Here is a 63,860-nt window from a genome sequence, read left to right as displayed (position 1 = left end):
TTTTAGATTATTGTGGCTGCGCGCAATGCAGTCGATAGAATCAGTGTTTATTTCGCAATAGTATTTTTTATTTTTTTTAGAGCATTATAGATCTAAATAAAATTAATTACAGTAAACACGTGAGATTAAAATCAGTGCTTATTTTGTGCGGTCATACAATATAATAGTTTTCTATATTTATTTTTATTTTTTTTTTTTTTACATAAATATTCGTTTCAATAGAGTAGAGTCAGTGCTTCTTTCAAGAAAATAAGACAATTATAAGAGCAGGTAATTATCTTTTTTTTTTTATTTAAATTTTCTTTTATTTAAGTTTTTATTTTTCTATTGAAAGATAGAACAATTAGAAAATTTCAATTTTTAAATTTTAAATTTATATTTAAAGATTTTAATTTTTATTGTTTTTTGAAATCTAATTAGAATCTTTATCATATTTATAATGTGATATAATTTAAAATGTTCCATTTTTTGTTGACAGATATTTATCAATCTTGCGATGATTTCCTATGAGTTATAATAATGCAGATTCTTCACATCTAATGGTGAGTCGCATGCATTTTGATTCCTCCGGTCACTCAATCATGTCGTAGAATGAAAGATTCGAATCGACACGGGTGATTGGTTGTATACGTAGAATTTCACACGAGCACAGTGACTACGAGTATTTTATCATACCCGTGAATAGTAATATTTCTTTTTTCTGTGTTTTATTTATTAATTCAGGCTAGATCTTCTTGTACGTCGCGTGTTTAAATATAACTAATTTCTCAAATTAATTATCCAACGTTATGTTAATTCAATTTAAAGCAACTAAAATATATTTAATAATATATTTGCAAGCGTTAAATATAAAAATATGAATTAAACATATATGAATTAAATACAAATATTGAAATAAATAATGAATCATTTTCATTTTCATTTTCTTTCAATGTCAATTTTCTTGATTTTCGAGACAATAAAGAGAATAGTTTTCCCGTTTAAAAATATATATGAAACATTACATACAAGAAGATATTTCGCGACAGATAGATTTTGAAATCAAAGCTACAAGATTTGAATATTTGTTTCGTATTTTCAAAAATATGCTTTGATGAAAAAATCGTCTGAGGATATTTTCATTATTATATTTTATTTCTAATCTATTTGATTCAATTATTTCATTGAATTGTATTTTAATCATTTTTTAAGTAAATATATTCCCTTTCAATTAGTGATTTTTTTATATAAAATTATTAAAATTCCAATAATTTATTACATTAATGAAAAGTAAAATAAAAATCATTAAAATTTGAGATATAATGAAATTATATAAAATCAAAATTCATTAGCTCGTTAGATACAAATTATTAATAGTATAATAATCTATCTTTTTAGCTCAGGATTTTCAGATTTAACCCTTTCCATGTCCATTGCCAGAATTTCGCTCACGTGCCTAGGTGTTACTTGAGTGAAAGATAGGCGATGGGCATGATGACTCTAGTTGATAAGTTTTATCAAAATTTCTCAGCGACTGACGATGCGTTAGTGTATGGTGCACGACGTATTTTCCATATTGTGTGTGTATGTGGTTAGGCTGTGGAATTGCGTCGTTTTAATTGTTAACATCCATTAATAATTATTAATTCAATTTATAATAACAATATTGTTGTACAGTTATATCTACAGTTACTATGGATTGAATATAGTAGATTAATAATAATTAATCTTATTTTTAAATTATAATAACAATACTTTATTTTACATTATTTATTCCAACAATACGATTTGTTTAAAAAAATATTTTTTCGATTATTCGAATATTTATGTAATTTTGTTAAGTTTTGACGCAATGATCGCTAATCTTCGTCAGTCGATTTCAGAAAAAAGGTACGTAAAGTTAGAGTATGAAAGAAGTATGCCAAACTCGGGTGTCGGAAGCGTTCCGGGACGTTTTCCCTAGTGTAGGTTTTTTGCGCCCGAGTATTATGAGTGAGAATCGTGGAATGAGTGTGTTGGTGTGCCTGTTTTGCAATTTTTTTTAAATATAGAGCTAGGTAGGATAGGTAGTATACTTCTGGTATGGCTGTTAATTATAAGTAGGTAGGGCCGGGCAGATTGTCACTGTCTCTGATCGGGTAGGCGCGTTTTCGGGTGACAATCTGTTTCAGGAAATAAAATTTGAAAAGTGGAGAGTAAAATTGTGACGAATGGCCATCAATGGGTACTCGTTTCTCATTTTGCTCATCGATTTTTCAAATTCCGCGATCGCGGTCGCGAAATGTTTCGAAACGAACGTTATGCTCGAGATTTTTCACATATGGAGACAACGATATATGGATAACGATCATTACATCGTTGATCATCCATGTGTATTTAGTTTCTGCGGTTTTTTTTTTTTTTTTTCTTTGCGATTAGTGAATCTCGAGCCTAGAATTAAGTTTCAGAGGGCATTGGGCCCGAAGAGAGAAGACGAAGAGGCCCGACAAACTGTCATGAAGAGGGCTGCAACGAATGGCTTCTCATTTTTTGAATCTTTTCTGGATCCAAAGAATGGGAAGTTATTGTTACTATTCTGTCACTGTGCTCGTATTAGTAGATGTAGTAATTGTTGCATTGTTGCATGGCCGATTGCATGCTGGCCTATCGAATCCAGTCATCATGGGCATCGCGATTTTTTATTAGTGTTGCGATTAATTAATTAATAACGGGTTGGATTAGCGTAGTGTTAAATGAGAGTCACGTTTGCTTTGATGTTGCGTTATACAAAATATCGCGATTGCTTTTAATTATTTTGATTGTGAATTAGCCTATTTTTTATTTTTTTATTTTTTAAATTTGAATTTATCCTATAGTTTATATATTTATCGGGATTTGATTTTGAAATATTTGAAATAGTTTTTCGCTTATTTAGAATAATAGTAAATTTTGCATTAAATTCTTGAAAAATATTTGAAAAATAGTGTTGCGTTTATACAATTGCCCATAATACTTTCATAATGGACTATGGAAGTACATTTCTGCTCTTGAACTATCTAGAGCAACTAAAAGAGCTGCCAAAAAATATGATATCGCAATCTTCCGCTAATGTTGCGAAAACTAGAAAACATGTTCCATTCGCGGTTTGTTCGGATTTATGTTGAGTGGAGTTATTTTGGTTAATCCTTGTGGCTATCTTTTTTGTTGTTTTTTTCTTTTCAGTATTCTTTATTTATTATGAGCATTTGTTACTTAAGATATTGTTAAAAAATATGTTTCTTCTCATCGATGAATGTCTTTTCAAATTATTTTCAAATTATTTAACAATGTTTTAATAATTTAATTTTTTTCCAGCTATTAATATTTCTTCTCCTTAATATAAGTTGTTTTTTTTAATTACTAATCTAACAATTGAGTTTGTTAGATTAGGGTACAATTTTGAAAAAAATAAATAGAAGAGAAGAAGTATACAATCAAATATTACAAAATATTTGGTGTTCTAGAAATTAACTATTCGTTATTGGCAAACTATATTATATAATTTGTTTCACGAGTCCTTCATCATTCAACGAAATAGGACAGAAGGAATATCTGATGATTCTTGAGATAAATCTTTCGATTTTTATATGTATAAATAAAATTAAAGAAATATTCAATTTTTTGATAGATAGGATTTATAAATGATATGTTTAATACGTTCTTCTTCTTATTAAAAAATACTTTCGTCTTCCTTTATATTAGATTCTAATATTTCTTGAAATAATATTTCTATTTTTCAATATATATGTGATAATAAATCGTTTGCCATTCTTCAACTTCCTCGCTTTAAAACAATCTTTTATAGTTACGTGAATAATTATCATTGGTCAGTGGTCAGTATATTTTTATTTGCATTTTCATTGATATATAATTCATTGTATATTATATCCTAAATAATTGAAAATTGTTGTTATGAATGTAGATAAAGTTCTGTAAAAATAATATTTTTTGGTAGGCAAGATTCATAAACGAAATATTAAATTTTTATGTAGATTGAGATGTAAAAAGAACTTTTAGAATAGATTTTTAGAATGTTTAAAATGTTTTCTATATAATTTTATTCTATTTGTTTCACGCAGCAAAAAATTGCATCATAGAAAAATATCGATCAAATAAAATGTATTTAATAAATATATAAAATTAAATCCATGCATAATTAAATAGATATATAGTAATTCAATGGATGAAATAATGTATTGTAGATAAGTAGATAATTAATAGGCAAAGTAAAATGGTGTTTTATGGGATGTTTATATTTTTTTCTTTTTTTCTTTTTTTTCTTACATTTTTAACTATCAATTGTTTTTCATTTTCACAATGATAGAAATATAAAATATCGATAGACGATTTTTTAACTTAAATTTTATTTTCAGACTTAGTCTTTTGCGCCGATTTTTTGCCGTTTCTTTTGTTGCTTGTGTTGCGCAATTAAAAATTTGAATGTTTTGCAAGCATGTACAGTAAAAGAAGAATTTCTTTAAAAAATAAATAAATTTTCTCAGAAAAGAATAATATATAATTGTATCGGTGTAGTATCAATGATACAATTATATATTTTGTAAGAAATAATATGAACTAATAAGCTGCGAACTCGATTATATTTTTCGTAGCAAATATTTTATTAAAATGATAGATAACATTTTTTAATTTCATTCTTAAAATTTGAAAGTATATATAAACGCATAATTTTTTTGTACTTTTTGAGTATATACTTAGATTGTTGCACGCTAGATGGCGTAAGAAACACTCTGATCTTTTTCAGGTTGGTATTTCAGAATATATGATGAAGATAGATGTCACATTTATTCTGCTTTTCTCATATAGAGCCATTATGTTATCTACGAATGGTAACGGTAACTTTTTAATACGGGACATGAAATATAAATTATTATTTTTTATTTGATTTTCATTATTATTTCAGTTTTAATTTTTGAAGAAATTTATTGTACTTTTTATGTAATTCAGAAACAATGTCTGGTTTTATGTTATATTTCTGTTTTTATGCACTGGTATAAAATGTAATCATCTATAAGGATTTCCTATGAGGTTTACAGTAAAGTTTTTCAGTTTTTTAATTAAGTTTTTTAGTTTTTTTTTTTTGATTAAATGAAATAAATTTTTATATCTTATTTAAAGATTGAATCGATTAATATCGGTATCGAATTGGAGGCAACATGTGTGATTTGATTGATTCGTATGAAAGATATAAGACGCTTTCGCTACATCTACTTTCTTAAGAACTCGTTTAATCAAATAAAAGTAATAAAAAATACAAACATGATTAGAATATTAATATACGATAACAACGTATGAATTTACATGCGATAATAATTGTACTTGTAAAAGATATCTTGTTTAAACTATATGAAAAAATATTACGTAAAATGAGAAATTCGAAGTAGATTGATACGAATTATTTGTGAATTAATGACTTGGTTGCTATTAAAATAATAAATGAACAAAAACACGGTTATATTAACAGGGAAAGAAAGAATAAAATAAGTAAACTTTTTTTTTATTGAAAATAAGTAATTATTTTTGAAAAAATATATCTCTTTAATTAATGTTCATTTTAATTTTTTTTAATCGATTAATAATTTTATAAACAATTTTTTCTTTAATTTTCGAAATATTATTGTTACAAATAGATTTGTTTTCCTTTTCCTGTAATATTGCTTTAATTATCAGTATTATTACTTGTAGGTATTTACAAAACTCGAATGGTTAACAATTGAAAAATCTTGCAGGTGTGTTTATATTGATTAAGAACGCAATCTTTTCGAAAAACTGAAAGATCTTTGCAAAAAATTTACCGATCATTTGGCTTTCTATTAATTTTAACGAAAGCTTCGCGACAAAATTTCCATTCTTGCTAAAGAAGTCATTTTTCAATTAATTCATCATATATATATGTACATATTTCAGAAATTTTAATGTATTAGTCCGAATAGTTATTAATAAATAATAATTATATTTCAATATTCGCTTTTTTAATGAAATAATATAGCGAAATAGTCAAATTTGTATAATTCATGTAACAATATAGAGTAATATCAATTTTAACTTTCACACGAAATAACACGAGTCCAAATTGACTCAACTTTGCCAACTGACGGTGAATACAGATGTCGTATAATATTCAAGTAACATACTTTTATTCCTCGATCATTTATTTCATTTATTTCCATAAAAAAATTCCATTTTTAATTTGCAAATACGAAAATATTGTTTATAATTCATATAATATAATAATATAAAAAATATAAATATAAATAATATTTTTCCAACTATTTTCATATTTAACGTAACGTAAGAAAAAGGATATATAAAGGAATTATAAAGGATAATTTAAAATACAAGATAAATCGATAAAGTAGTTTTATAAATGGGAAATATTCAGACAGTCGTGGAAAGTTTAAAAAGATAGAAAAATATGGGAAATAAAAATATCTTATATTTTTAACGTTGGAAAGAATGACGCGTGCGATCGGTTCCCGGATCGGCAAGCTACGTCACTGGCCTGTATAGTTCACACCTGTTGCCCTGAATAGAACACGCGAGTGATACGTCACTGGCCGTAAACTGGTGGCACGGCTCACCTGTTGGCCTGAACAGTGCTTGGCTGGGTTGTTGAGCGTGCGGTTCCTTTCGCCCGCCACTGCTTCGCGATCACTTGGTTATCGTGTCTCTGTGCTCTTTGGATGCGTGTTTCCGCGAGTTACCTTCCCGTAACTCGGTATCGAATCGACATCACAGTGTCGTTCGAAATCAATTAAATTTCGCATTGCGCTTGAAAAAATTCGCCAACCAACCACTTTTCTCGATGAATAAAATAAGGGTGAGAAGAAGGTGAATCGTGAGTGAGAATCGACGACGCCCACAAAACGGAAACCGCGTCACCTGTAGAAGGGAGGAAAGCGAAAAGGGAAGAAGGACAACACCACTTTCTATGGATTCTTGAACGCCGTGAATTCGCGTCCAGCCGGATTGTATGCAAATATCTGAGGAAATATCCGTATCTTGCCTCTGTCTTTCTGACCCCACCAGCCTCCGCTCCCGGCTATCGTGTCGTTATTTACGCTGCTGACTAACCTACCCGTGGAAGAGGTCCACTCCGACCGATCGTGCATACCGCACGATCGTTTCGCAGACAGGTAATGCATTCTCTCTCTCTCTCTCTCTCTCTCTCTCTTTCTCTCTCTACTGAAATGTTCATCGTGAGTCGGTGTTTTTTTTCATCGATTTTGAATTGGATTCGTGTTGGTTAAGATTAGGAAAATTTCTAATGAAATTAGAATAGGAGAAATTCAACTATATTTTTATAAAATCATATTTATTCGATATTATATGATAGCATTTATTTCTTTTTCTATTTCGTTTTTCATTTTTTTTTATTTATGAATAAAATATATCGTAAAATATGTACGTAATATAAATATTATATTCGTGTATTTTCATAAAAGAAAATTAAAAATTTGCGAGTGAATTTATGAACATGAATGAGGAATGTAAAGTAAATCTAAGAAAGGAATTATCGTAGTTATAATAACGATAACGCGATGAAGATACGTGATTGATACGGAATGTATGCGAAAATTTACACGATACGTTTTAACCTTGGGATAAACTTGGATCAAATTTAAATTGGATTTCGAGAAAGATAAGATGTCTCGTTAAATGTCAAAATATCATGTTATACGTCTTAATAACAGTGAATTTTCTTGAAATTTCTCTTCAGAATCGAAATAGAATTAATCGAAATAGAAAATTGGGTTTCGTTTATTTCGAATAATGGGTATTTTCGTTATTTTTATCGGTAAAATATGATAAATTAAATTCAGCAGGATAAACATTATAACTCGTGATATTTTTATTTGGACTATAATTTTCCTTTCTTTGATTTCTTTTTTTTTTTTAAATTAATATATTTTTATCGTTAATATAATAATAATAATTCAAGTATTAATTTATCGGAGAAATAAATTGAAAGATATATGTGATACGTGTTATTATTATATGTGATATGTGTTAATTTTCAAAATAAGATTAAAATAAGCGAAGAATTTTCAATATAATTTTTCTAATACTTCTAATACTTTATTTGTAGCATTCATGGTGAAACATTTTGTACGCGTAGTAACGAATTTTGCATTACAAAATAGGTCGATCGTGTGTGTTTACTATAGGTATTTAACATAATCTTGTTTTGAAAATAATAGAAATGTCTTGTAATGAATAGTTGTAATGCCAATAATCAATAATTAATAATTATAAATTATAACACTTTTGGAATTCTCTTTTCAAAATATCATTCTACTTTTTTTATTTCTATTATTTTTCTAGATTATTAAAAAATAAAATTGCTCAAATTGTTTAAATTTGATACTTATTTACACATGTATGTTTCTTCTGTTCGAAATAGAAATGAAACTTTCAAACATCTTTAAAGGATTAAATAAAAGGTTGATGTAAAATTGATTAAATTGTTATTAAACGATAAAATTATCCAATCGATGAATCTGATAGCGAATAATTTCTCAAAAATGCGTAATAACGTTGAAGTTGTTTATCGTGTAAAGTCATATTTATATTGTAGAACGTTATCTATTGTAATCACGTACGATATCGATATCTGTTTGAAAGAAAGTCGAATTACTTCGTCACAATAGGTTGATACGATTAACAGAAAGCATAACGCGTTGCGCGATTTCCCTCTCCATCGTGTGCGAAATTTTGTTTCGTCAGTGAGTGATCGGTGAAAGCACTTCCCACACCTTCGAAACGGATTATCATGTTCAACTTTTCTCTAAAAATCGTTTCGAATCGATGTGAAAATCGTTTGATCGAATGCTATTCGTTTCGCATAAAAGCTGTATATTTTGATTGATTAGAAAACGACAATTCGTGATCGACATTTGTAAAAATCTTTTTTTTTTTCAAATCAATAGCTATTGTAAAAGAAATATATATTGCTTGATGTTTATCTGCTTAATATCTGAAATGATATCCGTTAACTATAAAATACACTGCGTTGTTCAATAATTAACGATCATTTGATTATTTATCAAATTAACTGTTTTTTGAGTAATAAAACAAGTAAATAATATATTGTTAATAGATTATGTTATATGAATAATACATATAAATATATCTGATTAACTGTTCTTAAGCAATAAAACAAGTTAATAACGTGGATTATATGAATAATATGTATAAATATATCGAATTAACTGTTTTTAAACGATAAAACAAGTTAATCACATGAATTATCTTATACGAATAATATATATATATAATACATTTATATATATCGATCTATTTGTCCATTTTGCGGAGTTTTTATACTGTAACGAATGAGTTTTTAAAATGAATCACTTCGTTACGAGATATCTTATAAGATACATTTATAATTGTTTTCTTTATTAAGCGGAGGAAAGATAATTATTTTCACGAATAAAAATTTCTTTTTTTTTTTTTCATCTTTCGTATCTTTCTTTTTGCGATATATGAAAAAAAGAGATTTTTTTGGTATTCTTATTCGATAGGAAGAAAAAAAAGGAAGAAAGATTAATTGCGCAACGAATCGAACGGTCTATTTTCGTTAATATGGTTTCACCGAGGCCGGCAAAACGTACAATAAGTAAACGTATGTACAGAAAGTAAGTAGAAGTTAAGGGCGAGAGTATGGACGGTGAACCGTAAAGAAGATATCGCCGTGAGATTTTTCAATCGACACCGTTATTATGTCCTGCTTTTTTTTTCGCGCTACCAATACGCCGCCGATGAGAGACCCACTCTTTACGTGTCACGACTCCGTATAGTTAGACAATACCGAGAGAAATTACGGTGGTGAATGTCGTGAGAAACCCGGCACGCCGTTGGCCCATTGTCACAATTCAGACCTCGTAATTGGCAAAGCGGTACGCTTCGAATCTTGTTCTCTTTATTTTCCGCTAAATCTTCCTACGTAGAAATTTCGTATCTCGTTTGTTCCTCGCCGAACAAAAAGAATTAATTTTCTAAAAATTTATAAAACTTCCACTTTTTTCAATATGTAAGTTATTATTTATACATATATATATATAAATAATAAAGTATATATATGAAATAAAATTATGAAAGGAAATTATATATATATATATATATATATATATATATATATATGTGTGTGTATGTGTGTATGAAATAAAATTTTATATTATTTTTCAAATAATTACAATGCTGATAAATTTCTCCTATCTTTGGTAAATGGAATATAATAATAAGGCACGGTGTGTTTTCGTGACAGAGAACGAAAACAAACGTTGTTTGCGATTAGTTGCGATAAGTGTCAAGGTTGTTGGAATAATGAATCGCAAGATAGTCGTTTAGGTCGTCGATATAACGTGGAAGTTATTCGATAATTTTGGAAGGATAATATCGACATCAAGTTTATTGTTGAGAACCTTCACAGTTTAATCGTGGCGATACGTAATAGAATTGCAAATTAAGTTTTTAAAGATATATTCTACTTGGATATTGGACTTATTGATGACACATATGTTCTCTTACAAAAGTATTCGAACATTTTTATTTTATGTACTACGATTGAAACACGCGTATTTTTAATGTCTTAATTTTAATTCTATTAAAAAAGAAAAATTATTCTCATAAGAAACGTAATATAGAATTATATTTGTTTTAAATAATAAAGTAGATAAATAGTAAACGATAAACTGAAAAATTCATGATGAAAAACGAAATAATGATTGATGAAAAAGCAAAATTGATATATATATATACGTATCTCTCCATTGAAAGAGTCGTGTGATTATAGCGATAAAAGGAAAATGGTGCGTTATTTAATTATAAAAAAAAAAAAAAAAAAAAGGAAGAAAAATCTCTAATATTTAAAAATGGTTTTAAAATATTATTCTAAAATATAAATAAACCGAAAATGGTATATTACGTGGTTAGAAAGTAGATAAGTTTCAACAGAACTGGCGCATTAATTCTCTCGTCGACACGTGAATGCACAGCTTGCATAGTATTGCAGTTTACTGACCTTGGTGCATACTATCGCGCGTTTCTCGATAAACGAATCGGTAAATTCATGAACTTTAGGCAAACATTTGAAACGTTTGTCTCGAAAACAGCGAAGAAAACGTCTTAACGATTAGTTGAAATAGTTATAAATCAAAATACATATTGGAGAAGGTTTGTCCGTTAATTGTATGCTCGGTACATGTAAATGCATAGTTTGCATCGCGTTGCAGTTGAGTGACCTCCAAGTCCAGTATATGCATGTAGCAATGGCGGCAAAGTAGAAATCTGCTAACGCGAAATTCACTTGATTGGAATTTCAATTATTCCACGAAATTACATCAATGACGATAATAATGTTTTATTTATTATATATATATATATATATAACGCGGTATACGATATATTCTTGTTTCAGATAATTAATTAATATTAATCTTGAAAGAGAAGTTATTAGCAATTTATTAATTACTAGAAAATGAAAAGAACGCTGAAAAAATTATAACGTTATAACAGTTTTTGGACGATTATTCAGTTATTATATTCGATTTGTAAAATAAAAATATAAAATAATTTGTTAAGAACAAAAAAAGATATATTAGAAGATATTTAAAATTTAAAAAGTTACATTATCTTTTTATAATAATTTAAAATTATTATTTCCATCGTTCGTAAAGGAAGGAACGATTTGTCTCGCTTCGCTGTTTCTATTCAATATGTTGCGTATACAAAACGCGTTTCTTGTTTATGGAGCTCTTAGTTGAACGCAATGTGGGATGATGCTATTATGCAAATTTCGGTACTGTATCCTTCGTGCTAATGACACAGTAGCAAGAGATGGAGAGTTGAATAAAATTTATGCAAGTATAGTCGTCATCGATTTTCCAACTTCTAATCACGCGCCAACGTTGCGCGTTTCCCTCTACGCGTGTTGAATCCTAGACACACTGATAACGGTCTACGCGCATACCAAATCGATTTTTTACATTAACGTCGATCCCACATACTGTATTTAATTGTATATCTCGAACGATAATTTTGATTCTTCAATTATAATAAATAATTTTAATTTTAATTAAAAGGAGATTTGGAACAAATTCTTTGTACCAACGTTTCTCAACTTTTTCGACTAGCGATACATTTTAAAACTACGATACACTATAATTTTTAAGATGAATAATTTTGTTTATTTATTTATAACAATAATGTATTTTGATGAGAAAAAGTTTTTTTGAATCGGACTTGTTGAGCATAAAAGCAGAGAAAGTCGATATCTTTTAAAGATCGATACTACTAGTGCATCCGTGTACAATTACAAAAGCCTGTCATGAAAGTACTTGAGAAGAATACTTGAGAAAATGAGCTGCGTATTCCACCGAGAAGATGGGATAAGATCGCTTGAAATTAGACACGAAATGACATCAAGATTTACACAACTACTGTTTGGTCGTGCCTTTCTTGCACTTCCGTACATTTTTGGTCTTACGAAATTAATATTTATGTTGAATCTTTCAGCTTGAAACATTGTAATTTTTTTAACATTGTGCGTAACACGAACCGTAACTTATTATTTCGAGGATAAATTTAATCAAGAAAACATATCTTCTAACAGAAATGAGAAAAGATCGTAGATTCTGTTCTTTGAATCGGTATTAGATGTACAGGTATATTCCCATGTATAATTTCATTAATTAAAGTTAAAACTTGTATTTAATGTATAAGATTAAAGCTGAATTTTTACAAGTTTTCTATTCCATTATTCTATTCATTAAATATTTCATTCTATTCTTTTCTTAAATGTTTGATTAAAAATTTTTCGAGATTTCTTCAAGTCAATATTTTAGATTTCGTAAAAAAAAAAAACTATATTGAAAAAGAATTTGAAAATTATTGAACATGGAAAATATTCGATTATTCGATTTGGGGGCGGAACTATTTAATATCAAAATTGTATCATTTTCAGATAGCATAGTACAATCTCTTTAAAGTTCAACAGATCTAGTTCTATGAATATTTGTTTCTATAAAGATTTATTTTTAGTACTCGCACTGCGTTTTATTTTAAACTACTTTCAAGGTCTTTTTTTTTCTTTTTGAGAGCATGCGATATAACGTGTGTTGAAGCGTTATTAGGTATGATAATTTTAAATGATAGTCTAGTATTAAATAATAAGAAATAATAAATATACATTTTTTTTCAGAAATATGATTTTAATTATTATATTATTATATTATATTACTCACGTGTAAGTAACTTTTATAAGATCTTTATAATTTACTATAAGAAATAAGAAATACTAGATTTAATTATCATATCATTGCACAATTTCATTGGCAAATTGTATCATAATAATAGGAAATATAATATAAAGCAAATACTAGTGTTAAAACATTTTTCTTTAAATTTATATCGTAAATATTCTTACTTGTAAAATAAAAATTTTATTTTGTTAAATATTATAAATTGTAATTGTAAAATAAAAATTTTTGAATATTTTGCTAAAATAATTAGAATTATCTAGAATCATTTTATAAATATTTAATCATGTGACTGTAGGTATTTTATTGCATTTATATGTGTAGCTGTTTATGCGCGTGATATTAATATCTATAAATAAATTATTTTTTAACTTTAAATGTTATTACAATCTTTGTATGAAACATTAAATTGAATAATTGCAAATTTCTTTTAATACAATGAATTTTTAATACAATTTTTGAACAACGTATCGGATATAAATATGCCTGTTTATTAAACATATGTTTGGAAAAATTAGATGCACGAACAAATGAAACGCTTAGTTCAAAATCAGTTCTTAAATTATTTTGTAATTTTTCTACTTTTAGAACAATCTGGTTTTAAAATAAACGCGAGACCAGGAAGAAGGACGATGCCCATCTCTACAATGCTCTAACGCAACTGCGTCTAGCGTTACATAAACTGTTCCAAATTAATTAAGATGCTTCATTAAGTCTAATGAATATACAGGCGTGTGTTGCCGTAGCGAGAAACTTGTGATTTTATCACGGGAAACATATTGCATATCCAAGTGAAATTTATTAGAAAACCAATTGATTTTCTGATTTTTACCGATCAAATAAAGAATAAAGTTTAGAAAAAAAAAATAACAATTATATCATTCGAGATTATTTGCACCAGGAATTTGTTTTAAGATTCAACAAAATTATTAAATTAAACATATCAAATTATATCTCTGATTAATACTAAAATTATTGTAGTGAAGTTAATGTGTATGTGCTTCTCTAATTATATTTACTATGAAATTATCGATTTGTACAAATAATGGTATATAAAAATTTAAAATATTCAATTATCGTATGTATAATCAAATTTAAACTGACGTTTATACTGTGAAATATTGTGCAAGTTATAAAGTGTGTCTGATCCACATTCGTTCGACACGATATTTTCAAATATTTTTATCTTGACCAAATTCGACACATATAATTTCTAATATCCATTTTCTTCCGCTCAAGTTTTATTTCTTGCCAAATTTGCCAAACTTTTGGCAATTTGCATTTATTGTAATATGTATGGTACAAATTAAAGATTTTCCACATTCTCATCAAAGAACGTGATCTACTTTCAGCGAGTAATCAATTCTAGTAGAGGCAGGAATTATGTTTAACAAGACTGGCGAGTTCCATTCGAGCTCGAACCACGTTCTATCAATGCGCAACGAGAATCATTCATAGTATCGTGACATCAATTTGCGTGAATGCAAATCCAGTTTATCATTAACATAATCTGATGTCCACGAGAGATTGTCATTCCTTCTTGTTTGGCTTATATAAGAAAGAAAGTAACGAGAAGTATGCACCGTGAAGCAATCGAGGAACGAGAATAGATGACAAAGGGATGAAAGAATGTAATAAATGGTGAATCATTTCCAACAATGTTATAATTATAAAATGTTATGATTATAAAAATATTACTACAATGCAAAATATTGATCCATATTCGTGGAATAAAAACACGCGATGTTCTATTCTTTCATAGACTTTTTGTCTTTCATGTTATCTTCACATTTTTTACTTCCACTATTCTGAAATCACAAACAAATTATTCGCACGATATAATGCCTTCCTTTGAATAAAACAACTTTGTTGTAAAACACTTTGTCGATAATTCTTTAATTCTTCGCGAGATATTAAATAAGACGAAACATTTTATGCGAGATAGATCATAGATTCTTTTGGATAAGAAGTAGGTCAGGATGATTCAAACTTTATAGAATAGAAATAAGGTTTATAGCGAATGAAATTCCCTCCGTTTTAGATTATTTAATTCATAGTATATAATCGAATTCGATACATTTTCAAAAACGATTTATTCGAAAAAGAAATTTTATATAAAAAGATGTCATTTTTTTATTTATCTTATTCTATAAATTAATAAAAATTAATTAATATATAAAATTTAAAAAAATTTGAGTGATTTTCATCAATGAGTTTCTCTATACAAGATTAAATTTCCTATAAATGCAAGAATATCCTTACTCAACTCACAAGTAAACATTTGCGACACTAGCGCCATTGATATACCGGCTTCCCGATATTAATTCACTAAACACGATACCAAGAAGCATATTTCACAAAGTGAATTTATTTCACAAGCGTTACAGAAATTTTTGTCGAGCATGCTTCCCAGGAATACATCGCCAATGGAACCGTACACCGGTGAATCTTAACGCTGACTTGATATCGAGGTTGCTTACGAATGGCGAACCAATTATCCGCGTCGCGTTTAATACGTATATGCGTATATGGTAGAGAACGCGGGGAGAGAGAGAGAGAGAGAGAGAAAAATATACTCGTATCTGTTCACAAGACAGTATCGTAAAATAAGCTTCGTGGGGGCCAGCCTTATGCACCAATAAGGCAACATTCTGACCAGGTCAATGCTTACTGGTTTTGTATTTCAACTCGTTCCCGCGTCTCTCGCTATTTCAGCGATCATCGCTTCGGGCGAAATGATTATGTCTATACATTAATATATATTTATGTATTATACTCTCTTTATTATACTCTCTATATATATTCTCTCGAGTATAGGTCTCTTTCGATATATCCTGATTCACGGTTCCTCTCCGATCATCTTTCCGAGAATATTATCCCTATCGTTTGCCACTTTTCGAAACGATCATTTCAATTCTTATTACAAATAGGGATGGAAATTCGATACGTATACTAAATTTAAATGAAAAGATATAAAAGATTTATTTCGTAATAAGATTCGAATACCATTAAAGTAAAATATGCAAAATACTCGTGGAATCATCACATCTTCGAAAGATTGATTTCAATAAAAATACTCACTTTTTTATTATAGTTATATAATGTTTAATGTGCGACTATATATCAAATTTAATTATGTATCGAGAATATAATTTTGTTTTAAAATACCCATCTTTTCCTTTCTAATTGCAATAAGAAAAAGTGATGATTTGGTCGCATGAATCATTTTTTACATGAACATACATGTATTTAGAAAAAATGAATCGTATTGTAGGAAATTTAAAAATTTGCCAATAAATGATATTTTTTAGAAAACATAATCGTACTAAAAATAATTATAGGAATGAATTATTATATAAAGATATAGTATCTAGAATATTATTACTTTAATGTAAAAAATAAATCATAAATTTTGTTTGTATAAATAAAAAATTTATTTGAAAAATAATTAGAAATATTGTAGTCAAAATTCTGCAGTATTTTATAGAATATTTTAAAATAATATTTTAATGATTTTAAAATTATAGTTTAAAAAAAATATTTAAATTAAAATTCGTCTCCACAAAATGTAGAGGCGATTAACGAGATTGCAAAAATTATTAATTTTAAAATTTGAGAAATATTTGATTTGGAATCCTGTGTTTAATCTTTAATATTCTGATATATCTATTTAATCCAAGTGTCTAGATTATCTGATAGATTATTTAAACGACATGTCCCGATCTCCATTAAACCGGTTAATCAAGGTTGCATCGAATCGAGAAGTGAAGAAAACTTAGGATGTTTGAACACGATTAATAATTGATTTTATTCATACTTAGAAAGGAATATATAAATTACTTGATATATTTGATTACTTTTTTTCATTTTAAAAAGAAGTGATATAATATGATTCGAACTTTATATATAATAACTTTGATCAATTTATATCGAATGGAGCAAGTTTTATTATTTATAAATCTTGAAATTAATAAATAAATAATTTGGAATATAAATAAATAATTTTTAAAGAAAAACGATTTATAATTATATTACAATATAATATATTAAGTTTTACTTTCGAAATCTAATGATTTTTTAAATTCATAGCAAAAATTTTACAATTTTAACTTTTATATGTTATTCAAATAAATACAATATTATAATAAGTAATAATATGACAATAAATATAAAATGAAAAGTAAAAACAATTTTCTAATTCTGACGAATCGAATTGATATAATATATTTATTGCATTTGAAAACTTCATATTAAAACTTAATACATTTTCTTTATTTTTTTTTTTCTTCTTTTTTTTATATAGAATACAAACGAAGATGCAACACGTCCCAGTTTCTAAAACAACATCAGGTACGTTCGCGATCACGTAGCGTCATTCGTTTTCATTGATCAAGGTCGCGACGCATTTTTATTCTTTTTCCTGATTGAATTATAAAATTAAAGAATTAAACAACAAAGAACAAGGAAAAAAATATTTAATTATACATCGTGCAACTATATTAAGAAGAAAGATAAAAAGATATATAATATAATAAATAAAATAAATGCGATATTATAATGATTATCATCATATAATGATTAATATATTAATCATCAATGATTTGTAATTATCAAATGAGAATAAACAATTTGTATGGCGGCAATCGTGCCGATTTTCAAACCAAAGACAATAGCGAATCATGACGCGGTTAACATTTTTGTATCGTAATATCATTCTTTCTTTCTTTTTTTTTTTTCATATTTTGCTTGATATCACGGTTTTATTATTCCGATATTTCGATATCCTATACGTCATATCAATTCAAAATTATATTATATTATTACGTATTAGAACATATTATAGAATACATCGTATATTTTTATCAGATTGAAAATTATTATCGGAAATTGATTTGACATATAAAAGATTCATATAAAAGAATAATGATAGAAAAATAATTTTGGCCAATAATAATTCTTTTTCAAGATATTTATCGAACGAATATATAATATCTTTTCTAAAATTTATGAAAAATGATTATCTATAATATCTTTTTCTTTTAATAGTTTAATTAACATAATAACTATTATTATGTATAAAAATTGTATAAAATGTATAAAAATTCATAATATATATATAAATAAATTAACAAATTATTTCTCTTTTCAGACACGGAGTCTTCAACGAAGGAGCAACATCAGTATGAAAAGAAAAGTTCGGACACGAGGATGCACGTAAACGGGCATACGACACACAACGCGAAACAAGAAATGAGTAAGTTTTTTTGTTTATTAGATATTTACATACATACATTCCTGTTCATAAATATTAGAACATTTGTTCGTCTGGTATAAAACATAATGATTGAGCGGAAATTAAAAAGAAAAGAAAAAATAATAAAAAATAAATTTAAATGTAATATTACTTCACCTAGTTGCGTAGTCATCTAGTAACTCGGTACGGTTCTATGAACAGAAATTACAGTTATAGCAATTTATCGTGGGCTAATTTTCTAATTTGATTTTTTCAAAAAATGAAGAGTTAAAGAAAAAAATATTTTTTTTTTTTTTTTTGATTTACAACTATGATAAACAAATAATCCGAATATTTATTATTCCATTGAACAGTGATAATTGTTCAAAATTGAAACTATTGATTTCTAATATATATCTTTATAACAAATAATATATAATTAAATATATGTAATTATATTTTTATTTGAATAAAAACCAATACATATAATTTCTTTTTGAAAAGAAAACTACATTTTTTAATTTTTAATATGCAAAAACGGAACAATTTTAAATCAATCAATTTGAACATTAATAAGAAAATACAACGCGCCAGCGGTATTAATTGTAAATTCAACGTCGAAAATTAGAAAAATAAAGGTAAAAGATAATATATTCTATCTTATATACTTTTATTTATTTCTTGAATGTGAAACTTGTAATTTTAATATGAATAAGTAGACAAAATATAAATGGGATCGTAAATTTGACAATTGGAACAGTATTCCAGTAGAGAAACTCTTGGTCGCAGAATTAGTCGAATGTGCGTCGTAAATGAGGAAAATAGATATTGTATGGTGGCCGATGTCACTTGTTACGTAAGTGATTCAAGGCTCGATGACGTTATGCGAAGGTGTGCCATCCTCATCCTGTTCTTTCATTATTATCGATTCACCGTTTATTTGGTCGAATAACGAATTCTTAGATGGAATTTTACGAAATTTTGTCAACGTTTATCCATTTGAACATTTGAACGTTTCAATATTTCGTTGAGTTCTGATATGGCGTTGCCACTTCAACTCAAGAGTTTTAAAACTTTATCAGCGTTTTTCGAAGCAATATATTATTTGAAACTGAAGTTCCTTGTTGTCAAGGAAAGAAATTTTTGATCAAGTTATTTAAAGTCGGAATTTGAATATTCACAAAAGAAAAAAATTTAGAAGAAAAAGAATTAATAAAAATAAAATATTTTATTTTATTTTTAAAAGGAAGTACTTCATATGCAACGATACTCATTTTCGAAATAAACTTTTTTTTAATCATTTAATGATTTTATTAATATAATATCGATTCAATATATATCGTTAGATATTATAGAATTAGTATTTCTTCCTAATTTAGTTAACAAAAACCTAGTTACGAAGAGAAGTACATAACAAAATATAAATAAATAATTTTTGTTAAATTTATTAAATATAGTAAAAATATAAAATCTTCGAATTCAAGACCACTTTTATTATAATATTTCGCGAAAATATGTAATTTTGTACGTAGAACGATCTCTTGGCGAGGATTTAAACGAGGATTGATTCGGTTTTATTTTCTAGACTGCATCATTCGCTGGAATAGTGCCGAAGGATGACATAACACGAGTAATTTTAATGGAACAACTCCCTCGATATAGGACAAGATGATTTCGAAGAATAGTGTTAAGGTGTGTTCGATATCTAGGATGCGATTCGTTCGTTAGAAACGAATAGCATAAATCTAAAGGATAAATCGAACGCGTTTAATCTCATGTCCGGAAATGAGTTCGATGTGTAGAGGATCTTGATTTATTGGCATAATTTCTTCGTATCGAAGGAAAGGGAAACTTAAAAACAATTATTAAGATTAATGTGTAGAAATATCTGTAATGAGAAATATTTCTTTATCAAATTTATAATTGATATAATGCTATGATATAAAAGTTAGAATCATATAAATATTATTTATGGGAATAATTATAAAAATCATTGTGTATGGTAATATGTTACGTGTGATACACGTGTATGTTTTTATTATATGTTCTTTTTAAGAAAACGATAAATAATTGCAATTATGAAAATAATAGATAAAGAAATATAATAAAGATAAAAAAAATTAATAATTGACATCCTAATGGAAGAAAATTTTATTTATCTATTGGACTGTTAAAAAAAAAAAAAGAAATAAAAGTATTAGATTTATGGGCATAAATATATGCATCTTTAATGTAAATTTTTTGACGAAGTTTAGGGAAAAATCACATTGACAATAGATTTCATCGTAAGTTTGAAAAATTTCGAAATTAAAAAGGAGAAAAATATTTTGAATTGTACTATAAATTAATGGTAGGTTAAAATTTATTTAAAAAAAAATGGAGTATCGTGCATTTATCGTGGGAAAAAAATAAAAATAAAAGAAATCGGTGAAGGCAAAAAGAATAATCGGTATATGTATACGTATAGGATGTATCGTGACCCCAGTCAATGGTTCGCGTAGCGTAGTCGAGTCATCTGGATCATCTGGAGTATCTAGAACGTATTGATCGCGGCTAAGCAGCTGTACTCTCGGGCTGGCAGTAACGTTGGGGCGGCCGTACGGAAAACACACGTGTTACACGGTCTCGCGATGAAAACGTCGGTGTCGTGAAAACTACTTTCGAGGGAAAGTGCAAAGCCCTTTCGCTTTGACCCGATCTAACAACCGATTCTTCCCACGTTCGATGTGCGCATGCCTTCGTTTAAAAGCGATTTTTATTTTTTTCCCCGAATATCGAACGAGCAGAGATATGCCACGTTTATAAGTTTAGTCGGCGATTAATCGCGATTAATCGTAAATAATCGAAAACAAAGTGAATTGTTTATGCGCCGACCGCGCGTTTTCTTTTCACATCGTGTACGCGGGGTGTAAATTTCTTCTCCAAGTTTTGTTATTTGTCAAAGTGTGCGATGATGTTACACGTGAGGACAGAATTTTAGCGAAGATGAGGATCAGGATGAGGTGGAAAATGCTTTTTGAATTTTTAATCATCCTTTAAGCGCTTATGTCGCATATATATATATATATATATAAATATATATATATATAATATATAATAGAAATAGTGATGGAAAAGTTTATATATATTATATATATAAAATAATAATATAATAATAAAATGATAATTGATCATAACAACAACAATAACAACAACAATAATAATAATGAAATAATATGGATTCACAAACGATCCAATAAATATCGATAAAAAATTCGCGTCACTTGTGCAATACACGTTCAAAGATTAAACCATAACGTTTACAGGATTAAATGTTTCTTATCTTTCTCTCTTCCTCTTTTGATGCGATATTAGGATAATTGGTGTAATTTTATTAGGAATAGAAATAGATTTGAAACGATATTTGATCGCGAATAATTTCGTAATTAACAAGAATTTAGTTTACATTGCGGTTTCAAAGTGTCGATCTTAAATATCCATTTCGATGTTTGTGCAAATGTTGGAAATGTTTGACAGCAAATAATTTCCTCTTTTGGGAACAATGATTGATTCTATTTGCGTTATAATTATTCATCGTTTGTTGTATCGATCAATTTCGAATGATATGATGAATTAGAAATTAAAATATGTAAAATTTGTAAGAATTTTAACATGTAATATGCGATAAAGTATATTTATCATTGATGAAATTAATTCTAATAATTTTTTATTTAAGAATACATTTTATCGATATTGATCGATGTAATAAATATTCCTTTTTTCTACAATCTTCACAATAATAATCTTTGAATATAAAATAAATTATACGAATAATTAAATTAAATAATAATATATAATTATTATATTAATATAATATAATAATATAATAAATTAAATAATAAATAATTAAATTAAATTATACGTTAAATATTTATAAAGTTTAATATTTACTAAATTTTACAATTGATTTAGCCACGATTATGATATTTTTTATCATTATATTTTTTTACAATAGTTGTATATTTTTTTCACTAATGATTTAATTTATTTAATTTGTTATTTCTTACTGATTATTGATTGCAATGATTCAAAACAATATTTTAACTCGTATAATTGTCTTAAAATAAAAAAAAAAGAAATAAGTTACAATTTGTTCTATATTTATTTTTGCAATAAAATGATATCGTATGCGCGTAAATATTTTTTTGAACGAGAAATATCGAATATAACTAAACTTTAAAATATTTAATGCACCTTACTATATTCATTTGATATTTTATTGTAACTCATTCGGTGCTTATCTTCGTAAAAAGAAGGAATTAAATGTTTTTTCGTATCTCTGAAAGATACGTAGATTTATATAATACCGATATTCCATTTATATGTCCGGTGACGAAAATATACGTTTCGTTAAGAAATTATTAATCTATCATAACGAGAATAATACTCATAATTGATGTTTTTCTTATATGCAAATTAATTTAAAATATATGGAGGGCAAAATTTTCGTCTGTGGTAAGTATTGTATAAATATTGCACGAGTAATTAAATATATATTAATAATTATGTACCTTGTACATATATTTGTATAAATAATTAATATATTTTGAAAGATATATTATTACTAATAATCGTTAGTAGTATAGTTTTTAGCGTAATTAAAGTATTAATAATAAAATATAATATCAATAAAAAATTAAAAAATGAAGTAAAATTATTGAAAAAATTCAAATTCAAAATTCAAAAATTGTTAGAAAACTTGCAATATTTTACATTTCTTTTAATGACAGAATAAGAAAAAAAATGACAACTATATATAATTATTATAAATATCAAATAATTATTAATAATATTTTCCCAAGTTAATTCAATTACATTATTTACAATGTATTAAAATAGTATTAAAATATTTTATATTATTCTATATTATTAACAATTACGGGGAATCATACATTTTTCTCAATGTTTCGTTATTTTAAATATCATTTTTGTGATAAATTATATAAAATTCGTATAGAAACAATCGTTTCTTTTTAGATTCGAAATTTTAGATTTCTTTTTTTTATTATTTTTTAATCTTTCATTTTCTTTGCGTAGATTACGTAAATCCTACTATAAAGAACTAATCAATTCGAATGTATTTTTCCGTTTCTCTTCATATTTAGTTATCCATTATCGAAGATCGTCTTTGAAATCGCATAGTCATACATTCTGAACGATGTTTTAACGATTCACGTTTCGTAATTAAAAATAATCGATTATTTTTATATATTTTTGCATTATAATATCTATTATCGTATTATAATATTACAACATGATAATATAAATATTTTATTTTATTACGTTATTGACAATTTAATGGAAAGATGTTATATTCATAACATAAAAAAAAGATTTTATTATGAATCGTCATGAATTATTGTACGTAGAGAGAGAGAGAGAGAGAGAGAGAGAGAGAGAGAGAGATCAAAAGTTTTATCGAAAATTTATATTTAATAGAGACTATAACTTGAAAATCCAATTATTCAAATATTAAAATATAATGTAAAAAAAGGAAAAAACGATATTCATACACAAAAGATGGAATAATATATAAATGAATTGTTGAAGTTAGAAATATATGGATAATAAAAGGAAAAATTATTTCTAAAAGTTAGCGTTTCGAAGACGAAATGGTTGATGGTTGATGAGAATTGCGTGGCGTGTTTCGTGTAGGAATTGTTTATCGCGATTCGTAACGGATTCGCGCACGTTTCACTTTCAATGAATATTCGCGTTTCCAGAGACGATGTCAACCTCCTCCCCTCAACTTGGATTGCTCGATTCGTGTCGCGTTCGTTCGCTCTCCCAATTCACTTTCCACTGGGCTAATTGCTTTTCGTTGGATCTCACTTGGGATCCAAATAATCGATCCAAAACCGTTGATCGCGATTTTCAACATCGATTCGCGATTATTATTATTATCATTATTATTATTATTTTTATTATTATTATTATTATTATTATTATTATTATTATTATTATTATTATTATTATTATTATTATTATTATTATTATTATTCGATTCATAGCGTGTCACGTCGCGCAAATAATTTCAAGATCGCGTTTCACGGTTCGTTCGTCATCGGTTCGTGAAATTCTCGTAATGGCTAATAATCGAAATAGAGAGAGTGTAACGTCCTCTTTGAGCTCTGAATTCGAACGTAATGATAACATCAATAACTTATCTAATCTATTTTAAAAGATGCGAAAATCTTTTTTCTATCGTATGTATAAATGAATGGGTAAATATGATGAAAACTGTAATTATTAATATTATCTCAATAATCTTAATAATATCAAGGTAAATGGAACACTTTGCTGCTACCATTTTATGTTCAAATTATGGGAAGTGGGTTATTAAATAATTGTACGTTACAAAATGATTTGCATATAATCGGACTAAATGTGTACGTACGTTGTAAACTCCGTGAGACGATTCTCTTGTGTACTCTTTCTTAATAATGTTGTCACGAAAAAAACAAACACCTTTTCTTAATATATCCGTAACCATTTCTTCTGTTATTTCTTTCGAAATAAAATTAAACTCGAATTAAAAAATAATAGAAATTCGTAGTTATAGTGTAATATCAAACGTATAATAATAAGTAAGAGAGCGCAAATAATATCGAAATATAATCGGATTTTACATATAATACATATAATAAATAAGTTTCTATCCAAATTTTATCGTATTAATTTTTTATAAAAATATTATTAATTAAATTTGTTTTTTTTTTTTTTTTTGAAATACTGAAAATATACTGAAATACTGCTTTCATACAAATTCTAATTCACGATCCTTTAAGATTTAAATTAATAAGATATTGATTTTAAATCTCATTTATTAAGTTATTCGATTCAAAATTCTTTTTTCTGGTATTTCTCATATTTTAAGGTTGCATCTATTCGAAATTATTAATATTTCAATTATTAATAATTGAATACAATTATTAATAATCATATTTACAATTCATATATATATATGAACAAACTAAATCTTTCTTGACCTAATTAATACTTGATACAATTTTGAATGTTGACTATTTATTTTTTTGCCATGTCATATTTTTATATGCAAAAAAAAGAGAAGCTCGGATTTTGAGGTAATCGAGTTCGCCTCGATGCACGACACTATTGAAAGTTAATCATTTAAGTAGAAATTTACTTTTTCTAAAAGATTTAAAAAATTTAAATATAATTATCTCGAAGATTTATTTATAAGAGAAAATTATTATAACCTGAAACGAAAATAATTGAAGTGATCATCAGTGGTAATAGATGTAGTTCATCTCGTATGTTGAATTGTTTTTGATCAGGAAATGAACGATGGATCGATCGATCGGAATATATGAAACGATGGGACGAGATAAAAAGGTTGCAAAGGTTGTAAAGATCAATTGGTTCAATACGTAATGAATTCATAAAAGATTGTTGGAAATATGAAGAAGAAACTAGTATCCATCATTGGAAAAATGATTAAAATCGTCAATTAATTTTTCGTCTATGACGAATCGACGATGTGTTTATTATTAATTATTCGATCCGTCCGATGAAGCACTGGCGTGGTTGTTTCGCGTTTCGAAAGAAAAGTGACTCGGTGGAGAGGACATGTACGCGAGACAGCACATTGGCTCTTGTTTGCGCTTGTTAATCAGTTCAATTGAATAACGTATTAATACGTCGGGGTCACCGTAAGAGGTTAATCGCAATGTCCACGCCGGACACGATGGACACCATCGATGAAGCGGAGCAGGCGTGGCGTGAGTATTATATGGAACGACAAAATTTACAACGTTTTATTATTTTTTCGTCCATCGCGTATCAACTTCGTATACGTTTAAATAATAATAAAAAAAAATAAAAAAATATAATTATGTACTCGATTTTCAATTATCAATGTTACATGCATGGAAGTAAAAACGAAGAATCAGAAGAGACATTTTTAATATATCATTTAATAGTATCTATCCCAGTTAATCTGTGTTAATTATAATATTTTTTTTACAAATGAAAATAACGGGAAAAAAATAATAGCTATTTATTTTCCTATGGACATATTCGAGCAGATACAATCCTCAATGGGTTAAATCATAAACATAAAACGCGAAAAGTTTGAAACAATTAACGATTAACTGGTATCGCGCAAAAGTACAAAGCTGAGAAAATACAGTGGTGTTTGTAGATTGACGAAATATATATTTATGGAAGGGGAGAAAATTGTATAAAATTGGCGAAGCGATAACGATTGTTCGATCCGATGTTCGAACGAGAATTCCCTTTTACAGACGAGATGTTGGAGTGCGAGACCGGATCCCTGTTGGGCCGAGTCGCGGATCTCGAGAGGCAATCCTTGGCGCAGAGGGACGAGATAGTTTGTCTTCGCGCTACTCTCGCGGACGCGTTAAGGCGGATCGCACTGTTGGAAGGACGCGAAAAAAGGGAGGATGAGAGGAACGAGAGGAGGAACGAGAGGATGGTGTCCTCGCCCTTAAGGAATGGACACGTATCGCTTAGAAGTAAGTACAAGCTAGATCCTTGCCGATTATTTTGCATGCTTAAAATGGCGACATTTATTAACATATTCAACTTGCCTTTTATCGGCAAGCAAATTGTTATCGAAAGTATTGGCAACGTATTTTTTACAATACGTATTTTTTCGGAAATTAGAGAAACTAGAAGAAAAAATTTTGACAGAAAGATGGAGAACGACGAAAAGTTTGAAGAAAATATATAAATGTTGTAATTTTGTCGTGCGAAAGTTTCGAGAACAAAAACTGAATAGGTTATTAGTGGAATAGATAAAATTTCCTTTGATCGATCGATCTTCTGCTTTACTTTATAAATGATATCTGTTCGTGACCCGTATTTGAAATAATGAAAACCCGAGGCGTGGCAAATCGTGCAAAGTTGAATACGTCAATCAAACGGAATAATTAGTATTTGATCTTTTATTACTTTCGCATGGAACAGGGTTGAGCCATTATTGATTCTCGATACGACGCGACGGAACAAAAGTAGAAAAACCAATAAAGATGAACGCATTATCGTCTAGAACGTGTATAGAATTGTATCGTATAAAATATATATTATATTTGAAACGTATAAATATTAAACATCGGGTAAAGACTTTACGAAAAATTAAATTGTTTCTTTGTAAGAAAGTAATAAAAAAAAATTGTTTGAAATTGATCCTCGTCGATTCGGCAATTCAACGAAGGTTGAAACGAAGCGTGGACAAAACGGAAGAAAACGGATATTATAAATTTTCAAGACATAAGTTTGGACGGAAATCGTTAGAAAAGCCATGGTGGCATGTCGCGAATCACAAATAGGTAGAGAAGCCTGACGAGGTTTGAGCCCATTTGAAACAAAGTTCATCGGGTTTACCTGTTAACACGCTACGCTGCTTAGGGTCACGTTCCATTTCGTTTCGTTCGCGATTCGCGAAGCAATTTCATCGGGCAATTGCAGCTCTATCTATTCCGAGATATTATTCCGAGTTGCTGTCAAACCAGCATAACGGGTTCGAATCATTATCATTTTTGACAAACAAAATTCTTCAACTTATTAGTCCACCGTTTTAAATCGTGTTATAATATCGGTAATATCTAAAAGATTTGAAATGCGGTGTCGCGCATAGTTTACGTGTGATAGTTCAATTTATTTCGATGATAATATGTCGATCAAAAATGCATGAATCGGTCTTAATCGATATAACGAAATAGAAATCTTACTCGATTTTTCTTCTTTCTCATTTTTTAAACGTTTGAAGAGCAGAGCTTAGACTTATATATGGATAATTGGAACGAGATCTGTAATATTAATCTTATTAAAATTGTATTAATTATTAGGTACTAATCAAAATTCAACACCAGCGAAAGACGTACGTTTACGTCAAACTGGTTGCTTGAGGAATTCATCATCCTCGGGATCTTCTCAAGACGTTCGAGATTCGATTTCCAGTCCACGGAGGCCAGTCAGTTACACTCATTCGTCCCAACTTCCTCAAAGGTATATCGTTTTTTTTTTTTTTTCCTCTACCAACGATCACGCTTTTCCGAATTAATTTATCTTTTATCTTATATTTATAATATACATCACTGTTATCGAAACTCGTCGTTATACCGTCGACCGTTTTCTTCTCTATCTTTTTCATTTAAAAATAAATTAACGATTAATTAACGATTTTCAGAAGGTCAGTTCATTATCAATCGACGGGTTCTTTACATTCGGACAGTCCCAGTAGTAGTAGTGTTTCCCCGGTGCCATCGCCAAGTCCTAGAGCCACACCACTGCCAGTAGCCAGGTACTCGAATTGAATTAATACTATATTTTTCCTCCTTTTTTTAACAACAAATCGAGTAAAATAAATAGTTTTTCTTTTAACATAGAGAGTAGTTAAATTCGATGGAAAATGATACTTTTTCTATAAGGAATAAATAAATTGAAAATGTTCTTCTATGAGATTGAAACTTAAATGTATCATTTTTCTTTTTTAGATATGCATGCTAACGAATATAATATAATTAACACGTCTGTACTTAGAACTCGTAAACTTCGCTTGTGCTCGTGCTCGTGTGTTTGTAATTGAATTACGATTTAGATTTAATATTGTATCGAAGATCAATTTTTTTTTACTTTAGATATAATAGATAGAATTGAGAAATTATTCTCTTCTAGTATTTGGTCATGGTAAAAAAATCTACGTTAAATATATTTATGTAAATGATATATTTTTATTATTACTCGTTATACTATTGCATCGTGTCGTGTCTTAATAATTTATACTTACAGCATGAAAATTAAAAAAGGAATTAGTAGGAGTAAAAATGAGATAGGAATAAAATTTTATACGTTAACGCTAATTAATGAAAAAAATCTCTATTTAAATTATTAACTAAAACGTAAAAAATTGTTGACAAATATTGTTGTTGTTAAAAGTAATAAAAAATTTTAACGTACTTCGATTTAATCGTTCGAATTATACTTTAAAAATCTGCTAGGAATTAATTTGTACGAATAAATTTTATTCCATTAAAAGAAATAAATTCAAATTATGTATATTTAAATAGAGTATCGTGTAGTAGAAGATCATCGAATCATACGTGTGATGACATCTTTATCATATCGCGAAAAACGAGTGAAGATCGTAAAATTTCACGTGTCATAGGAGGGGGGGAAGAGGAAAAAAATGTCGTTTAACGCGACAAATCGAATCCCGTGGACGATGCGACGAAGGTCCGCAACCAAGGTAATCGTGTTTTTCCGTCACGCATTAATCCTGTTATTCGATAGATCACCGACAGCAAGATCAAACGGGCCACCCCAAAGCAGCTTAAGAAGGGCGAAACGGTGGTCGTCCACAGGGGATTTTACGCATTCCCCGCAAAATCAGGGAAGCAATTCGCAACTCGTTGGTGGCAGGTAAGCGATATTAACGTAAGCGAATGCACATTTGCCTGCTTTCCTCTTATTTACGGAGGACTCGACTCGACTTTAACCCTCGTCCCAACGCACCTTTCTTTTCTCGCTTCCTTGAATGTTTTACTACTGCTACGTGACGTGACGGTCGTACGCGTTTTTTTTTTTTTTTTTTTTTCTTCTATATTCTTCGATGAATGAAAGCGAATATCGGAGCGCGAATAAAAATAGGAGACATCTTGTCCGCGTCAAGTTCGTGGAATTATTTGAGTGCAATGTTCTCTGAAAGCGAGTTGAAACGGTCACGGTGACCGATTATTAGAGTTCTGGAGAGACTTTGTTTTTTTTTTTTTTTTTTGCTTTTGAATAAAACTAACGATTTGTTTCCAATCTTGCAGCTATAAAAGTTTAGTTTTTTTTTCAATTTCGATCGTAAAATATATCGATCGAAAAGGAATCCTAACTTACAAACGAATAAAGACACGTGGTATTTACACACGGGTTCGCGTTTTCGAAAGTTTTACGGATGGATGGAAATTCATCTTGAATTAATAATTTTGACGGTAAGGTTGGCGTGAAAGAGGCGTCTAGCGAGCAACATTGACGGAGCAACGGACTATCGATTATGTCTCGCGACGTGAATTCGCTTCACAGCTCATTAATCGTGGAAAGCGTATAACCATCTCCCGTTTGTTTTCCATTCGTCCGAGCTTCCCTTTGGTGGTAACTGAAACGAGAGAACCAGTTACCGGAAGTGGATAATTCTTCTCATCGCATCGCGGGCGAGAAAGCGCAAATCGTCCATGGAAAAAAAGAGAGAGAGAAAAAAAATCACGTACGGCTCGTCACTTTGTTATCACATCCTTTTTTTACTTCTTTTCTATTCATTTATTTGTTTATTTTTCACTTTTTCTCTAACTCCTTTCACTCCGTTCAGCACCGCATGGTTTTCGTTTGCATTTTCGTTCATTATAGATTGTCAGCCTCCACCAAGTCTCTGTTCAACCTCTTCAAGCCCCCGGCGCTGAACAACGTGAAACATGGGTAAATAAAGTTAAACATTTTCGCATTTTATCCGATTTACATCGAAAATCTTAATCTTTTCGTGAACGCAATATATGTATATTATTTTTTATCACTTTTTTTTAACAATTCGTTAAATATAGGTAATAAATCAATCATTGACGAATATTGTCTAATCTTACGAGAATTCATGAGGCGATAGAGATAATATTAATACCGATGAAAGTCTGAGTTTTACGTATAGAGAAATCCTATTTTTTTATTTGGAAATGAAATTCGAAAATCGTAATGTTAAAAAAGACATACACATCCAGCCAATCGTGAAAAGGTTAAGAAAAATACGAATACAACACGTGCATCGGCTGTGATCGTGGCCACGTGCACGTTACACGTGTACAATTGCCTTATAAGATGCATCTTTTTAAACTTATTTCAGGTGAGTGATAACACGTACGAATAGTTTTTCGTTCGTTCTCTCTAATCTTTTGTAGATTTAAAAGAAAAAAGAAAAAATATCTTTGAATAATTTTTACACGAATATAGAACTTTTCTTTTAATTAAATAAACGATAATACTTTGAAACACTTTTTGTTAAACATTAAAAAAGAAAATATTAGATTGCAACGTGTCGATGTCATATTGCATAAAATGATTCGTAATGATTGATACTCGCGATCTACGAACGCGCATCGAAACGATCCAAATAGCGAACGAGATACTAGCGTACTTCGTAGAAAGTTATAAAGCTTACGTTACTACGATAGAATTCCGTATAGCATGCCGTTAATTACTATGATAAAACGTTCGACCTCGAACGTGGATAGCGAGATTTACTAGCGATGAGCCCACCTTCGTCGAATGGAATCGGGGTAAAAAGCGTGAATTATACATTATGCATTCGCTCGAGAACCGTGAATGGATGTATCCTAATTAAAAAAAATTCTAATTTTAAATGGTACACGCCTAGTTGGAACGTATTAACCCGAGCATGGCTTTCTTTTTCACTCGTGAAAGGAAAACCTTGTTTGGAACGCGGCTCACCTTCCTATCTCTCCTCGATCAGCCTTCCGTAACCTACTTACGATCTTTCGAGTAACGTTTTCCACCTTTTATTATCTTTATTCCCGCCCCCCCCCCTCCCTCCCCTTCTCCTTCTCCTTTTAATTATTATTAACATATCGATTAACTTATTAGACTGCGGATTTTTTTTTTACGCTCGAAACAAATATTCTATATTTCAACGAATATATGCGCACAATGTTTACTTATAGTAAGTTTATTAACGTATGCACGAGAATTCGCAGTCTAAGGGGATACTTTTTACTCGAAACTGTCTCTTGATTTTTTATGCTGTTCTTCGAATGAGCAAGTGTTTATAACAATTTGTGTATTACATATTATAGCATGTTTTTTCTCTGTTATTACCTTTTTATGTGTCGGTAACGATATATCGTGAACATCTCGTACAAAATTTCGAGAATTTTTCGAAATTTCGTATTCAATTCACGATTACTTTCAATAATGGAAAAGTTAAGAAGGTAAAGTTAAGAGTTGTGAGCGGATAAGTGTGAAGGGAAAGTTATATAGCAAAAGTGATATATTTTTTTTTTTTTAACTAAACGTATTATATTGTTACGAGATGTAACGACAATTTTATTCGAAATGACGGTACTTTGGAAACAATATGGAAATGTAATTATCATATAACGGTGTTATGTTGTTGTTAATCGTAAGTGCAAACAAGCTTTAGACTATGTTTGTTTAAAAATATTTTCAAGAAGATTTCGCAGTTGAATCAATCGTAATTTCTACAAGGTTAAAGATCGGCGATATAATCATAAATTCCTTTAAATGGCAGAGGAACGAAGAGACAAGCGCAAACCGGTATTCGATATGTACCGCGAATCCACGCGTTAAAGTCACCAAATGAACGAAGGATAATCTACAAAAAGTAGCGTGGAAGAAAGAGGATACGTTTTCATTCTGAATAGATTCGATATGATAATTGAGAAAATGTTATTAAGACGAGTGAAAATTCTAACTCACTGTACTAAAAATAATTCAAATAGTGAATAATTTTCATATATATATACGTCTTAATCGTCCAAATCAATCTCGATACGTAATCTCGATCTTTTCCCGCAAACTTCGCAAATCATTCGCAAAATGCGATAAATATTCGACGATAATTCTCTTCGTGCACTTTCTAAGGAAGGCGTTGGAAGGCGACAGGTATGAAAGTCACGTGAATAACAACGGTCGTTCATCGTTCACAAAAGAGCTATGCCATTGCATTCCCGAAGAAAGTGAATCGCGATCTCTGTCGTTATACAACCGTGAATTCCCCGTTTCCTGGTACAAGCCGTTTACCAGCTTAGATCTTATAGACAGTCGGTAAAAAAAATCGGCGAACAAGCAAAGTTCCTCTTCACGCTTTACCGATTCATTTTCATCGTATCCGTTTTCGCTTGGTATTTAAATACGCTTCGATACTCCTTAACTTCTTGGTTTTAAAGTTTATTTGCACGCAAACAGTTGGATTATGTAATTTTTAATAGCATGGTAGTGTCGTTATTTGTGTCGTTTCGATTGTGTAAAATAGAGAAAAGTTTGATAGAATAAAAATTGTTTCGAAGGTAAATTTGTTTATCGTATCGAGAGTGAGTAATATTTCGATTTGTACAAATACACATTACGCGTATATTTTACGTAAATTTTTATTAAAATGAAAGTTTTCAGATTGATCGAATTTGTTTGTAAGATACGGATAATACTTTCGCGATTGACTGTACATATATCGCTTGGATGAAATGTTCGCTCCAGCCGGCATTCATTCAACATCCGAGTAATTCACGGTCGCCATTAACGCAAAAACGTATCCTAAATCGAGAGAAGAAATAAAACGGTCTACCGTTTTTCTTTTTACGGAATGGGCAATTTCGGGTTTTTTCAAGCGAGTCGTAATTCGCGTCTCGAACGGCAGACAGTCCTTGATCGTAATCGCGGATGAGGAGAGTTGGGACGGGCAAGCAGAAAGGAAGGGAAGAATGACGTAACGTGGTAACGCGCAAAACTATGCCTGGTCGGGTAATAAAAGCGAACGCGCGCAACGAGTGACTCATTCTTTCGCGGTTTCGAGAATAAGCCGTCACGGAAAGTTCTGCAATCGGTTTCCCATTTAACCAACACGGTAGGTGTAACGTTTATTCTCCAAAGTAAAATAAATCGATAAGACGATAGTTCGGCCTTGATCTGATAATTATTCGTTTACTTTGTGCGATGATAATTAAAAGTAGATAAAGTGATCGTTGCGTTGTGATATAAATGACGCGCAAATTGAAAGTGACGGGTAAAAGATGAAAGTAGTAGTAGTTGATCTTGATGATAGTGGTTTTATAGAGAAAACGTTAAACGTTCGTTCCCGATCTGTTATTCGCAACTCGTAAGAAGATCGTTGCTGCCTTTTAACTTGATATATATAATTATATTGCCATATTTGACGAAGTAATCATTCGACGGAGATCAAGTTTCAAGATTTTTCGTGATTTCCATGTGTTAAGAATTGATGAAAAACGCGTGAATTTCGTTGGCAGCGATAAAAAGATCGATGGTCGAAGAAGGAATGAGAAAAAACAGGATATCTATGAATTCGCAGCACGAGAGACATGCAGTACAACGAGGAGGAGAATACCGTCCGTATGTACCTGCGGGGACGACCCGTTGTCCTCTACGTTCCGACGGTTTTGACGGAGTCGTACGACCTTCACAAAGTCAGCACACCGCCCCAGAGCAAATTGAAACTCGACTGGGTGTACGGTTACCGAGGCAGGGATTGTCGAAGCAATTTGCATCTACTGCCCACCGGTGAAATCGTTTATTTCGTCGCAGCTGTGGTGGTGTTGTACAACATGGAGGAGCACAGCCAGAGGCATTACCTGGGTCATACGGACGACATCAAATGGTGAGTTAATTGCGACTTAATAACGATATGGGAATAAGGGATAATGGGAATGGGGATAAGGGAAATTCGCTACTGGAAAATTTCTTTCTTTTGAATGCAACGCTTAAAAAGTTGGAGCGCACTTTTCTTTTGTAAAAAGTCGATACTATAAAATTATTATTATTATAAAAGAAAGTATTAAATATTTTTTTTTTTTTTTTACTATATTTTACATCGATTAAATATATTTCAGCATAGCCATTCATCCGAACAAAATGGTAGTCGCCACTGGTCAAGTATGTGGGACCGATAGGCGAGATGCCATGGTAAGAACGCGATTAAATTAGAGTTAATCTGATGGAAGTGGATGAAAATAACGCTTTCGATTTTATGATTTATCATTGATACTAAAATAATGGAACGCTTATAATTTCAATTAGGTACGAGTCTAAGATTTATTATGTCACATATGATATATTTCGTTTCATTAGATTTAAAATGTAGAAACGAACAAGACCGATAAATATATTTTGAAAATATGATAAATTTCACTATAATATTTTTTGTCTTTATTTGTTTTCTAATTTTTTTTGTAAAAAAGCATCGAAATTATTGGTTTTCATTCGACTTTCTGATAAATATTTGTAACACATCTACGTGTATATCTTACGATTTAATCGTATAATTTTTCTCAGCCACATATAAGGATATGGAATTCGGTCAGTTTGGCAACTCTTTGCGTGATTGGTAACGGCGAATTCGATGGTTCGATTTGTTGCCTCTCGTTCTCGAAAGCAGACGGTGGAAATTACTTGTGTGCGATCGACGAGACCTCTGATCACAATATCTCGATCTGGGATTGGCAGAAAGGAGAACGAGGTACCAAGATAACTGAAACAAAGGTATGTTTCAATTCGCTGATACAATTGTCGCAATTAATTAGTTCTCGTTTAAACCTATAGATTATAGGTAGAAATGTATATCTACTATTTCTTATTCTTTCATTCTTATCATTCACTATAAATCCCGATAAATGTTACTCCGCATAAAGCAATTGTTAAAATTTATTATGAAAAGCTGAAAATATATATTTTGAACAGTTGTATTTATATAAAATTGAACTTTTTATATTATTGTATATCGATATATTAGATAATGTCTATAGAGAAGATAAGTACACGTGTCAAGGTCGACGTATCGATTCATTTCTAAGAATTAATATTGTATATTAACGATAACCGGAATCATAAATGTGCCTAAGAAAGAATAGAAAATATATATAGTTTCGGTCAGAAAGAAACACACACGGTTGATTCGTGAGTGTGCGAAACCGGAACCGGTCCATTCAATGAACGACGATGGTCAATTGCAGTGCTCGGTGGACACGGTGGTATGCGCGGAGTGGCATCCTCTGGAACGAAACCAGATCGTGTCCTGTGGGAAAGGACACCTGTCTTTTTGGTCTCTCGATAATGGTGGTATGTTGTACAAACGGATGGGGATTTTCGAAAGCAGAGAAAAACCGAGATACGTGACCTGTGTGGCGTTTAATCAAAACGGTGATGTTCTTACCGGTGATAGCAACGGTAACATCATTGTTTGGGGCAGAGGTAAAATCGAAAAGAAGAATTTTATTAAGGTAAAAAAATAATATTTGTAATCAACATATTTTATTTACAGGAACAAACACAATTTCTAAAATAGTGAGGAACGTCCACGAAGGATCGATATTTTCAATTTGTGTTCTAAAAGATAGTTTTATCATCACCGGTGGTGGCAAAGATGGCAAAATTTTGTATTTCGACGAATCTTTAAATTTAACAGGAGAAGAAGCACAAGTAAGCATCAGAATATAACATTCAAATAATGATAAATAATTTTTTTTTTTAATAACGATCGATCATAATAGATAATAGTGTTCGTCGTCGTATAAATTTATGTAATTTATAAAGATCTAAATTTTGTTTGTAATAATAATACGATATTTATATTTACATTTAACAGATCGAAGATCATTTCGGTGGAATTCGAACACTCGCGGAAGGTAGGGGTTCGCAATTGTTGATAGGAACAACGAGGAACTGCATTTTGGTCGGTGATGTGGGAATGGGATTCAATCCAGCCATGTTAGGTCACGCTGAAGAGGTTTGGGGGCTCGCTGCTCATCCAACTCTACCTCAATTTGCAACAGCAGGTCACGACAGATTATTACAAATGTGGGATAGTCTTAGTCACACTGTTGTTTGGAGTAAAGATATTGGGGTTAGTATAAATTATTATTTATTTTTTAATATAGTGTCTAGTAAGTGAATAGTGCGAATATTTGATTGACACTCAGATTACATTTTAATTGAGAAATATTTTACATTTATCGAAAACATGAGCAATGATTCGAAATCATATCAATTGAATCGTAATTATATATTTTAATGAGTGCTTAATACTTTATAAAGTAGTACGTTCTATTTCACAGTTCAAATTGTGGAAAATAACGATGAGATTACAATTCCGTAGTAATTAAACGAAATCTTTATTATTATTAGGAGCAAGCACAGAGTATCGGGTTCTCACCAGATGGTAATGTTATGGTGGTCGGATGCACTTCCGGAAAATGGTTAGCAATCGATAGTGAAACGCGAGAATTATATACTCACCATAGTGATGGTTCAGAACCTATTCAGGTAAATTGTTAATTCAGATAAAAATAATTTTTTGTGCATTTTTTCAAATAAATATTACATTTCAATAAATCTCTCTCTCTCTCTCTCTCTCTCTCTCTCTCTCTCTCTCTCTCTCTCTCTCTCTCTCTTTTTATATATATTATAAGAACTATACATTGATTAAAAAAATACTTATAAAATAAATTTTAAAAAAATTTTATCAAATTTATTAAATATTTTACTTTCTTTTCATATTTTTATTCAAATATTTAGAACTAAATTTAAAACAAAGTTATAAGAATCTTTATTTCATTGATGAAATTGATTTTATAACTTAATTTCAGGTCGTTCGATTTTCACCAGATGGTACTCTATTAGCATTAGGTTCCAGAGATAACTATATTTATATTTATCAAGTTAATGAAGATGCGATTAAATATAGTCGAGTTGGACGATGTATGGTAAGATTATTTTTATAATAAATTTTTTAAATTAATAATAATTGATCCAAAAGAAATATTCCATTTTATCAGGTAAAAATTAAATTTAAATTAATACGTATGTATAGAAATAATTATATAGATACGATAAATTTTTTTTTAAATATATAATCTTAATTTAATATATAATATAAATATATATTTTATTTTATTACTTAAACTTGCCTTATGTAATATCTTTTAATAATTGTTTATTGTTAAATATATATACAATCATATATATAAACAATTTCATTGAGAAATTATTTATGTTTATATTCTTGTATATATTTACGATTATTGATATTTGAAAAAAAAATATAAAATTACACATAGATACTAATACTAATCAATATTGAATATCTATTGATATTTAAAATTTTAAAATTGGATGCTGTACAAATTGCTTTTATATCATCATAAAATTTGATCTATAGTCACATCATTTGTATATTTTCATTTTATGGTATTCTTCGATATTTTATATGTTGAATATATTATTACATACATGTATTTATTTTCATTGATGAGCATGCAGTAATATAAATATACATACGTATATCGATGTTAAGTAAGTTAGAAAATAATCTATTTTAAAAGAATATATATTTGTGGAAGTATCATTTTTTATTTTTTTAAATGAGTATGTATATTAAATTAATTTAGAATCATGTCCAACCATTGTAAATTATTATTCACGAATCATTATTCGTCATTATCGTCGTTTGTTCAAGAAAAAGATATTTCATTTATGAATATATATGTATAAATACATTTTCATTGATTACAATATTACATTATTGATATAAAATATATTTAAAATTTTCAGAATTCAGAATAGTAAAATTTACGTACAAACGATTAGAACCACAAATATTACATGTATTATTTCTTGATTTCTAGCCAAAGCGGATACGCAGACGTGGTGTAAGACATGTTTTTAGTTGATCAAAAATGAAATAGAGACATTACATTACATTACATTATAAATTATTGAAAATTTTAACTATTGAAAAATAATTTAACTTTGTACTTGTAATCGATAAAGATAGGAATTTAAAATATATAAAATATCTCTTATAATAATAATTATAACGATGTAATTTTTTTGCGTTTAATAATAGATTTCTTAATGAATTTTTATGACATGATTTTTACATTTGTTATACGTATTCGTAAATATAATTCTTTAGGATGAATTACATATTAACATTATAATAAATTTTTTAAATTTTCGATAAAAAGCATTAAATATCAACTTTTATTATTTTATTTTTACCTATTTTTAATATATACTTTTTTTAATAATTTGTACTACTAGGGACAAAACAAATAATAAAAATTATTAATTTAACTTTAGGAATTACAAAGAATTATATACACATATATATTTTTATTGCATTTTTGATTTTATTACTATTGTATTAGATATGCAATCAATGAAATTATTTCACATTGTGTGTGAAATTGATGATTTTTTTCTATATTTTTTTCTGATATATATATATATATTTTTAAAATTATTATGAAAAATCTTTAAAATTTACCATCAACGCGACGAATGTAATGTCTTTATGAGTGATGCAATATTATCATAGCTATTCATAGTCACATATGAGCAGACATTTCTGTTTAAAAATTGCTTACCGCGAGCACGCACGGTAGTCATTGTTTGCACCAATTGTTGACACTCTTTCCATAGTAATGGCCTGTAAACTGGGCCAACTCTATTTAGTTGCTTTCAAGGAAGCCATTGACATAATTTTTTTTTTTATTTGCGAGGCATTTAGAAGATAGAAGCGAGGAATATTTTTTTCTATGTTTAAACGATGAAAATTTGTTTCAGGGACATTCCAGTTTTATAACTCATTTGGATTGGTCAGCAGATGGTCAATATTTACGTAGCAATAGCGGCGATTATGAGGTATTATATTGTAAGTAAAGAGTTCCATATTCTTTCAATGTTTTTGCCATATTATGCGCTATTCGTATTAAATTATTCAAGATATTTAGATTAATAAGAGATTGTTACATCGATACATTATATAAAATAAAGAAATAGATCAAATTTTATTTTATTTTTTTGATTTTTTTTATTACTGGAAAAAATGCTTATTTCATTTTACTTTTGTCTATAGTAATTTCATTATTTTGACGAGTTAAAATAATTATTAAACAAATTTAATAATTTTTAAATATTTTTTTTTAAAATATTTCACATTTCACATTAAAATATCGTGAAATTTCTTTAAATATTAATAATAATAAATTGATTTAAAAGATACATAAGAAAAGAAAATATAACTAAAATTTTATGTAATATTTTAGGGAATCCCGGAGTCTGTCGTCAGATTCCACAATCATCGATAATGAGAGACATGCAATGGGCAAGTCATACCTGTGTAATATCATTCGAAACGATTGGAATATGGCCCGAAGGCGCCGATGGTACAGATGTAAATAATTGCACGAGAAGCAGTGATTCGAAATTGCTCGCAACCGGAGATGATTTCGGAAAAGTAAAGTTATTCTCTTATCCTGCTTGTCAACCAAAGGTAACGCTTTAAATTAACGCTGTTTAAGAAACTTAAAATAAAATATCAAGAATAACGAAAACACTTACGTTGAATTGCTTTCGAGAGAATGAAATTTAAAAATTTATAAAAAATACATGTGAACGTGATTAATTCTCATTGATTAATTATACGATTGAATGATAAGTATGGAAAATATATAATTCTATATATTTGATTTATTTTTTTATTCATACAGTTTTATAAAAAGTAAATATTTACAGTCCATAAGATTGGAAAGAATAATTATAATTTTACAATTATATTTTTGCGAAGAACGAAAAAAGAAAATACGTGTGAATTATTATAAATATATGATATCTAATAAGTAATTTTTCTATTCCAGTCTTTATGCCACGCATACAGTGGTCATTCGAGTCACGTTACGAACGTTTCGTTCCTTCAAGACGACACTCGATTAATTTCCACCGGCGGAAGTGACACAAGCGTTCTTCAATGGATCGTAAACTATTAACTCTGTTATATAATTGTGTGACTGAAAAACAAAATGAAAGATACAGAAGCGAAGCGTGATAAAACACGAAGCGGATGCTCTTCTGAATTTAATGGTACACATACAATGTTCGTCAAAAGGAAATATGCGATTCTTATTTAAATCGAGGCAAGAATCGATACGAATAAACTAATTATTATATTATAAGAGAAATCTTTTGATTTCTCTTACCGATTGAAAAGATACTGAATGAAGATGTTAATGAAATATTAGTTGAAATTTTACCGTTTAAGTGTCCTTTACGAATTAAAATGACTGAATGTCATGTAATTTCTTAGATGTAGAACGATCTTCGTAATTTTTGCTTTAAAAATGAAAATTAAAAGGAAGAAGAAGAGAAAATGAGGAAAATTTAGCCGATGTGGCGACAGATAAACTTATATTACTTTAACAGCTAATAATAACGTAACGAAAGTGTCTTTTACATATTTCGCAACTATTTTTCAAACGTCCAAATGCTGAATCTATATATTTCTGTGTTCTTTATCTAATTATCTAATCACCGACGCACTGTGCTGTTTTTCACGAAAAAAAAAATAAATAAATAAAAAAAATAAACTGCACAGCTTTAGAGAAGTATTTACTTTCGTGTATAATTAATATCGTAATATAAAAAAATTAGATTACGATTGCATCAATTGCTCGTATCTATAGAAAGATAAATGTCATCTGTGTAGCGTAATATGTAAGTATCTTCTGTTTTTTTTTTCTTTCTCCTCTAATTTTCAATTCACACTCACAGATTAATTTTTCTTCGTGATACAGATTATGTTCAATTTTGATTAAAAATATATTTTGTTCTGCTATAAATTAATCGGAATTGGATAATATTCGTATACGAGCCTTTAAAAGCCTATGTTTGAAATCATGAAAACGGAAATGGATCGAATATAGAGCATGTAATTTGAAATAGTGAAATTTAAAGAGATAATTAATAAATTAAAATGTGAACGATGTTACATATCAACTGAATATTTTACGATTAATTGCAAAAAACAATTGAAATTATATTTTATTTTATCGGGAAATTATAATGTGTTTATATTTGATCACTGAATATTTATAAATTGCTATATATTAATATTTTTTTTAGAAATATAATATTTCTACAACGCAGGTTTAATACTTCTGATGTAATACTTCTGAAAATGTGGATAAGAATATCGTCGATGAAGAACGAAGGCTAAAGTATATTTTAGCTTCCTGATTTCTTATTAAGTTACTTAATAATCTTTCTTTTTTAATCTGATCTTTTCTCATGTATCACTTACATATAGCTGTAAATTTGTTTTCACTTAGGGCTATATAATAAATATACAAATTTTCTTTTGTATTTTATATTACAACTTTTATTCCTTTTATATTTATTGTTCGCAATGTGGTTCAGATTCGAATTCGTTAACACATCCATTATTTTTCATTATTTTTCTCTTTTATCATCTTTTTATCATCTTCTCTCTGTTTAAACAAATTTCTAATAGGTCTTAGTTTAGTAATTGATCGGTGAACAAACAATTTTTTTCTCATTTTTAAACCATTTTAAACCGTCCACTTTTTAAACCATAATTTTTCACTTTTACAGAGTATTACTATACTCGTGAGAAATCTTTGGAAAGTCATTTTTACACTTAGAGGCCAAAACAAATATAAAAGTTTGTACATAAAAATATCGATTGTATTGTATTGCAATCACAGAACGTGAACGAATTATAAAATAATGGAAAATTAACTTTTCAACAAAAAGGAAAAAAAAATTATGAAATATCTTTTATATTCAGCGAACTTGCAATTGGAATGGAAATGTGGTTGAACGACACTACGTAAAAGCTATACTATAAGAGAAAAACTAATAAGATTACGTGTATTTTATGCAGAAGATGTCATTTTTTGTTTACGCTGTGATCTATGAAAAGAAATAATACCGATTAATATCGTACGTTCCCAATAAGTTTGAAATTATACGAAGTTATAGGCAAGATAAAATATTATTTTGAATAGTAAATAGCAAATAAAAACGAGAGACTGTATTTTATTTTAGACTATAAATTTAATTTTAAAAATAAATATTTTATTTATTGAAAAAAAATTTTAAAATAATATCAGAAATAATATTTTATATGAAGGATTTTTGAAATTGAAATATATAAAATTTCATTTGAAAATATTTTATTTATTTAAATTCGTTTTTCTTATATATACGTAAAAAGTTGTTGCGTTGATTCATTCGGTAACGCTACTCTATTACAAACATTAATATTAATTATAATTTTATTTATTATTTATTATATTTTACAGAAATAGCAATACTTTTGTGCGATTCGTTTGTTCGATCATATTTTCCAAGATTAAGGTGAAAAAGTGGACGGACGTCATAAGTCGTCGAGAGCTGTTTCGCCTTGATTTCGCAAGTTTCCGCGATTTAAAATGAAATTTAAACGCAGAACGAGTCTCGAGTCTCGATCTGTATGTATATACATTTATTACTACTACTGCTCATGCATTAATTCATAAAATATTTTTCAGTCAACTCGATACGAGATTACGTGACTCATAGTCATCTATGATTAGAATAATACGATAATCGATGAACTTAGCTCGGTTATTGTTAATCTATGCTTTCTAATTGGTAGAAAGAAAACGAATTTAATGTGAATTGTTTCTTGAAATCTTAAAATTACGAGTCTAAGATTTGGCATTCGATAATTGATTAATTTAGTTTAGTAATAACGAATGATTTAAACGAACTTAAGTCAACTTATAATTGTATATTTTACGTGAAAATTAAATAAATGTATGACACATTATTATAAATGTTGAATAATTATATTAATACACATTTTATCGTTTCGATTAATTTTTTTTTAATAAATTTAGAAACAAAAAACAAATATAAATTTAAAATGATCTCTTGAAGTTCATTGAATTATATATAAATAAAAAATGATTGTTGATTTAACTCCGATCTATTAAATTTGATAAATATTATGTATTTTTAAAATTTTTTTTTTTTTGAATACTATTACAGTGCAAATAATTAAACAATTGTTCTTCTTTGTTTTTTTTTAGAATAGCAAAAAATACGGAATAAATGAAAGGTTCGTTTAATTGCAAAATACTTGACGTTAAGCGTTATTCGTATCATATTTGATATTATAAGAAAATAAATTTCATTATATTGAATAATCTATACGAATATTAATATAATCTATTGAATAATCTATACGAAATTATATCTTTTTTTTTTCCAACCAATTATACATATTTATTTTGTTTAATTTGTATTCGATTTAATTGTTTTATTTGTTCGAATTTCTTTAGATTTTCTTGGTACAATTTCTATTTGTTTTATTTATTCAACTATTTCTATTTAATTATATTTTAACTTGGATATTTTATTGAAATTTATCGTTTATTTAAAAAGCAAAATTATTCATATATCAGTTTTGCAATTTCGAATCGTTGAAAGAAAAAAACTGCGAAAAATAGTGAAAATCGAGTTGTTTATGCCTCGCACCGGTAAATCTGACGCAAGTAATTTTTATAAAAAGGAACCTACATTCAGTTGAAACGTGTTTAGGTACTAAAGTAACTGGACCATGAAGGAACAAGACATTTCCCACATACGATTTTTCCCTCATTATTATTCCAATTAAAAATTTTTCTCGTCAAAAAATCGTTCACAGTGGCCAATTCGAATCACGCGGATAAATCAAATTTATTATTTACGATAAATCATATCTTTTTAGGTCGTAAAATTGTAAACAAGAACGTTAAAAGAATCACCATGTTGTTATTATTTAGTTAGTCTATTAATAATTCAGTTTATCTTTAAGGAAATCAATGAAATTATCAAGAAAATTAATTTCTTATGATACAAGACTCACGTTCACAACGTGGACGTGGTATCAAACGAGTTTCTCGAGGAGAATACAAATTAATGACGAAGCGCAAGAGGTTATGTTCTACGCGATACACTACGTTTTCCTCGTTTGCCTCTGTCGAAAACTTGACGCGTAAAAGAGTGAATTAAGCGTTATGTAATTTTTTCATGACAGCGTGAAATATGTAGCGATTTATGACAGTAATTTTTGTATCAGCATTTATCAATGTAGCGTAAAATCCCGCTTGCATTAGGCAATTTTTGATCGATCGATCGATTAAACTCGAATAAATTCGCTGCTGCTTATTTGAACTTATTTTTAAAAAAATCGAAAACTTTCATTACATTAAGGTTTATTAAAAAGTAGATTATTATTTCAATATTTTCAACATTTCGAATTATATTACAATTATATAAAATTTTATTAAATATTTTTTATTTATTAAATATTAAATATTTAATATTAAATATTACAATTAATTCTAGTTAAATCTCATCCTATTTGATTCTATAAGATTCATATTTCATCAGAAATATTATAAACAAATAATTTTAGGAAAGATATATTTAGCCGTTGTCTCGATACCAAATCGTATAAATATGAAGAAACAAAGTCGAAGAAGAAAGAAAAGAAAAGACTGAAAACAGGAATTTATAATTGTGGATCCAATATTTTCTCGAAAAAGCTCAAAAAATGAGAAATAAAAAATACAAATTTATTTCGAATAAATTTCGATTAAATGCAAAAATGAAAAATAAATACTATTTCCTGGTAATTTAATAAATAAAAAAAAAAAAAAAAAAGAACGATATCTTCAAATCATATTTTTACTAAAATATTTCAGTTTTAGCTTATTTCAAATTTTCATCTTTCGTCCATATAACGTTGAGACGATGGATTCAATTAAAGATACGCGATCTTATTGCATGGTCGAATAATAAATCTCGAAAAGACGAGTAAGCAGGCAACGCCCTCGGGAAAAAGGATGGAAAAGTATGGAGGGGCGGAGGGGTGGCCTGATCGGAGACGACAACTAAGCAGGGATGGAACCGAGCGGAGCGAACCGAGGGAGGATCGAGGGAGATCAAAATCGAAGAAAAAGAAGGGGGACACACTGTTGGCTTCAAATCAAGGACCAGACGAACCGGTCTACCCATCCGTGAGATGCGTCTAATTTTTTTTCCCGTTCTTCTACCTTTCTCTCTTTTTTTTTTTTTCTTTTTCCATTTCTTTTTCTCTCTTTCTCTCTCTATCTCTGCCTTTCTTCTTTTTTCTACTATACAGGGTGTTTCTAAGACAGGTGGTATAAACAGGAAGAGAGTGATTTTACGTATAAAGAATAATAAAGAACGAGAATAAGAATAATAAGTTACGTTCAAGATTTCGCTTTTAAATAAATCAAGTTTGAATATCTCGAGATATTATTCTACCATGTAAAAGTAAATAAAAAGCGCCAATCAAATTTTATCTTCGTTTATTCTCGAGAAAATCGAAATTCAACGTACACATATATAAATATAAGATGAAGAAATAATAAGAATAATTATTTAGAAATCATCATCATCATCATCATCATCATCATCATTGTATGTCAATGGATCTTCGATTTTCGAGATATTGCAAAAATATTTTTTATTCCATTTGCCATATATAAAATGTTAACAAAATGTTCGTTCGCGAGGCTTTGAAAATGTAATATATAGAAGTTGATACACAGAAATTGGTTGGTTAAAGCTTATTTATTAAATTATAAGCAATTGAAGTTTGAGTTACACAATCTCGCTTATATCACCCATTCTCCAACTTATTCGTAGGTATAGGTTAGCCTGAAGGCTTCCTTTTTACGTGTCCTCTTCTTTCTGCTTAACGAAATAAGAAAGAAGTAGTATTTTACTTTTTCGTCAACGCTTCTTTTCATCTTACAAACATGCCCGCAGGTGCCTGGTTGGGGACTGTCCAGAAATCTTGCTCGTGAGCTCCGATTTCCTACCGATTACCTTGTCCACTTTCTCTTTCTCTCTCTCTCTCTCTCTCTCTCTCTCTCTCTCTCTCTCTCTCTCTCTCTCTCTCTCATCACGCAATCCTTTCGATCCGGCTATGGCAAAGGAGGTGTTAACTGGAAGGAATAATTCCGCATGTAAGTGTCGCTACTGTCGAACAGAGGGAGCCTGTGAACTGGCGTGGAAAGAATAACAAGGATTTTAATGTAGAAAGTATTCAAGTAAGTATCGTTGAATGCCATCTTTTTGTTAACTTTTTGTTTTGATCATTAAACGAAACGAAATACGGAACGATGGATTCTTTTTTTTATAGGAATGACTTTTTATAACGATTGGAACGATTAAAACTAATTATTTAATTGATATTTTTAACTTTTCATAATGCGAAAAAGAAAAAAAAACATAAGAAATCTCTAAGTAAGGATATTTTAAGATTTCTATAATAAAATATATTTCCAAAATGTTTCGAATATTAAGTTATTTTTATTCAAATTTTATTTCTTCTTTTTTTCTCTCTTTTCGAATAAAATATGAAATTTTATTTAGAATTGGAGTTCATTACTATTAACAAATCAATGATAAACTTTAATTTTTTTTTACGAAACATTGATCGATAGTAGAATATTACATTAATTATATATGTAAATGTAAACTATTAAAAAAATCATCCATTATATATCTTTTTCATATATCTTCAATATTAAATAAGATTTAATTGAAAGATTAAAATAAATATTTAAAATTATTCGAGGTGAAGAAGTTCTTTTTTATTTCGCTAAGCAAAAAAGAAAAGAAAAGAAAAGAAATAAATAAATAAAATGCGGCATAATTAATTTATTCGACAAATTTCAGGAGAAGAAAAAAGCTGAGAAAGCCCGAATGATCCTTAATTGGCAATTAAAGCAGATGATTTGGCGTTTCTGAACGTGATATCAGAACGTTTAAGATATTTTAATCGTGTTAGCTGCTGTCAAGTATCGATTGACGTTCAGTCAATCTTTACCATCGATAGATAGTTTTTACATAGATAATTAATTAAATTATTGAAATTTTTTTATATATTGTATTTATAGAAATTTATATATTCGACTTCCATCAAACGTTAATCGATCAATCGTAAAACAATATGACGTATAATTGATCGTTTATATCGTCGATACTTTGGAATATAATTGCATGCATACGTTGAAAACATTTTGACACATTCTGTACTTGTACTTGCTCACATATTTTCGCCCAGATATTTTTCTCCTCCACGTCACAGCAATGAAATGTTATCAAAAAATAAACGATTAAAAATTGAAATTCACGAGAGTTGACGAGATATCGTCAGAAACGGAAGAAACTTTGATTCTAGATTTATTTAACAATGAATTTGTAAAATTGTGATAAGCATATTTCGTGGAATCCGTGCGTTCCTAATCGCGAAATATATAACTGAGGAAATAGCACGTTGTACGCGAGATGCGAGAAGAAAGTTCAAGGTGATGGAACGTTATTCAGGATCGGCGACCCTTCCAGTCGTCGTTGAGGATTCGTTTAGAAAGAAAAACGTTCGGTAGGAGGAAATCACACGGTTGTACCGGGAATACGTAGAGAATATTTAAGAAGGTGCATTGCTGCACGGTTCCACGATTCGAATGCAAAGCCGGGTCGTAAAAGGCGCATCGAATGGCTCTTAACGTTTTCTCTACGAAGGATTTCGATTTTGTCACTGTTTCTTAAACGCGATTTGACATTTTCTTCGAAAAAAACTTTTTATCTTAGATTTTTTCTTTTAACGATTGGAAGATATTAAACGATATTCGAATGATATGTAGGATTTTATGAATGAAGAACTTTCTTTGGAATAGTTAGCAATCTGAAAATTATATTTCGATGTATCGTTAAAGTAAAAATTTTAAAAAGTTATTTTTAAATTTTGTCGCTCTATAAATAATAAAATATTTGTCGAACAGATCTCGAAAGAAATTTAGCGATTCAATAACAATACTATATATTAGAAATTTTATTCCAGTATATTCTATAATACATTTCCAATTAATATCGAATAAATTGATAGAAAGAATTATCAAACGTGGTGAATCAAAGATACGTCATAAAGTAACACCGCTATAAATTCGACGATCTCGAAGAAACACGACCGTTCCGAACGTGAACGAATTATCGTGCAAAAGCGTAACGAGAGGGACATCATATCACACACACACACACACACATATATCTTTCCACCTGGAGAGATAATTTGCATGCGACCGACCGATGAATAATTTTGCTGAATGCGAGTGAAAATCGCTTCGAGCGGATCGATTGCCCGAATACACGCGAAACACGTAGTAGTATCTCTTCTAATATGGAGAATCTTTACAAGCGAAATTACGATCTCGAAGCGAACGAACGAAATCCTATTTGAAATCAGTGATGTTTCATCATCGAGATGCACGATGAGCGAAGATAATTTCTCCGATGAGATGGGAAGACGCGATACGTCAAGATTTCTTAATTTCTTAAAAATCTATATGAAAAATCTTCCCTAATTAATTATTAACAGTTTAAATATTTACAGATAATAACAGGCATTGCTTCGATCGTCCGTTCCCGAAACCGAGATATACCATACGAATTATATTCTTTTCCAACGTCATTATTATCCTATCACTTTTTTCATTTCGATCGTACAACAAAGATGATTTATCATCCTTGATCGGTTGAACATTTTTTTTTTTTTTTTTCTTTGTGCAAGAAGAAAAAGTTAGGAACGACGCAGCTTGAACGCAGTTTACACGGTTTACGTATGAAAGTATAGCGGCACGCGAGATGGCCCCATTAATTTATTAACGCGAAACCATATGGCGAAGGATGCACGAGGGGAGATCTATGGCAATTTAAAGACCCGTATTTTCGTAGCGGACACGAGCTCACCGAGTTGTGACGTAACACCATTGTTTAGGTGGCGAAGCGGGTGGACGAGCAATTTACAAATCAGTTCGAATGGAATTGGAGGATATGCGGGTTGGCATCGGGGGAAACGGAATGAATTCTGAATCGTTCGAAACGATCATTTTGTCGCGTGTCCCACATCCGATCGATGATCGGCTTTCGATTAAATTTCCTTTTCGATTATTCCCTTCCCACGGTACTCCTCGTTCCTTGTGCGTTATAACGATCTTTGTACCACTCAACTTTGTAAAGACGATTCGAACGAGTATTCGTCGTTATCGAGAAGGAGAGGAAAAAATCCGAGACAATGCGAGATAAGATAGGAGAGGAATCCGATCTTATTCGCGAAAGGGAATAAAAGAAGCAGAGGAAGAGGAGAGAAGAAAAGAGTAAGAGGTTGATCGGTGAAATTCTGCGGTAGCGAATTCTTGCTTGATTCCCGGTCGAAAAATGTCGGACGAAGCGAAATAAAGAGAGAGAGAGAGAGAGAGAGAGAGAGAGAGAGAGAGAGAGAAAGGAAAGATGATGGCCGACGATGGCGAAGACCACGAGGGAAGAAGAAGTAAGAGTCGTAAAACGGGTTCTCCTGGACCCCCTCGGCCCTCCTTTTCTTCTTCTTTTTTAACCGTAGCTTCGATCTTTCGCGTTAAACGCCTCGATGTTTCAAGGAGCGACAATAGTTTAAACCGGTCAAAAATCAGCAACAGTTTCCGGTTGCAATCGCGATGTATCTGTGATAGAAAATGATCGAACGACATCGATCCTCAGCTGCAACTTGCCGAAGCCCATTTTATTTCAATTCCAAAAAGAAATGTATCGATAACGTTGTTTCTCTATTATCTCTCTCTTCACCGTTGTTCATTTTAATATCGAACTGATCGCAAGTTACAAATTATAGGTATCGATGAAATAAAATCTCAGTGTAGCAATGTAGCATTCCATCTATGATATTTGTAGAACTATTTAATGATTTATTCCATATGTATCGCATAACATTGGCATTATAATATTCAAAAAATCGATATAAAATAGGCGAAAATTATTATATTTTTTCTAAAACTTCTTTCCTATAAATTCACAATACCTTTTTACAGTCCTTGCCTGTCTTTCGAAAGACCCCTTAATTCCAAGTATTCCATCTTTGAAAGATTTTACGAGTTCCAGGAGTACTCGATGTCCCCCTCTTTGAACTCTGCAGATCTGTCTGTCCTAAACGTAGACATAGTTCGCTTCTTCCTCGTCTTAACGCCAGGTTCGTTTATATCCTCCTCTTTTTCGTCTTAAATGTCACCACTCTTTTTTTCACTCTGACAGCTTAATTACACATGCACGGACAATTTCGCCTCGCTTCCTCTCGAAATCTGAAAGCGATATACCCTCCGGTAAAGCAAACGTTTCAAAAATAACGAACACATCGTACGTTTCGATTTTACAATTATCCTTATTTTATGCAAGCTCCTCTTTTACCACAACGCTCTGTCACGCGTTACGCAATGATCTCAACGCTATCCCCTCCCCCCCTCCTCTCTCTCCTCCCTATCGTCGCTTTCTTTTTTGCATCCACGGCGATTCGCGTTGCTTCGATCCTCCGGCTGGTCCCCCTTCCCCCCTAATGGCTCCGTTAAAACGATCGAGGGAGGCGAAACGTGTATTTACAATAACGGGCACAACTTCCTCGTTTTAGAGGATCTCTCCTTCTGAAATTGAAGGTTTCGATGTTCGCTCCGATCCGATCGAGATAATCTCGGCCGTGTCGCCTATCTCTCACCGTTATTTTCCATTTTATTAACGTGCGAAATTCGCTACCCTCTTTTTTGCCTCGATCGACCATGATTCATTTCGTCGTCGAGGGGGAAAGAGAAAAATTTGCGACGTGCGTCTTTGACGCAATTATTCAATATCGGAAAGAATTGTAAGAAAAGTACGAAAGGGGGGGAAATGTTTGCTTTGCGTTCTAATAATGGCGTGTTTTACCAATTTTTTATACATGGCATCGCTAATTGCGAAGGAAGTTTAAGCGGGGAAATACTCGTACAGTAATTATCCGTGTTTATTATGCGTATCGGGCGCAGGAGTAGCGTGACCTTGGCGCAAGGCCATCTCGACGATGATACTTTAACGCGAAAAATATAAAAGAGATGATCTCGTTGCGTATCGTCCCGCGGTGGAACGAGTTTGCCGGTGAAATAATTAAAATCGAGCGCGGTTATTATTCGTACGCAAGGTTGGGTACGCGTACGCTACCGTAAAAAGTATAATAATGGAAGCCTTGAATTCTGAAAGAGACGCGTAACTAATGATGCTAGGCTCGAACGAGACGAACGATACGTTATATGTTAATAGTCCATTGACTCATCGACGTGAGTGGGGATCGAAGGCAAAGTAAATTAATAAAAGTCGTCCATTAATGGATCGTGTCATCGATCACAACGTGGATCGATGCAAAAAAAAACTTTACGACCAGAACTTGAACAACGGATTGATGCGTCGAGTCGTATTATACGGGAGTAAACAAGCGAGTTCTTCTATCTCGTTACGACAATTCTCGACGCAAACGTAATCTCGTTAATCGGGCAACCAGATGTTTATTAATTATTTATCTACGTTGAACGTAAGAATATTTGACGAATCTCGAACGGAATGTATAAAATGAAATACTCGTGTATACATGTACGTGTCGCATTTACGTACTCGTTTGTCAAAATTTCTATATCTTTTCGTGTCTTAAACTGGAAACATAATTTTCGAACCTGCTTCGTTATTCGAGAAAAGAGGAGAAAGAAAATGTTTTATCTATTCACTCTCAATTTCATTCGTCAACATTCCTATCTTTCGACATTTGTTCGTTTCACGCTCCAACTCGTTTCGAGTTGTCCTCTCTTTATCTTCCGTCAAATTACAAAACGTACAAAAAAATTGGCCGTAACATCTATTACACCTCGATAAAATTAAAGTGTTTACGTCGCAATTTACTCGCCGGTGGAATGGAAAAATATATGAGCAAACTTGTATTCCCGAGACACTTGGGGCATATCCGTGAGGCTTCCCTCACACGATTTCGTAACTTTCGATCGAACGAAGAAAAAAGGATCCTAATAAACGTAAATGGAAAAATTATTATTTTCAAAGCTATAAACAATTTTTTGTCACTTGATACTTCCATTCATGTAATGTATTAAGCGTGCGATGAAACAAAGAGGGAATATGTGGAATAAAAATAAGGAATGAAAAATATTAATTTTTCGAAACGAAAAAAAAAAGAAAAAGTTTTAATATCTTTTTTTTACAGAGAAAAGAATAATCGAACTTTTCTACGTCCAATCTTTACGTATAGCTTTCATGCTATCGGTCTGAAAAAGTTTAAACTTTATTTATACAGAAAATTAATCAACGAAATAACGTCTAAAAATAAAAAAAAAAATAAAGTTAATATTAATAGGATAAATTGTTACGCTAACATCATTGAATTTGTTAAAAAATAAACAAGATGTGTCGTTAGGAATTTATCATTCGCGGAAAAAAAGAAGTTTGTCTCTGGATGAAACGACGCATTCGCACGGCGCGCGTGATATTTGGGCGATCGGTGATTTCGGTTTGCGGTCGGAACTGCTCTAATCGCGTGTCCGTGATTACGCGATCGTTCCGTGTGAACAGAGCCTAACGCAGCTCCAACAATAAATAGCGTAGGGCCTCGGATTTTTCTCTTATTGTAGACCTGCTAACAGCTTGCTTTTCCCTAGCGAGACCGGTTCTTTTAATGGGCCCTCGTTAATTATTGTGTCGTTCGTTGTTCGAACGTTCTAAACAAACTTAATCCTCGAACGGAGCATGGTCCGTTCGCGTTCTAACTCATTTCGCCTCATTGTGCGCCTCATGATTTGAAAAATCTTTTGCCCGATAAACCTGTTAAATTTAATTAAATCCATTTATCCATTTATACGTTATTTTAAAACACTTTGGCGTCTCCTCATATCGTTCGATCTCTCGATAATTGCAATATAGTTTCGAATAAAGCATGGAACGCTCCATACGTGTAATATAACTTGAACTAATTTAAATATTAAATTATTTATTACGTTCAGATTTGAAATCTCGCTGTACGTGTATTCTAATTTTCGATACATTTTTTCTTTTTTTTTTTTTTTTTTTGCGGTCGTAAAAAGAGATTAGAAAAATTGTTGATATATAGGTTATTCGATCGAGCGTTATATCGAATCCTTTACGTTATCGTTATCTTTTACGAATATTCACGCGTGTAAATATCACTCAAATATAGAAATTACGCGACGAACGATTTTGCAAAAGTATATAAAACGCATAAATATGGTGGAAATGCGTGGACGACGATTTATTACATGGGACGAAAAGAGGACGAAAATAAAGCAGAAATAACGAGTTGTTGGCCACGTAAGGTATTCATAGAAGTTGGAGAAAGGAGCGATTCTTTGATCTGGCGAGTGCAATGAAACGTCGATATCACGGAAGAGCGAGGGGAATAATGAAAGTCGTTGCATTCGCGATTGCGCCGGTCATGATGCACAGGCGACACGATTGAAATACCACGGCGTATGCTTTCCGCCATCGTGCATTACAAAGAGGTCTTCCATGGAAAAGAAGGGGTCGCCATGACGGATTTTCCATGACGAGCTCGGTAGGGTCAAAGGCCGAGGAACCTTATACCGCATACCTTGTACAAGCGAATACCGATAGAACTAGCTTTACCTATATCCTATCCTTTCCCCCCCCCCCCTTTCTTTTTCATGCTGGGAAACTATGAAACATTGACGCGTGAAATTTGACTTATGATGAAATTCTTGGAAGAAATTGGAAAAAGATTTTAAAGGTTTCGAACGCATGTTCCACGAATATAATACAATTTATAATAATAATTTTGTATATTTTGGAACGTGAATTTGGACACGAACTTGGAGTCGAATTTGGAAAATAATTTCTGTGTTATTAGAAAAGAAGAAAAAAATCGCGAGAAGTCGAAAATTTATCTCGGTATTGGAACGGGTTCTCTCGAAAATATACCAGATTGTCGAGATTCCCGCAACTATTTTTTTAGTTTTTTAGTTTTTTAATTTCTGAAGAAACTGTTATGTCGAGAGAATTCTCGCATTTTCAAGAAATCTGAAATTTTTGCAATCGGATCCATGACGGATCCATCGTGTTCCCGCAAAAATTACTCTCGAGACTAAATATCGATATGGAAAAAATTATTCACAATCCGATATTTTCGGATAATTCTAGATTTTTAAATACTAAATCTTTGCAAATATATAAATAAAAAACGTATAAGGATCAATTTTGCTTTTATAATAAAGAATTTTGAATGCGATAATCGATGCAACTTTTTGCAACGAAATATAATATTTCATACATTAATTGATATAATATTATTGCAATAATTAAATTGAAATCACGATAAAGGAAAAGTTGTATGCGTTAAAATTTTGGTCGTAATTGTATTACTTTCTATGCTCTCCATAAAAAGAAAAGATAATTAAATCAATGAGAAAGAAATTGTAATTCTTTTATAAAGAAATATATGCAAAAAGTAGCATTTTCATGTAAATTGGCGTAATATATCTTCTCATAACTATTCTTCGCATGTTTTGTAAATGTTCTTTCATGTTCAACGAAATGAATTATTTATGATTGGACGTTACACTCGTCGAAGCAGAGAATTATTCTCCTCGTCCAAGTCGAAACTTTTAATTATGCTTATTAAATTTTTATAAAATAATTTACTTCTAATAGTAATGATTTTTGAAAAAAGATATTTTTTAATTTTATTTAGAACATATGGATTTGCTATTTCGTTTAATACATCGTTTGTTTCTCGAATTAAATGTGTAACTAAATATTTTATTATGCGGATCAAAACGATTTTAATTAGAAAGATAATATTTTTTAATTGAAAGTTAAAAAAGACCATAATATTGGATCGTAATTTTTAATTGAACGAAGGGAAAAAATTATTTTCTCATAAAAATAAAATAACTTTTAGATTTTTTCCAACCATCCAATTAAGCAACTTGTTGGTCGTGAAAATATATAAATAAATAATAATAAAATTTTCGCATCTTTCGAAGCATGTTTAAATCTATCATTTCTCAAATTCGCTTCTTTCATGATTTTTTTTAAATTGTATCTACTTCCAGTTCAAGTAAAATTTTCTTAATTATAGGTTTTTTTTCAATATGGAATATTGTTTTCAATACGAAGAGAGAGACAGATGAATATTCGCCTATTCAAAAATTTTCTTATCCGAACAATGCTCGTGTCTTTTTTGCTAATGTTCATATTAAAAATTCCATTAAATATTCATATTATACTATAGTTTTTTAAAATATCACATTTTTACGTCACATTTTACGCCATGTTAATTCAGAAGAAAGAAAGCAAACGCAAACAACGTGATGATGGACTAAGTTTCTGATAGAATTGACATATATTTACTGTTTGGTATAGAGTAATGTAAATTACACTTTGTGGCAAGTTTCCAAGTCACTTCTTGTGTAACCATGTATACCATGATGATCGTAAATAACATCGAGGAAACAATATACTTCTCTGTTACAGAATCTCAAGTTTATGAATCTCAATGTTATCGAGATTAATCGTTTTCTTTCTTTGCTTTTGTTTTTTAACTGTGAAAATTTTACTGTTCGATTATTCGATGAAACATCGATGTATCGTGATGTAATATTTAATAGATGTAAAACCTAGAAAAAACTATATTTAATAAAACAATTTAAACGTTTAATAATAAACATTTAATAATGTATTAAATAATAGATAACATTATCAATTTTTTAAAATTACTAAACTAAACTTTAAATAAAAATTTTATTTTGAAAAATTCGAAGCGATATATCGACGTTCCAGCAATAAATAATTATACGTTTTAAATTAATCGTTCGTACAATTAAATCATACGCGAAGCTGTTTTCGAAGAAACATTATCGTACATGGTAGAGAATATTTTACCGCGAAATATTTTAAATGGCTAATTATAAAAATTAAAGTACGTCTGTAATTTTGAAACTGCATGAAAATAATAAATCTTAACAGAATAACGAGTCGTTATTGCTTGCCCACCGACAGTTTCATAGCTTTGCTTAATGTAATAGTGACCCGTGGTGGACTTTGTAAGTAGCCAGTTGTTACTCGGCAATTTTCAATAGCAGGCGCTTGTCATTAAACATCAGCGTCACTCTTGACCACTTAAGGCCATCATGCTTAAAACGAATCGACCAATAGCGACCCGTAAATATTACCATCCTAGTAAATCAATGTGCAGCGTCTATAAAAAAAATATCTCATCTTTATCTAACTCTGATCTCGGAATTATATTGTTATAAATCGTATCTATGAAAGAAAAGATGCGATCGATATGCTTATTCGTAAATAATTTTACTATTTGCTGATTTTAAACGTTTTAAAATATTTTTATGTTAACGTTAACTCATTATAAGAACCTCGTATTAACGCAACGTTCGTTATTATTTGCAATTCTTTATTCTCGGATAATTTATTTAATTTAATTCTGGCTTTGAACTTTGTAGTTATACGTTAACATAACGTTGTTATTTCCAATTCTTAAGTACTTTATTTGATTTAATTCTATCTTTATATATCCTATGTTAATGCAACGTTGTTTTATTTCCAATTCTTTTATCCTCGAGTACAATTTATATATAATTAAATTCTGTTTTCCTATAAAAAACAAAATTCAAAAATTAGGATATTTCCTTTACCATTTCTTTTTTCAATTGCAAATTTCAAATCGTTCTATTAACATCTTGTATTAAGTTTTCGAATTTTACAATTACAATAATTTAATTACCAATTCAACGTCCCCTCTACGAATATTTTTGTCCCAAGCTGTACTTTAGTTCTGTAAACTTTTGACCTATTTTGTGAAAAAAAAAAAAAATAATAATTTCGATTAAAGCGTTATTTATGAATGAAATAATTGTTAGAAAAAATTGGCACGTAATAACCGTGATTTACCTATATAATAATATTTGCATAAATATAAAGTCGTTAACGATTTCTTCGCTGAAACGAAAGTATGATTATTCGTTATATACGAAGCATCATGCAACAGGGAATAGAAAGTAATTCTATCATTTCGATAAATGAAAATGTAATTTAAAAGTTTACTCATTCGAGTAATTTTTATATAAAATTTATATTCATCCTCTCTAAAAGTAATATTTAAAAGAGATAACGCGGCAAAAAGATTATGAACTTTTATTATGTGAAATTACCATTTGGATACGTAGAGTTATACGAGTCCGTTTCTTCACTTTCACTGAATTATCGATGAAAATTCGCAGTATCTATTAACGTTCAAATTTAAATCGTGCGCGCACGAGCGTGATCGAGCTTCTTCTTCGCTTTCATCCTGTAATATACTTTCATACAGTAACCGCACTGCGCTGGTGAAAACATGTGATTACAAACTTTTGACGATACGAGAAATTTCTTTTTCTATTTAACATTTCAAAGAATGATATGACGTTATAATTTTCGTTTATATAACGTTTCAGTATTTCGTTCGAAAACCGATTATATCAAATATCGTCGCTTATTTTTAATAAAAAATTAATTAATTTATGTGTTTTAAACAACATAAATTATGATTGTATTAAATATTTGTAATGCGATTCGTATAAAAATGAATTAAAATTATCTGTAAATAAGAAAAATTGTTTGAAAAGAAAAAAATCTAAATATAAATTATTACATTATTACATTTTAACATATTATTTTTATATATTTCAATTTAATAATCATATGCGATCACATGATATTACAATAGTAAGCTGCTTTTTATTTATTTTTTACATTTTATGTAAAACAATAATTGTTTTACAGACACACACTCAGTATATCAAAGCGATATATTTAAAGATCGCAATATATATATGTATTCGTCCATACGAATATGTAAATGCGTATAACATTGCAGTTAACGATAAGAGATGTATGCAAGTATGAAAACAAATAGTATCTCGTGCAAATAATCATATTTTCTTAAATGGATTTTTACTGAAAATTTTCGCTTCCGAGCACAATTTATGGGAACAGAATTCTCGTTGGAATTAAACACGCTTTATTCGTAGACATTTGAAATGCAATATGATTTACGAGGAATTAGGGAAATAAGTAAGTAAGTAATTTGTATATCGATATTATAAAATAACGACAAATTATTTACTCGTACGAATAATATTTTGTTTCGTTTATTTTTTTTATTCAATTCCATCAAGCTTTTGAATAAACAGGTTAATTAGAGAGTTTAAGTAGATATAAATGATAGATATAAATATTAGGTAGGAAATTTAGTTTAAAGATATGAAAATAAATTAAAATCATTTCTTATACTATGATTATAATTATTTTAATGAAAATTTAAAAATATATATATATATAGTAAAGTATAAATTTAAACAAGAGGGATCTAAATATAAACGATTTATAAAAAATTGAAGAAATCTCTTTGAATCAAATTACTATATTTCAACTTTATTTTTTATTTCAACTTTAAAGATTTGAATAATGATAAATATGATACGAAATTCGATGTTACGATAATTTTCAGGTGTCGATAAAAAAACAATATTTGTACAATATCTCCGATAAAATTATGAAACTTAAATGAAAATAATTCGTATTATGATATTTTAACTTTCAACTACATATTTTATCTTACATAAAAAAGATGACGTTTTAACGATAAAGAAATTTGAATTAAAAATTACACCGCTAAAGAAGTATTTTTTTTTATTAGAGTTACCTACAGTAACACAATCCTTACTGAAAAGATATCTATCTATGGGTATCGGATACGTTGCCACTCCATTAATACCAGCAAGTGATGAAATGACACGAATCAAGATACGCTACTGTTTGCGGTATAACGCTTTTCCACGATAAAGGGTTATCACGAGTGTTTACTCCGATCCCCGTGTTCCATCCGATCCCCGTACTATAAACGACCAATTATTTATAAATATATATCAATGACTGATAAGAACCGATCAATCCTCTTATTTACTTTCGTAGAAAAATACCAACGATTGAGAAAATATTATTGGTTCAACGAATGATTATCTTCGTAAACAAGTGAGAGAGATGAATTAAAAATTTTATTGAAATCTTTTTACGATAAAAATGATATAAAATGTCGAATATCGTTGTAAAAATGAAAAGAGTAAAAATAAAAGAAAATAAAATAAAAGAATAAAAAAAAAAATAATAATAATTACTTAAATGTATGAAGTATAAAAATATAAATATACGATATCGTTTCAAAAATAGTATAATAAAAATCATCTAGACATCATAAAATATATCTTAAATGATTATACACGATAGAAATTCAAATTTAAATTTTGTTATTATTGCGTCTGTTTCTTTTTTAAAAAATATCGAGGATTGATAATCTTTTTATTTAAAAATAAATGTCACGATATTCGATTTGAGACTTTGACACCATCACGAGAGAAGAAGACATCGATGATTAAGAGAAAATGGTATACAGATATCGTGCTTGCTTTCTTCTCAACGTAAATTTTCAGCGTAGCCTTCACTCGTGAAAAAAAAAATATCAATTATCATTTATGACGTATCCTCATGCAAATTGAAAAAAAGAAAAAGAAGAAATAGAAGAAGAAGAAGAAGAAGAAGAAGAAGAAGGGAAAAGAAGCGAAACTTTCGCTATCAGTGTGTAACCATAATTTGTAGTCGGTACAAGTCGCATTCTCAACGTGAACTATACTGAATGGATTCCTCTCTCTCGCCTTTGCACGGCTTCGACGACAACCGTCTGTATCCGCCACTGAACACGCAGGATGTCTCGTTTAAGAATATAAATGTGGGTATCTTACCTTTTACGAGAAAAAAAAAAAAACCAAAAAAAAGTGTTCTCGCTATTTCAAGTCGTGTACGAACTGCACCGCATCGTATTTCTTCTTTATACTCTTTCTTTAAATTAATATTATTGACAAAAACATACAACAAAGAGTATACTACATATACTTTTATTGATGATTAAAATTTTTATTCAATTTATTTAAGAATGAGAATAATAATTTTCATTTCTTCATATTCTTTAAATATATATTCGTATATGTTATTAGAACATCTTTGATAAATCGATCGTAAAGAAACAAATATAAAAATTAATGATTGTATGCAAAATGTTAATCGTGACTTATTTATTAAGTTATAAATTTGATTTGAATTTTATCTTCGTCACATTGTCTGATCATTGGATGCATCTCGCTACATTTAACGGAAAATTAAATTGCTTGTAACTTAATGGATAATAGACTTTGATCGAGATTTTTCTATACTAAGTTTTTTAATTTATTTTAATCTCTAGAGTTCTCCAAAAAAGTATTCACGAATATATTAATATGTTTACATATAGATACATTTATTATAATATTTATATATATATATATATACATACTTGAATATAAATTATTATATAATATATTAGTTTCGATATGATGATTTTTTGTCGAGATAATAAGATAAAATAATAGCAATATTAAAATAATATCGGTATTAAGTCTCTGGTTACAATATAGCAATGGTTACCTTGCATCTTCCCCCACCAAGCATTTACGTAGGTCAGGTTCTATCCTCGTTTCGCGTATGTAACTAGAAAAGTTTCTTTCCACTGACATCGACTTCGTAAAAGTAAAGTTTTATCATCGACTGTACTCAAATACTCGTCCCGAAGATTGTACATGTACAATGATGTGTGAGTAACGTACTCACACATGAGACTTAATTTGTGCTTCGACGATGCTTTAAGTATACGTACACATATAAGTAACTATACACGACGTATGTATGCAGACAAAAAGATAAGAGACACAATACGTGTGAATGAGCGAAGCGTCACCTTGAAAAATAGTAAGTGTCGAAAGAACTACTTATGTATCGTGTAATATGTAACGAATATATACTCACATTCGCATGTACTTACAGAATATATGCACGGATAGTTGGATAGATGGCGTTCGTGGCTAAATCCAAGATCGCAGTGATCTGTCTATTTAATTTAAGCGAAATACGAAATTACTATGACTGAACATTTTTTGACAAGTTTTTATGAAAACAGTTTATTATATGATAATGGAATATCTCGAAAAATTGATACAAATTATAGAATTTATATTACGATTTATTAGATATCGAATCAAGATAAATAAAAATAGAATAATAATTAATACATCGCGAATATTTATGCACGTTAAATATAGAAACATGTTAAAATTTTATGTTCAATAGGAAGAAAAATTGTCATATTTAACAATACAAAATTATCATATTAAATAAAATTAAGAAAAAAAATCTAGAGAATTTTGAGTCATTAAGTATTAAATAATTTATATTTAGTAATAGGGAGAATTGAAATGAAAATTTTATAATGAAAATTTTCGTGTTCTTGATAATAAAAATTAAGAAAAAATTAAAAAATAAATTCAAATTCAAAAACTTTAATTTTGATACTAGTAGTTAAATTTTTAGTACTAATAGTACAAAAAAATATATACATATTTTTTTTATTTTTTTTCAGACATATTTAAAAATTATCACACTATTAATGTTAAACTATTACACTATTGAAATATTACATTATTTACGTTCGAGCAAAGTTTAACTAAGTCCTTAACACATTTTATTTAAAATAATGAGTCATTCCTTGAGTAATTTTTTATTTTTATCTTAAAAACTTGTTGTTGTGTGGCCACATTAAGGTTACTTTTTATTTTTAAAGTTAAATTTACTTCGAAAAATGTAAAAGCGTAATTTTTGTTACAAATACTTGTATAATTCTAAAAAAAAATTTCTTCAATAAAGATATTTCTTTCTTTAAATTAAACTCAAATAAAAAGAGAGTTTTTTTTTTTTTTAAAGGGCATCATTTCTGAATCGTATTAGATTAGAAAATAAGAATAATATAGCATTTTTCACTATAAATCGTTGTTAAAACGAAATGATGCGAAGAAAAAATATTTATGCAAAACAGAATTAAATATAATTATAGAAATATTTTATTCAAATAAATCCCTTTACGTAATCTTAACCAACAACAAAAAGTGACGAGAACATCTTTGACTTATGGTATTCAGGCCGCCAATGTTCTTGATTAAATATTTACACGACGAGAAAAATTTCTCGACTTGCTTACCATTTCGTAATAGAGGACAATCGCGTAACAATCGCAAATAATGAGTACACATTTGTATATGCGCTCGCGAGCGCGAGGTCACGTATCCGTTAATACATATAACTGCGAATTTCTAATACTTACTTGTAATAATGCTTACTTATCTATTCACTTATCTAGACGAAGCGCAAATATACAATTGGAACTTTCATTCCTGTAAAATATACGCTTCTATGAGTTTAATAATTCTTAATGATCGTTAAATAATATGTGAATAAAGAAGAAATGCAACAAAGATAATGCTTTTAGCTAATAAAAATATAATGGAATATGTGTATTATTGCATACTTCTATGTATTCGTGTATGTATGCATTATTATTACATTAGCGAAGACATCATTCGTAATTTTTATTTCTGCAAAATAATTTATAAATTAATAATTAGATATATCTTTGCACGTTTAAATTTTTCATAAATGCATAGATATCCATATAGATTTATTAATAATATTAATAAATTGACAATTGAATGGAATATTTCTTTACAGGATAATTCGATATTAAAATAAATTTTTATTCAAATAATTATCTTAATATATAAAACTTTTCTTTTATTAATTATATATTTTTTCTCTTCATTTTAAATAATTTTATTTAAATGACAATGAACTTGAAATATATAAATCGTAGA

At 29.4% G+C, this 63,860-nt stretch overlaps 1 protein-coding gene and 1 long non-coding RNA gene across 7 annotated transcripts; one reads left to right on the top strand and one right to left on the bottom strand.

The window, feature by feature from the left end:
- Positions 1–6,362: 6,362 nt before the first annotated feature.
- On the top strand, positions 6,363–43,952 carry LOC100864242 (echinoderm microtubule-associated protein-like 2). Of its 6 annotated transcripts, none has more exons than XM_086914200.1 (18): positions 6,363–7,151; positions 18,427–18,531; positions 26,817–27,047; positions 28,383–28,542; positions 28,724–28,837; positions 29,827–29,955; positions 30,928–30,996; positions 34,631–34,936; positions 35,169–35,241; positions 35,611–35,817; positions 36,288–36,525; positions 36,596–36,753; positions 36,920–37,177; positions 37,459–37,596; positions 37,920–38,036; positions 39,901–39,988; positions 40,383–40,609; positions 40,974–42,474. In XM_086914200.1, the coding sequence occupies exons 2-18, from the start codon at positions 18,486–18,488 to the stop codon at positions 41,100–41,102; spliced, it is 2,688 nt and encodes an 895-aa protein (XP_086770326.1). In that variant the 5' UTR covers positions 6,363–7,151; positions 18,427–18,485; the 3' UTR covers positions 41,103–42,474. The 6 variants fall into 6 exon arrangements, 4 of the variants coding, with proteins under 4 accessions (XP_086770326.1, XP_086770324.1, XP_086770325.1 ...); XR_015294132.1 differs by lacking the exon at positions 6,363–7,151 and adding an exon at positions 42,724–43,952 and having other exon boundaries at positions 40,974–41,826; XR_015294131.1 differs by lacking the exon at positions 6,363–7,151 and having other exon boundaries at positions 40,974–41,826; positions 41,907–42,474.
- Positions 43,953–50,898: 6,946 nt separating this feature from the next.
- Positions 50,899–61,777, bottom strand: LOC147656614 (uncharacterized). The gene is made up of 2 exons (XR_015294130.1): positions 61,588–61,777; positions 50,899–51,323 (listed from the first exon to the last, which is right to left on the bottom strand). It is a non-coding gene; the product is annotated as an uncharacterized LOC147656614 (long non-coding RNA).
- Positions 61,778–63,860: the final 2,083 nt, after the last annotated feature.

The sequence above is a fragment of the Apis florea genome, unplaced genomic scaffold (genome assembly GCF_048593485.1).
Source record: "Apis florea isolate Af1SG1 unplaced genomic scaffold, ASM4859348v1 contig_3585_pilon, whole genome shotgun sequence".
Taxonomy (NCBI): domain Eukaryota; kingdom Metazoa; phylum Arthropoda; class Insecta; order Hymenoptera; family Apidae; genus Apis; species Apis florea.
Note: the sequence above shows the minus strand (reverse complement) of the source record. Positions and strands in the feature narration are given on the sequence as shown.

Excerpts from the sequence above, each read along its gene's own strand:
- LOC100864242 (XM_086914199.1), top strand. The coding sequence starts at position 26,240 with ATGTCCACGCCGGACACGATGGACACCATCGATGAAGCGGAGCAGGCG. Across the intron at positions 28,838-29,826 it reads ACACCACTGCCAGTAGCCAG|ATCACCGACAGCAAGATCAA; the intron begins GTACTCGAATTG and ends GTTATTCGATAG. Across the intron at positions 40,610-40,973 it reads ATCCTGCTTGTCAACCAAAG|TCTTTATGCCACGCATACAG; the intron begins GTAACGCTTTAA and ends TTTCTATTCCAG.